The sequence below is a fragment of the Silene latifolia genome, chromosome 8, assembly GCF_048544455.1.
Source record: "Silene latifolia isolate original U9 population chromosome 8, ASM4854445v1, whole genome shotgun sequence".
Classification (NCBI taxonomy): Eukaryota; Viridiplantae; Streptophyta; class Magnoliopsida; order Caryophyllales; family Caryophyllaceae; genus Silene; species Silene latifolia.
In genome coordinates this window covers 30,877,274-30,949,362 of record NC_133533.1, presented here as the reverse complement: position 1 = coordinate 30,949,362, position 72,089 = coordinate 30,877,274, and the positions used below count along the sequence as shown (strand labels likewise).

At 37.2% G+C, this 72,089-nt stretch overlaps 2 protein-coding genes across 2 annotated transcripts; one reads left to right on the top strand and one right to left on the bottom strand.

The window, feature by feature from the left end:
• The first annotated feature begins 13,406 nt into the window (after positions 1 to 13,406).
• On the top strand, positions 13,407 to 15,047 carry LOC141594265 (uncharacterized). Its single transcript, XM_074414392.1, has 5 exons — positions 13,407 to 13,545; positions 13,620 to 13,748; positions 14,102 to 14,209; positions 14,614 to 14,745; positions 14,832 to 15,047. The coding sequence occupies exons 1-5, from the start codon at positions 13,482 to 13,484 to the stop codon at positions 14,939 to 14,941; spliced, it is 543 nt and encodes a 180-aa protein (XP_074270493.1). The 5' UTR covers positions 13,407 to 13,481; the 3' UTR covers positions 14,942 to 15,047.
• A 26,097-nt stretch (positions 15,048 to 41,144) lies between these two features.
• On the bottom strand, positions 41,145 to 41,525 carry LOC141594967 (uncharacterized). The gene has a single exon (XM_074414946.1). The coding sequence runs from the start codon at positions 41,523 to 41,525 to the stop codon at positions 41,145 to 41,147; it is 381 nt and encodes a 126-aa protein (XP_074271047.1).
• Between the last annotated feature and the right edge of the window lie 30,564 nt (positions 41,526 to 72,089).

The window sequence follows — 72,089 nt, the reverse complement described above, 5'->3', positions numbered from 1 at the left end:
AGCAATGGACTCATTATCATTCTCTTCATTATCTATAGACTTAACATTCAACTTCTCTACTTCCAACTCTTCCAACTCAAAAAACTCGGCAAACTCAGGATCATCAGTTAGCCTTTCGTGTACCTCAACATCATCTTCTTCAGAGTTATTCTCTTCCTCTAATGATTCCCCATGAAAAATCCAACGTGTATAGGATCGACTAAATCTCCACTTTTCTAGGTGTATTTTAACGTCCGGAAAAGCCATATAGCTAATATTACCACATCTTTCACAAGGACATGCAATACTAGAAGAACCTTTCAAATTGTTCGAAACGAATTCATAAAATTCAGCTAAACCATCCTTGTAGGTGCGGTCACTCATATTTGCATCAATCATCCAAGTTCGAGTCATTATTCTACATTCGTAATAATAGGCAACTAATTCAGAAAATACAATAATAGGCAAACAAATAAACGAAATTCAGGAAAGCAATTAAGCTAAATTATCAACAAATTAGATAATAACCCAAAAAAATCCTATATCTATAAGCGTTGCTAAGAAACATATATATACCTGATTGATAAACACGATGAGGGAGAGAAGACGGTGACAACAGTGACGGAGATGAAGACAGAGAGACGATCAGGGAGGAATGGAGGATGATATAGTAGCAGTATTAGCTTATGTTTGTGTTTTGTAGCGTATAGCAGAATAAAACAATCTGTTGCTCTTAAGATTTTCATAACATTAATAACAACGGTTATTGAGTCTACAACCGTTGTTAAAAAGTATTAAAAATGGGTGATTACTTTTCACTAATTTGGCGCCAAACCATTAACAACGGTTAAAATTTAACCGTTGCTATTAGTTTTTTAATTAACAACGGTTTTTCAAGTGTGACCCGTTGTTAAAACTAATAACAACGGTTATCAACACAGAACCGTTGTAATTAAGTTTGGTAAAATTCGCGGAATCAATTCTACAACGTGTTTTGATGATTTTCGTGAATAAGCGTTGTTAAAGGGCCGTTGTGGTTGCCTGTATTTGTAGTAGTGTATAGTCTTGGCATACAAGTTAATTTAATAATGTTCAAATCAATTGTGATGAATCAAATATTCGGATAATCGATTTAATCATAAATTAGATATTCATTTTAAGAGGTTAAATTGAATCATCTAGTTTGAATCTATGTTTAAATTAAAAGATGATAATTATACCAATCTTGTTATATTAGCAACATTAAACATTTTGTTCACATTGATAAGTTTTTTTTGTCGAAAAAAAAAAACTGTTTTTTTTAGGGTAATTGCCGAGAGCATTAAAGAAAAAAAAACTATTTTTGTTTTTTTTTTTAAAATGCCGAGAGCACAGGAGAAAAAAAAAACTGTTTTTTCTTTGGCAGAATGCCGTGTGCAGTAAAATAAAAAAAAAATTCTGTTTTTTGTTTATTTTGGCCAATTATTATTTTCTATAATGTATAATAATTATTGTGAAAAGGTTCACAAAATTTGAGATACCCAAATTATTTTAAAGAGGTTTAAAATAATGTTAGGTTAATTCATATTATAGGTTAATGTGAATTAAGATTGGAATTATTGTGAGTAATTGAGGAATTGTCACATAATTTGATCATTTAAATAGGTGGTTTGGATAAATTATTCTACATAATTAAGGAATTATGTCTTGAATGATTAATTTATAGTTGATGCATTTTTATTTAGTTGTATGAATTGTTGAATGGTTTAATTTACGTATTTTTGCAATCGGTTGTAATTTGTATTACCTAGTGTGACCTTAGTTAATTATGTTTTCGTAATGATGGAAACATAATTTTAATGTAATTTTGAGATCTCGAATCTCCTTTAATTTTCTTTAGTATTATGTTTTTGAAATTAGAATGTAAATAGGTTTATTTTGTAATTTTAATTGCAATTTTGAGAGGACTAAAGATGGAGATTGGATTGCTCACTCCCGCTACATGGACCAAGATGGAACATCAAGACAAGCTTCTCGGGTCCTAGGAAGGATTCCAAAGTTGTATTTATGTTCATTTTGGTAGATAGGCCACACTAGGTTTTTGTTTTTGTTTTACGTTTTTCCATTCTTGTTGCTTTTCTTCACATGATAGTTAGTGCATCATATTCCGCCTAAACCAAACCACCTACTACTTAAATGCATGAAAATTGACTCATATAGTTTGGATGTTAGTTTTCATAGACATACAGATGTCACACACAATATTAAGCCATCATCTTAGTTTATTCATTCTCGCATGCTAGATATCAGTTCACTTAAAATGAATTAAAATAAAGTTGATGGGATCTTCCTCTAAAACCAAAATTGAGACTAGTCTTTATAAGGGCAAACAACTATGAATCCCTTCTTCATCGGCAGGCATATAGGACCTTACACTCCATATGACCCCTTGTACGTTGGGTAAGTAGTATGTGTTGACTTATTTTACCTCAACATTATAGTCCGAAGAGTTTCTCGTGATTATGATGGACTAAAGATAGAATTTACAGAAATTTATCAACCAAGAATTCTAACAGTAGAATTAGCCATGAGGTTGGCTTATCAATTTACTGATAATTAAGTCTTGGGATCATTTATATAATTCTTGAGGGAGGTCAATTGTATAAATGCTTGAGTCTTCGCTTATAACAGTTTTTGCATTAGACTTAAATCATAACGATGAGTATGCTTATTATAGTTTTCTTCTTCTTTTCGCAATGTAGAATTCGTTTTATATTGATAATACTGCTTACAACAAATGGCTGGAAATAATGATATCCCTATGCCAAGTGCCACACTTGGACGCGAGTCCTGGCTAAAAGCTTTCATGGACCACATGAATCGATTTCACACGATCAAGAATGACGGGTCCAACTTTGGACCGGAGGCATCATTACGGAATGCTGCCATTGCTGACAGTAAGCTCAAGTACTTAACTGAGCCAATACCGCCAAACCCAGGCCCCAATGCAAGAGCTAACGAGTCAATTGCTTATAGTGACTTCGTTATGGAAGTGGGTGCGATAGAGAACGTACTCATTTTTGCAATGGAAACCAATTTGCAAAGACGCTTCATTGCCCAAGGTGCAAACAAGATTTTCACCACGCTCACTAATGAGTTCTCAAAAGCACCGAGAATCGTTACTTATGAGCATACCTGTCGCTTCTTTGATGCGAAACTCCAGAAGGGCCAACCGGTTATCCCACACATTCTTAACATGATTGAGAATGTCGAGAAACTGGAGGCACTTGATTGCAAAATCAGTGAGAGCATAGTCATTGGCGGTATGCTTCATTCACTTCATGATGGTTTTGCCCTCTTCAGCGCAAATTACTACATGAATGACATGAAGAAAAGTCCTCATGAGCTACACTCACTTCTCGTACAGACCGAGAAGGATATGAAATTGAGTGGGAGCATGAAGCAAGATGTTCTCATGATTTCCAACAAGATTAAGGGTAAGGGCAAAGTCACGGCGGCCTAACTGTAGGAAAGCCGAAGTTTAAAAAGTCAGGAAATGGTAAGAGTGGGCCTGGTGAGACTAGTGGCTCACAAGGCAAGCCAAAGAGCAAGGACGGTAACGTTGAATGCCACCATTGTCACAAGACTGGACATTGGAAGAGGAACTGTCCCGTGTACCGTGAGGACATAAAAGCAGGCCGCATCACTCCTGTTGGTATGTCATCTTATATTCATATGATTGAGATTAACCATGCAAGTTTCGGAACTTGGGTACTTGATACTGGTTGTGGTTCTCATCTGTGTAATCATTTGCAGGGCCTAAAAAACATCAAACCCCTCGCAAACGGTGATGTGGACCTGCGAGTCGGGAATGGAGCACGAGTTGCTGCAGTCTCAGTGGGAACATACGTAATCCAGCTCCCTAGTGGTTTTGAGTTATATTTATATAACTATTACTATGTACCTAGTTTATCTAAGAATATTATTTTTGTTTCCGTACTTGATAAAGACGGTTTTTCATTCAATAAAGGACAATAGCTGTATTTTCTCTTTTAATGAAATGGTTTATGGCAAAGCAGTTTCCATGAATGGAATTTATATCTTAGATCAAACCACAGATATATTACATGTGAATAATAAGAATTTAAAGGTTGGTGACAAATATCAAACTTATCTATGACATTGTCGAATGGGACACATAAATGAAAAACGTGTAAAGAAACTCATTGAGAGTGGAACTATTTCCACATTTGATTTCCCTTCTTTTGGCACGTGTGAATCATGTCTTATCGGCAAAATGACTCGAATTTCCTTCAAAGGTGTTGGAATGCGCGCTAGTGACCTATTAGGACTCATACATACTGGACCTATGTCAATTACCGCAAGAGACGGCTATAGATATTTTATCACTTTCACGGATGATTTGAGTAGATACGGATATGTCTACTTAATGAAGCATAAAAGTGAGTCTTTTGAAATATTCAAGGAATACCAGAATAAGGTTGAGAACCAACTGGGAAGAAAGGTTAAAGCACTCCGTTCAGATCGGGGTGGCGAATATCTTTCAAATGAGTTTGATCAACACCTTAAAGACTGTGGAATAGTTTTGCAGTTAACTCCACCTGGAACACCTCAATTAAATGGTGTGTCCGAACGGAGAAATCGAACACTACTTAATATGGTTCGATCCATGATGAGTCACATGGTAGTACCTGATTCATTATGGGGTTTTGCTCTTTTGTCAGCTGCTCTTATACTTAACCAAGTCCGTCTAAAGCTGTCGACAAGACTCCATATGAAATGTGGAAGGGAACGGTCCCTAACTTGTCCTTTATTCGGGTTTGGAGCTGCGAGGCTTATGTCAAGTGGAGACACGAGGATAAGCTCGGCCCGCGATCGATCAAGACATACTTTATTGGTTATCCAAAAGGAATGTTTGGTCATTACTTCTATTCGCCTATCGAACATCGAGTTTTTGTTGCGGCTAGTGCAAAGTTCTTAGAGAAAGAATTTCTCGAGAACAAGTCAAGTAATACCGTTTTACACAAGAATTATTCTTGATACAGGTTTTGATTCTCATCTGTGTAATCATTTGTAGGGCCTAAAAAACATCAAACCTCTCGCAAAGGGTGATGTGGACCTGCGAGTCAGGAATGGAGCACGAGTTGCTGCAGTCTCAGTGGGAACATACGTAATCCATCTCCCTAGTGGTTTTGAGTTATATTTATATAACTGTTACTATGTACCCAGTTTATCTAAGAATATTATTTCTGTTTCCGTACTTGATAAAGACTGTTTTTCATTTTCAATAAAGGACAATTGCTGTATTTTCTCTTTTAATGAAATGGTTTATGGCAAAGCAGTTTCCATGAATGGAATTTATATCTTAGATCAAACTACAGATATATTACATGTGAATAATAAAAAATTAAAGGTTGGTGACAAATATCAAACTTATCTATGGCATTGTCGAATGGGACACATAAATGAAAAATGTGTAAAGAAACTCATTGAGAGTGGAACTATTTCCACATTTGTTTCTCTTCTTTTGGCACGTGTGAATCATGTCTTATCGGCAAAATGACTCGAATTTCCTTCAAAGGTGTTGGAATGCGCGCTAGTGACCTATTAGGACTCATACATACTGATATATGTGGACCTATGTCAATTACCGCAAGAGACGGCTATAGATATTTTATCACTTTCACGGATGATTTGAGTAGATACGGATATGTCTACTTAATGTAGCATAAAAGTGAGTCTTTTGAAAAATTTAAGGAATACCAGAATAAGGTTGAGAACCAACTGGGAAGAAAGGTTAAAGCACTCCGTTCAGATCGGGGTGGCGAATATCTTTCAAATGAGTTTGATCAACACCTTAAAGACTGTGGAATAGTTTTGCAGTTAACTCCACCTGGAACACCTCAATTAAATGGTGTTTCCGAACGGAGAAATCGAACACTACTTGATATGGTTCGATCCATGATGAGTCACACGGTAGTACCTAATTCATTATGGGGTTTTGCTCTTTTGTCACCGCTCTTATACTTAACCAAGTCCGTCTAAAGTCATTTCGACAAGACTCCGTATGAAATGTGGAAGGGAACGGTCCCTAACTTGTCCTTTATTCGGGTTTGGAGCTGCGAGGCTTATGTCAAGTGGAGACACGAGGATAAGCTCGGCCCGCGATCGGTCAAGACATACTTTATTGGTTATCCAAAAGGAATGTTTGGTCATTACTTCTATTCGCCTATCGAACATCGAGTTTTTGTTGCGGCTAGTGCAAAGTTCTTAGAGAAAGAATTTCTCGAGAACAAGTCAAGTAATATAACCTTCGAGCTGTCGGAGATTAAAGAACCAACAACCGAGGAACAGATAGAGGAAGTTGTTCCTTCAACTGATGATACGGTTAATATTGCTCAGGAACCTAGGAGGTCGGGTAGAGTCTCTAATCCTCCAGACAGATACATTGGTAAGGTCGAGGAAAATGATGTTTTACTCCTAGAGTATAATGAACCCGCTACCTATAAAGGTGTCATGACTTGTTCCGACTCTAAGCTATGGCTTGAAGCCATGCAATCCGAGATGGACTCCATGTATGAGAATGACGTTTGGGATCTTGTTGATTTACCTAACAAGGTAAGACCTCTTAAGTGCAAATGGCGTTACAAAATAAAGCATTCTGTAGACGGGCAACCAGATACCTATAAAGCACGACTAGTGGCAAAAGGTTTCACTCAAGTGCACGGATTGCATTATGATGAAATTTTTGCACCCGTAGTTATGCTACGTTCCATTCGGATAATCTTAGCGATTGCCGCTTTTCATGACTATGAAATTTGGCAAATGGATGTGAAAACCGCCTTCTTAAACGGTTATTTGGAGGAGGAATTGTACATGGTACAACCCGAAGGTTTCATAGATCCTGAAAATCCTAAGAAAGTGTGCAAGCTTAAGCGTTCCATTTATGGACTTAAGCAAGCTTCTCGGAGTTGGAATCATCGTTTCGACCAGGTGATAAAAGAGTATGGTTTCACTCGATCGGTCGAGGAACTATGCTTATATGTCAAGTCGAGTGGGAGCAAGATTATTTTCTTGATATTGTATGTCGATGACATACTCTTGATTGGGAATGACATTCCTCTCTTATCTATCTTCGGTAAAAGGATGGTTGAAGAACCATTTCCAGATGAAAGATCTGGGTGAGGCACAACGCATATTGGGAATCCGTATCTATCGAGATTGATCACGACGGATGTTATCACTGAGTCAGGAGTCTTATTTAGATAAGATTCTTGAAAGGTTCAGCATGACCAACTCCAAGAAGGGGAACCTTCCAATGACGTCTGGGATGCATTTGAGCAAGTCTCAGTCACCCACGACACCTGAAAGGGTCGAACGCATGAGTCGTGTTCCTTATGCATCAGCCATAGGATCAATCATATATGCCATGATATGCACACGTCCAGACGTGGCATATGCATTGAGTATGACAAGTCGGTACCAAGGCAATCCAGGTGAAACACACTGGATAGCTGTTAAAAACATCCTTAAGTACCTACGAAGGACTAAGGATTGGGTATTGACTTATGGAGGAGATACTAAGCTATGTGCAATCGGACACGCAGATGCTAGCTTCCAAACAGATCGAGATGATTCAAAATCTCAGTCTGGATTCGTCTTTACTCTTAATGGTGCTGCGGTCAACTGGAAGAGTTCCAATCAGGATGTTGTAGCAGATTTTACTACTGAATCCGAGTACTATGCCGCTTCAGAAGCAACAAAGGAAGCTATATGGATGCGTCAATTCTTACAAGGACTAACCATAGTTCCTAGTTCGAATGACCCAATCACTTTCTATTGTGACAATAGAGGTGCCATCCTCCAGGCTATGGAGCCTAAGTCTAGCAACAAGTCTAGACATGTACATCGGAAGGCTCACCTGATCCGTGATTACGTGGAGCAAGAGGAGATAGTGATTGACAAGATTGCTTCGGATGACAACATCGCAGACCCTCTCACTAAACCATTGAAATATGATAAGCATGAAGGGCACGTTATTTCCATGGGAATTAAACGTGTTCCTGAGTTGTACTAGTTGCTAATGAATTCGATACATTATCTTTTTCATATGCTATTTATAACTTCATCGTATTATTTCATATTTTGTTTTTCATGTGGATTGTACGACAACATTGAACGCCACAAAGTGAACTGAATTACATTATATTTGTTTTGGTCCGTAATCGCCTACATGAGCTGATAACTCTGGCTATTATTTTGTGAAGTTGATTGATGGTGGGTTCAACGAGCCATAAGTCAAACGGTTGGCTGATCGATCACGATCGAGTTATAACGATACCTCGTAGGACAATTGTGACAACGTAATGGAGTCCTAAATGTTTAAAAACATTCGGTGCCAGGTCGTGGATTGGACGTCCATTGTGTTCCTAGAGTCGATTCTTTTGACTATCAACTGTCTCTTGAGATTAAGGCAGTTTTTGGGAGACTTTGGTTTCTTTCTCATGGTCGACCGTAATAGGAGGCTAAGCAGATTTTTACTGGGTCATTTCATACTGTGCTTATATCTCAGGGATTCGAGTTGAAGAAAATATCCAACCTTTATCAGGTTTAGTTATTTCTCAGGGCCACTCGAGGAGTTGTAACTGAAATGCATGGCCATGCTCAAATGTTGATTCGTTTATCAGTTAAGTTACTCTCTAGTCGGGAAAACCACTCTTGATATTGATCACTTGTAAAATACGACCTTTGTGAATACGGATTTTGCAAATTGTTTTACATTGAGTGGGAGAAATTTTAGGATATGAGAATCGGTTATCGCACACACACTTGTGAAGACAAGTAGGAGTTTGTTGGAGCTTGTGTCCTCCACAGTTAGTGTGATAACATATATAAATCTCTTATAGGTTCACAAGGGTATACTTAGTATTTTATCAGATGATTAACATTTACTTAATAACAGTTGACTTGCTAGAAGTTTGACGTTATTATCATACTGATGGCGGTGATCAACTGGTCCCTAAAAGTCACAACTAAAGGATGTGTTTGAGAGATGTGATTGTATGAAAATATAATCACATTGATGCCTTATATGACTAAAAGGTTAGTCCATGTTTTTGACTAAACAGTTAGTCAATGTGATGATGAGACGATTATTTAATACAATTAAATAATATCAACTGAGACGAATTAATTATAAATTCGTAAATTGAATATAAACAGATATATTTAATTAATGTATATAATGTTAGCTTAAACGAATTAAGATTTTAATTCGTAATTAAACGTAACCAGTTATATTTAATTAGCAAATTATAAATATGTTATATTTATAGTTAGTGTATATATTATGCGAAATTGTCATAATAAAATGTTGACAGACCATTATTAATAAATCGACTACAAACTGTTGTGTGTGGACTTATTAATACATGTCGACATAATTGACTATTAATATAATACACATTATATACAATTTGAGAACAACCAAAAATAAGAAGATTTTTCTCCTTATTTTTGGTGGTCGGTGAAACCCAAAATAAGAGGAAAAAAAGGAAGAAAATATCTTCCCCTAATTCCTCCTATTTGGACGGTTTAAGAGGAGGAAAAGAGAGATTTTTTTCTCTCTTCCTTTTTGACCTAATTCTCTCATCACAAAACTAAAACCCTAAAAATAAGTAACAATTTTAGGGATCTCTTTCTAGCAAGAACAAGGGCATTTCTCAAAGCATTTTGGGTGCAACGATTAGGATAATATCGATCTCGATATTGTTCTTAGGCCAAATTGCTAGGACTAAAGGTTGATTCTAATCTCTATACTTTTGTTTTTGCAAATTCGTTTATGACTAGTTATTTCATAATTATAATTTCGTTATAATCCGAAATTTTTCTTGATGAAATATACCGATATTTCTCACAATGATTGTTTTCCATTCCTGTTATCAACATATTCTAAAGTTTTTGAGGCTGAAACTCTCTTTTCACCATCATTTGCAAATTTTTAATACTTATTACTACCGTTTGCACACCTAAAATTTTCAATGGCAAATGTCTTAAATATTATTATTCTTAAAATTCTTAAGAGGTAGTAGATATTGTACCCTACCGAAGCGGTCTTAACTTAGTAGATAAGACGGATTTATCATGACAATTTAACACAAAAAAATGTAGGATTACGGGGATTGATTAATAGAGTATACCTGCCATCTTTTGTATGTTTTGTATGATGTTCTTCCCACAATTCGCACAATGGATGTAAATGTTTAGAATTACTCGAATTATTTTAGGCTGCATCACCACTAATTAAACATTAATTTCATTAGTTACCCAAACTGCATGGTAAGAGGAAAAAAAATTAAACTAATTCATAATAATCTTCAAGTCTTGTATGAGATTGTTTTACTAATAATTGTACCAACCAAATATCTAATGCTAGAGCTCTAAAACCTAATCTTCCTAATTGCTACCTTTAATTCATTTTTTGGATACATAAGAGGAAAGGCGAGGGTAATGGAGAAAGAAGGAAAATGAATGAAAATGGATACAACAATGACGTTCTCTCTCCAAAGCTTTTCTGTCTTTGGAAAGATTTTAGTTATCCTAGTAGAATGAAAATGAATCTTTCTATTTCTATTCCTGTCAAATCCTCCAATGCATGTGATCTTACAAATGCCTTTACAGCTGCGTGTAGTCGTATACCATATACGTATCCCTCTCTTCCGTGACATTATGAATGCAACAGTTCAGAATCTTGGGGATGTCATACTGAATTATTGTTATTTAGTCTCAAAGCATTATGTATTGCTGATCTTTGATAGTCCCGGTCACACAGTTCAGTAGGAAGAGTTCAGTAAGAAGAGTCATTCGTTAAAATTTTATCTGGAAGATTCATAAGTTAAATACTCAAGGAAAGTATTTGTTAATCCTTAATTATGATTAACATCAGCGGTTATTGTAATTCTTTAGTAGTCAGGTCTTACAGTTCTTTATATTGTAATATTAGTTTATCAGTTGATTGTCTTTAATTTCAGGGCAGGATCCGGATAATTGGAATTTGGACCAAAGTTTGGACAGTGACGCTACTTCAGTAGTTTATATGGTGAGTATTACAAATTCCTATTTTAGTTTTCATTTATTATTCATTAATAAAACCTTGTCTTCGTTCTCGTGTATGTGATTGATACTTACTCTACAATGTTCTGATTATATGATTTAATGTGCTGAGATTTATGAGTATTCAATCTTGTAAGGAATGAATTCTGGAATGTCGTCGCCCGAGATAGCCGAGCTTGCAAAATCAACCTTGAATTCACCGGTATTTTTATGTTTATGTTGTCTTTAAATTTAGCGTTATTTGAGAAGAATAATCCAGACTATGTCTACCCTTCTCCTATTAATCCATTAATAAGGTTGAGGCTACTAAATTATTTTCAGGAGGGCTTCTAAGCTAAGAATCTAGTAGCGTTGAAAATTTCGGTGTACATGAAGTAGAACTTAGCTAAGCTCTCTTGAAACTCAATTGTATGTATTGAATACGTAATTGGCTATGGCATGTGTGATGTGTTAGTAGTTGGACTAGAATATTTGAAGCCATGGGTTCTGACTATTGAGAAATTGATTATTCGTATGACTTGATTAACTTCGACAAATTGGCCGCATTATGACCATTATACTCTATTCCAGGAACTTTCACTTACAAACATAGGATTAATTGTTGTTGCTCCTGAGGGGTGTGAATCAAATGAGATAACAAAAGTAGATCTTTCGAGAAAGTCCCTCGAATAGCTTCCTGTTACACGCCACCATCAGGGCATCACCAGAAAATAATTGGGGATGAAAAAATCCTAAATTAAAATTTCAGCCTTCTTTAACCCCCTAAAATGGCAGTAATTGAAGAACGACCTAAAACCCTCAATAACCCTCAAACGACATTGCAATTGATGATTTGTTTTCTTTGATATCTGATGAGAATCTTTAAATTATACTTTCAAAAGTGTTGATTTTGCAGCATGTGTTACTTTCATTGGTTTGCAAGAGGTGGTATTATGTGTTAGGTAAATTGAGGAGGTCAAAGTGGCATAGTCCTATTACTTCCACCTATAGAGATGGTTCAAAGCCGTAATGTATCTCTAATGTATTGTAAATGATGTTTGTTGCGGAAAACCGATTTTGTTTGCATATATTGATGATATTGATGTATTTTTGTTAGTTTGGGAAGGCTAGGGAGTATACTTCATAGTTATACTTTTATGGTTTCTTAAGCAATATTGTGATTTCAGCTTTTAGTTATTGGTATCACTTGCTTGACTACTTAATAATATTTGCTTTCCTTGCATATCATGTAGATATCAAACTCAACAAATGGCGGAGCTACATCAGATGAATGGAGCAAATCTCGAATTCACTTTTCGGAGTAGATTAGTCGCACCTTTTGGCTTGGATTTAATATTTTGGGGGCATTTTATTATTTTTTGCGTGAAAACATTAATAACGATATTTTTTCTGATTTCTATTGTTCGAATGAAATAATTACAATACTTCTTTAATTAGAATTTTGTATGCACGCATTTAGTTATTTGATAATGCAATTTTATGGTATAAAATTTTGTTTTGTATATATACTAGTCAAATTAATGTTGTCTATACACTCTTTATGATGTCGTCTAGTAATCTAAATGTTTTAATTCAATCGTATGATGAAAACAGTAGTCGTAGTGAATTTTCCTAGTGGCAGGAAAAAGCGTCGAGAAATATCAATTTCGACGCAAAAAGTGTAGAGAAACCCTGATGCTAAAAAGCGTTGTTGCTCGTGATACAAAAAAGCGTCGACAAGGCTGACACTAAAAAGTGTAATAAATTCCTGAGGTCCCAAAAAACCACGCTTCTAAAAGCGTCGGGAAAAAAATGGTGACTCTCTATAATCGCTCGAAAAAAGCTTCCTTTATTAATATAGATAGATATTGATTGATTAGAAAATATTTGGAGTTTTTCCCCCTAAAGTACTTTAGCTATAACTTGAGTCTTAAATTCAGAAGTTATTCTATGAGTATACTCCTGATAATTGTTAAATTTTATATACAAAGCGGTATAAAAAAACAACGCTTTTTGCATGATATCTACACTAGTTCATTATGATTGAAATGGTCATCCTATCATTTAGTATATATGCACGATAGATAATATGTAAAAACTGTATTTTATTAGATTTCCAAATATCGTTGTAATAATTTCTATATGATTGAAATGATCCTATCATTTTATATTTAGTGATTATATATCTTGTTAGTTGTTACACGAAGAAATGGTCACAAATAAGATTCCTACACCCAAATAACCACAAGATAGTCAAATACTCGTAAGCACGTTTTAGGTCGTCATTTGTGAGAGCATATTGTATAAATAGTAGGGAATTGGTAATGAACTACATACTCAACAAGATAATATACATACTATAAGACTAAGACGAAAGAAAACGATTAGTATTTACGATTGTTGTTTAAAAAATGGAGGGCAAGCTCATTTCATACAAGAATACTATGTTGGCGATTCTTCTCATCCTTGTAATCGGTAATTGTACTAATTTTCTTACATTTTAAAATTGATATCAAGATTGTAGTAATATTTATTCATAAATATTTCAGTTGAACTCATGGGCGAGAAAGCACAAGGATGTTCAGATGATGGACAAGAATGTGGCCTTTTTAAACGTTGTTGTGCGGGATTCTTTTGTAATAATAGAGAGGACATTTTGGGAGGCAAATGCCAAAAAGGTACGTAGTAGATAGTAAAAAAACAATCATATGAAGAGTCTTCTTACACAAAAATACCGTCTTATATGTACATTTCGTGGCCAAGATCGATACTAATATTTGGTCAAAATGACACGGATCGATCACTTTTATAGAATGAAAAATTCTAAGATTCTGTAGGAGGACTATTAGTGTGTTATCCGTAGCCAATAGGAAACTTCATTCCTAATATTTTTGCTTACCTTTGCCTTTATATTTATATTTCAACAATTGATACGTTTTACTATCCTTTGCCTTTGCCTTTATATTTATATATACATTAATAACTACCTTAACCTACAAATGATATCTAATGTTATAATTTTATTTGACAGAGAATAGCGGATGTGGAGAGAAAAATGAAGCATGCTCAAAGATCGCTTTTCAGAAATGTTGTGGAAAACTCGAATGCTCAGGAACTTTCAGTGGCACGTGCAAAGATAGTAAGGGTTTTGGTCGATTACTCACTTAGCCAGACATGATAACTATATTACCAACTAAAAATATATTAAAAAAATATTTTCTCTTTTTAAAATTTAGTAAAGTAAATTTGTACGTAAACCTTCAACATTTCAGCTAGCTAGATTATTAACTACCACCGACATTTTTATCACAATAATATTGCCCAAGTTCTCTTTAGGTCAAGAATAGAGTTGGTTATTCGTCATTTTTTATGTAATTTCAAAATTGGAAATGAGACGATTAAATTAGGATATAGGAAGTACAACTCTTGTTTTTAAAAGTGGCGATACATATATTTTTCTATCTATTTCATTTGTATTTTTTTAAAATATAAATTGTACACCGTAGTAAGTATTATTTATAAACATTCTGGTTCAAATCGTAGGGGTAGAACCATCTTGTTTTGGTCTTGGAAAGCCATGTGGCCCAAAACAGCAGATTCTTGGTCGTTGTTGTGCGGGAACCATTTGTGATAACAGTAATAGTGACAGCATTTTCGGAGGTGTATGCGTAAAAGGTACGAAGTTTATAATGTATTATGACATGCATGGCCTTTGCTTACAAATAAATGATACCTAACGTTGTAGTAATTTAAATTGACAGAGAAAAAAAGCGGATGTAAAAGAGTAAATGAATCATGCTCAAAGGCCATTCTTTCCACATGTTGTGGAGAACTTAAATGCTCGGGTTTTTTCAAGGGCACGTGCAATTAATCAACGAAATCAGGACATTTATGGACCAAACTTGATGATGATTTTATTTTTTTTCTTTACTTTATGTTAAATGTTTTCTATTTCCTGTAATTTTCATATGTTTGGTTTGTTTTACCAGGGATAATTTGCCTCATGTTTCCCTAATTATTTATGTCTTCTCTTAAAATTGATAGTCCATTAATAAAAGCTTATTGTTTTCCATTGTGTATAAAATGTTTCAATTATTCTAAAAACATTTCTTATGTCTTATTCATCTTATAAGCATGTCGTTTTATGCTCCAGGTAGCAGTTTTACCGCAACTGTAAAAAAAACACCTAGAATAATGAGGTGAACTTCTTGCCGATAAATAGTTTGAAATGAATGCTAAAGGGATAAATAGTTTATTTAAAAAACTAGTCATAAAAACTTCTTGATAATAGATGTTACGTACTATTCGCGTGGAAACAAGCTAAGTGTCTTTAAGACATTTAGAGGCCGTAAATAACCTCTTATATCTTGATCAGATGCAAAGCCAGGATTTTAAGGCAGCGGGGGCGGAAATTTTCAATGGGGACGAGAGGGAAATATTATAAGAGAGCCTCAAAAAAATTCGAAAATTTTAACTAAAAATTTTGAAATTTTCAAATTTCAGCGGGGGCGACTGCCCCTGCTCCCCCTCCCCCCCCCCATCTTGATTCTTGTTACTGCCCTTAATGAAAGGACATGTGACACTGGTTGATCTTATATCAATGAACGAACACAAACGCTACAACACTAATAAAATGATATGTTTGTATGTATATCCATGAACATATACACCAGTGTAGTTACAAGTTCAAGAGAACATGCTCAATGAAGGATGATTACCTCCCTTGTGTTTTGGTATTTTTCTACCGAATTAAATTAAATTAGGTCAAAGTGGTCTTATGCGTTATTTGTGGGATTAGCGATGTAAGTATGGTTGACACGTAAACTAATAAGGACGTAAATAAGAGATTAACACAAGAACTTTGGTGATGCGGAAAACCCAATGTGGCAAACGACCGCGGGAAGGGGACAATACCCTTCCAATGATTGCACTAGCTTTTTAATATGGAGGATGAATACAATAATGGTGACACGGCTATCTTGCCAGTACAATGTCTAGGGTTTGTATGTATATGAATGGATGCTCTTTCTTCCTCCCTTTGCCTTATATATAGGACCCCAACCCTAGTAGGGTTTAAGATGCTTGCATAATAAGTTAGCCGAACTACATCCTCTTGGGCTTCTTCTGCTGCCGGGTGTTAGCTTGCTAACTGAGGCCCAACGCTCTTCATTCTGTCAGAAGTCCACCTGGCTGCCCCATGCTTACGGGTTTCTCAAGGCTGCCAACCTATCCGGCCCAATTCGTCTCTTCTAACCCCCTTGCTGGATCAATTATCTCCGTGGCCCAATATACAGATTTTGGCCTAAACAGTTTGCCCCTAATTTCTTGCGAGGCATGCTTCGAACTGACGAGCGGGAAATTATTAGTTGTATCTCGCGCAGTCTTTTGCTTAACTTCCCATACACTCATCATTACCCCATGCCTCCTCATTTCTCGCCCCCCGAATCCCCTTCCCTTATAACTCCAACCGCCCCACACCCACTTCTCCACAATTAATTCCCAAAACCTCAAAACCTTTTCCTCTCTCTAAAACCCTTCTCCTTACTTTTCCTTTCTTTGCCGGAACTTCACCATTCTCGCCGGAGCTCCACTTTCGCTTTATCAGGTACTACCTCCATCTTTCCAATCTTCTTCTTGTATTACTATAGGTAAATCTCGCCACGCCCCTTCGTCTTCTACCTCAGCCACTTCGGTGCCTGACCCCTTTTTCCCGTCTCATGACCTCTTAACCCACCCCAATAATTGTGACTCCTCCTTGACGGCTGCCGACATTCCCCAAATTAAGGAGCTGTTGGGGCTCGGCGACGAGGTGGATATCGTCGTCCCCGGCTTTGGACAAAAGGCGGACGCATCCCGAGAAGGGTGGATCTGTCTTTACCTTTACCCTTTCAAGAATGGCCTTCGTTTCCCATTCCCTAAGTTGGTTCAGGACTTTGTCCGAACTAATGGCTTTGCCATGGTTCAAATTGTTGCACATGTATGGAGGGTTCTACTCTATTCCCTTACTACTAGCCAGAACAAGGGCAGCACTATCAATCTTGGCGATCTCGCACACATGTTTGAGACTCGGTCGCTGGGAAGAGGCCGATTTTCTTTTCGCGGCCACGGTGAGACCCCCTTCAGGCATGTGTCGAAGTCGAAGGACGAGAAGTGGTTTGAAGAATTCTTCTACCTGAGGAAGGACTCCATTCAGCCGCCTGCTGATTATATCTTTGAGGACTGGGTCATGACTTTGTGTACGCAACTTTCTTGTTGTTTTGTTGGTTTCATCATGCTCACGGGCTTACTTTTTATTTGTGTGCAGGCCCTCGCAACCTGATCCGCCTGGGTGGCCCTACGTCTGCTCGCAATAAGCTGTTTTGCATACCTGTTGCTGACAGGAAGTTTCCCGACCTGCTCTCTGGTTTTTCTCCTGCTTCCTCCTCCAATCCTCAGCAATCGTCGCGCAACATGTCTTCTCGTAAGTCCCTGCAACTTTGATGCCTGATGTTTTATTTTGCTCACCCGATATTCCCTAACGCCTGGTTTCTTGCTTACAGCTGGTGCCAGAATTGATCCCTTAGAGGCCATCCTTCAGAGTGTAAGAAGGAAGCGGGCTGCTGGGAGCCCTGACGCCCCTTCCGCCTCTAAGAGGAATGCTCCTGCTGCTTCCTTTCAGTCGCCTCCTGCCCGCTCCGGTACCGTTCGATCTGCCTCTGAGCCATTGGAAGTCAGTCCCCTATCACGCCATCTTCCTACTCCTCCATCAAGCCCTGCTGCCGCTGGCGGAGGTATCACTGCCCATTTTCCTGAGGGCTTTGGGAACGTGGATCTGGTGCCTTCTTGACGTGCTATGGACCAGCTTCTGTTTCCACCACTAGTGGAAACTTTCAAGCAGTTCTCCGCTGAGGAGAGGGTTGAAAATGACGTGCACAACGCCTTCATGGTAAGTTTGCCCCTTCTAATGCCCTTATTCGTTCTGAACCCCTTTCCGTTGAATCTGCCAATCTTTCTTTCTGGTGACAGGTTTTCCAGTCAGCTCTGTATAATAGGAAGATGATCGATGTGGTTCAAACTACAAACAAAGCCACCAATCCCAGGAATCAAGAGCTCACAGGGACTACTGCTGATTTGGAGCAATATCGTTTTGACTTGAGGCAGCGTGTAGCGGAACTATAGGTTGACCTATCTGGTACCAAGATGTGGACAAGGGGAAATTTACATCCACGCGAGAATATGTGATTTATAGTCGCCACTAAATTTTTAAATGGAATTTAGAAACCAAGTAGAGATTTAGGTTCGTTTGAGTTTACGTGTTAGGAAGTTTGATCAAATTCTTTAATTAACACCCAACCCCGCCGGTTATAATAACAGTCTCTACTAATAGAAAACATTGGCTATATTGGCTACGAGTTCATATATGCGATCGTTGTTTTTAAAACCCTAGCATGTGACATCAATTCTATGTCGATTTATTGCAATTAAACTTCGTCGAGTTATTTAGCATATGAAGTTCATTAACTATTCTAGTAAACAAACAAAAAGGAGATAGAGAAGAAGGTTTACTTATCTTTAGCATAAGATAGATTAGCAAACATTAGTTGCATAACAATTACGATAACAATTGCAAATCAAACAACAAACGAATGCAAAAGAGCAAACCAAGGAGGGCACGCATAACGAGGTTGGCCAAGACCAATTCGGTCAATTTGGGATCGTACTAGACCTATTCTAAGTCAAGTCGTGTTTCATTCATGTGACATGTGATAAACAATCAAATTAGATTAAGTTATTTCATAATTAATCTGGTTAAAACAAACATGCAATCTTCACTTTAATTATTTCATAACTAAATTAGACATGTGAGTAATCATGTGAAAATAAGACTAATTCTTAGTATTTAGAAGAAAACGTGACCTATGAAGGATTCAAACATATGAGAAAAACAAATCAACACAAACAATTCTATTCATGCGATTTCATGCAATTCTAATTAATCATATCCAATTAATTAAAGCAAAACATGTGAATTAATAAAAAAAAGATTTCATCTTTTTTATGTTAACATGCCAAAAATATCAGATCTAAACAAATTCTAAGATAGATCTAACAAAAGAACATAATTAAACAAGTTCTATGCTTAATTGAAATAAACATGTGATATGTGCAACAAGATTGTCAGAAATCATTCTAATTCCTAATAGAAAACAAACCCATACGCAATATCAGCCATCCATCGGCATTAACAACAACATATTATATCCCATCCTCTTTCATACATAAATTATATCATAATAATATCGAAATCACCATGCAAACGAGCTAGTAAACGATATAAACAATATATGATAATAATTGAAGACAACGAAATAAAGGAGGAAAAAGAGAAAGGGATTATTGCACCCTCAACTTACATGTATCGTTGACAAAGTCTTCGTGTCGTAATCGATTGTAGATATTGTCTTGAGGGGCCGCCTTCGACGAGTTTGTTTGCAAAACCGAAATCTTCTTAGAAAATAAAGGTTGATTTTGTTTTTAGCTTTGTGAATTCGTTACTAATCCGATTTTAGATCCGAAAGATGTTTTAGAAACCTAAGAGAGTCTAGTTTTCAGATTTGGGATTTATGTCAGGTCATTTTATGGTTTGAGGCACGAAATTTTAGGGTTTGTGTCTCGGTGTCTAGTGATTTTATGAGGGTTTTTACTTTGAACTGTATTCGCTTTCAATCCTTTGAATGAAGGATGAATGCAGGGTATTTTGTTGGGAAATGTGTCCTCCACAATAGTGCGATCACATGATTTAAATATCATTTTTAAATCTCATATAAAAAATACGTGAGGGATGATTTATTATATAATCAACTGATCGTCATTAATCGGTAATGATTGGCTAACTAGAGTTTGACATTACTGTCGTGTGACGATGGTGGTCAGTTGATCCCTTAAGGTCACACCTAAAGGACAATTCCCTTAATGGATAAATTGGTTAATTGTATGATGATACAAGGTAATCAATTCCTTAAAAGTGAACAATTTACTTGTGAGAGAGAAATTGATATCTTATTATAGTGGGATTAAATAAGATTTATTTTAGTAATAAAAATGCTTTGTTACTAAAATTGATTATTGTTTGAGAAACGATAGAGATAAGAATGAATGGTTAATTATAATTACAAGATGTTGTGGATTATAATTATATGACCCATTTTATTTATATGATCAAGTATCATTAGTCAATTTGTTATATGTAATTTAATTAATTTGTAAAATGATATTTATGTGATAAATATGCATTAAAATTAATTGATAACATGTAACATATTACATTTGACATATTGTGTGACAAATGACAAATTGACAAAATAAAATGGTAGTCCATATTATGGAGGTTGGACCGAAATGGAGGGTGTGTTAGTGGGTTTTTGGTTGTTTTATTTTATTTAAAAAAATGGTATGAAGATACCTATCTACAACTAGCTATAGACCTATTATTACACATCCTACACTACTTATTCTTGTGAAGATAAAAAGAGAAAAGGGAGATGCTCTTTTGGCACCTACCCAACCAGCCACACCTCTGCATAAGAGGACCTTTGTCCTCATTTTTCTAACAACCAATTCATTCAAATCTCCTACATGCAAAATATGCTTCTTCTCTCTAGTTTTCTCTAGTTTTCTCTAAACAAGTTTTTAAGATTCACAATAAATTGTTCATCCATTCTAATATTAAAACAAGGTTACTAGTGTAGTAATAATAACAATATTAGAATATATTTTAAGGATACTAGTATAATAATCTAGTTAATTAGTATACTAGTTTAAGGGTAAGTCTTGGGTGCAATCTAAGGAGGATTTCTATACTTGGGATCTTGGAAGATCATCCATCATATTAAGCTCAAGAACAAGTGAAGGAAGGTGACCTTACTTGTGCCCTATATTTCGAACCATATAGCAATGTAAGGGACATTGTTTTTCTTATAAATCTTTCATTTTGTTATGCATGCACTAGATCTAAAGAACATATAATTAACAAGTTAATTAGTTCACTATTAGAGGAGTCTAATAATAGGTACATGAAACTAACAAGTGGTATCAGAGCATAAGGATGTTGCATGCATAATCGGTTATTGTTTTTCCGAGTTAAAAGGTTAACATATAAAACTTAAAATTTGTGATTTATAAGTATAAGCCATGAAATTACCATGAATGTTATATATTATGGTCCTAAAATGTATTTAGGTCATTTTTATGATTTATGGAAATTTATTGCTCATTTTAATGATTTTTAGTGATTTTATTACATTTTTATGACTAAAATGGGAATTAAAATGCTAAAAATAGTTAAACTAAGTTGCTGACCTTGGAAATTTTATATGACCTCAAATGCATATTTTAAAAGTTGTGTGTAAGAACTCGTATTAATTGGATTAATATTGCATGATTTATGATTTTTATGAGATAAAAATGGATTAATAGAGGTAAAATGGTTAAAAATAGTTATATTTCGAATTAAGCCATGATTTTTTAATATGATGTCACATGAATAATTTACAGAGAGTATGTAAATTTCGAGATTAAAATATCTTTTTTAGCATGATTTATGGATTTTAGAGTAAAAATGGCATAAATAGTGACTATTTTAGCAAAATTAGCTAAAACGTATTGCATGGCTTGAGAAAATTATTTTAAGTTTAATTAATATCCCAATAATCATATATAAGGTTGTAAAAATTATTGGAGTAATTTTTGGATACTTTAAATATTTTATGAGATAAAGCCGATAAAATGCAACTATATTTTATAAAAATTAATTCTAAAATTTTAACCATGATTTTTGATATTATGAGTGTCATGGAATTATTCCAGAATGTTGAAAAATTTAAAATTCAAATTTTGGTATTTTTATAAATTAATTTGGATTTATTTCATATATATCATGATTTTGAGGTAAAAAATGAGCATAAAATTAAATCAAGTTGAATTATTGTCAAAAACTGAGTGATGACTAATTTTTGAGTCCTAAAAAGTGTTAGGATAATTAACTTGAGCTTAGATGGGATTTAAGTGTTAATTAGTGATTTTAAAAGGTTATTATCACGCATTTCCATAAAACCGGGTTATATGTGCGACATAAGTAAAATAGGGCGATTTGGCACATCATTTGGCATGATAGGTACATATTATAATGCTGCATATTTCAATTGTTGAATGTCTTTTATTTATATAATTTTGAATTATGTAATTTTATCTTAGTATGGCCTTAGTTTTAATCGATATTACCCGTAATGAAAGGGAATATTGATTCGGTTGTAATTTAATGTGAACTCATATCATTTTTTATTTTATTTTATTAGTTTTTCCATTTTACAAATGTATAATAGGAATAGCTTTGTATTTTTATTATTATTTGTAATTATGGAGCATCTTCAAAGACGGTGCCATTCGGAAAGATGATCCGACGAAGACGGTGTCTTAGGAGGCGTGCCACTTGAAGATTCTAGGGACCAAAGGAGTTGGTTTCCGAATATGTAATAGATTATTTGTTTTTCTATTTTAGGAAGGCCATACTAGGAATTTTATTTATTGCTTTGCATTTTTTTTAATATGTTGCATGCATTGCCAAATCGCCATAACAACACATGCATATCATATCGAGTCATCGACCGTGTCAATTATAATTATCGTAGTTCACCGCTTTAGTTCACTTAAAACGTGATAGATAATAAATTGAAAAGACCTCTCACATATAATAATTGAGATATAGCCTTACCAAATAGTAGAAACCCATGAAGTACCAATTTCATAAGGGAGTTAATCCGGCTTCACCATAATACAAACCTTATTACGTTGGCGAAGTGGGGTAGTAAAATGTTATTACATCGAAATTTGGATTGAGCTCAACGGAAGTATTCGTGACCGTAGTCGCATGTGTTCCGGGCTAAGGATGAGAATTAGAGTAATTTTTATCGACCGAGAGTTCTAAAAGTAGAATCGATTAAAGAGTTAATCCACCGAGTTATATTAATAAGGGATGAATCGGCTCACCGTGCCCGTATTAATATGAATTTGGATCTCGGAATCATTTATATAGTTGGGTGGAGGTCACTATATGAATGCAATACTTGTATTAAAACATACGAGTTCTATAAAACGATAGATGTTAATTATTTCCTTCATTTTCCGTTTTTGTAGTTAAATAATACGCAATGAATTCATCTAATACTCCTACACCAATCACCGTTGATACATGGCTCCAATCATTTGATGAAAAATGCTCCGAGTATGACAATGATACGATTAGAGAATTACGCATTGGCATTGGTCAGGATGGAAATTTTTGCTTCTTTACCACCTCCATTCCACCCACTCCAATATTATTGCCCACCACCTTGGAAAGAAAATCTTGTGAAGAAAATCTTACAAAACCCAAGGCATCCTTATTTGAAGAAACAAAGAGAAATATCAAATTGAGTGGGAGTTCTAGCAAGAGTGTCCTTGCAAATGAAAGGAGTGTTGGTATTAATAAAGGGAAGGCAATAATGGGCGAGAAACCCAAACCTGGTTATAAATTGGAAATGTATATTGGGACTACCAAGACCAAGACCAAGAAGGGTGCCAAATCCTATGAGGAATGTCATTATTGTAATGTCATGGGCCATTGGAGGCGAAATTGCCCCAAGTATTTGGAAGATATCAAAGCTGGGCTTGTTACTCCAAGTGGGACTTGGAAATGTGGAAAAGCTAAACAAGAGTGATATGAATCTCCGACTAGGAAATGGAGCTAGGGTAGCCGCCACTTCAAGAGGGACTTATGTACTTGTTTTTGCTAATAGCTTTGTACATAATTGTTATTATGTACCCACTTAGTCTAAAACATTATTTCCATTTCTATGTGAGACATGAAAGGATTTATATTTTGTCATCAAAGACAATTGTTGTATTTTATTGAAATTAGATATGGATGTGAGCCATGTCACTTATCTTTATGATATACAAGTTTTAGACACCTCCAACTCAAGCAATGATATCTACATAATACGATAAAAAAGACTCATAACTAATAATCCAAATGATTTGTACATTTGATTTTTCAATTTGGTTACGTAAAAGAGAAACGCATTAAAGGCTAGTGTCGACTAGATTTATTGAACCATTTGATTTTCAATCATATGGAATATGCGAATCTTATCTCCTTCGCAAAATGATTTGCACTTCCTTTAGTAGTAAAGGAACACGAGCAAGTGATTTGTTGGGACTAATACATGCCGATGTATGTGTTCTAAATATGCATCACCGCAAGGGGATTTATGAAAGGTTAAATAACCTTAGATAATCTTGTAAATAATACTTCGTCACTTTTACCGATGATTTAAGTAGATATGGGTATATATTTACTTAATCAAATATAAAGTGAAGCATTTGAGAAATTTGAGAAATTTCTAAATGGTGTAGAGAACCAATTGAAGAAAAGACGAAAGCATTACGATCCGATCGTAGTAGAAAAGATCTAAGTAATAAGTTTGATTTATTAAAGATGGATTATGACCTAGTGTCACTACCCATAAGATCAAACTAATATGAGTTGGTTTGAGTTATTGAACTCAATTTTGGGAATTTGCAATCCAATACGGACAAGTAATTCTAAACGGATGGTCAACCATGAGATACCTAGAATAGAGAGTCTATTAAACCAAATCACATGGATCAGACTGCCATATTACATGTATCAAGCTGCCATGTTTGGGATGACCTTTTGAAAGCTAATACATAGTCTAGATAAACTCCTAATACTCCGTTAAATATATATGTTTGTGACTCACAAAGCTATCTCTCAAGAATATAGATGTATTTCTGAGAGATAGAGTGGGAGTAGATTGAATCGTCACAAACATCTCTTATAACTAAAATGTTACTTTGTGAAAGTAATAGAATTATAGAGTGAGAGTGTAGATGAACTATATTCTATGAAGATAAAGGTGATAGAATTGAAGTATAGTTCAGTGGGAGTTTATCGCACATGTCTTATTCTTTAAAATATATTCTAATATTGTGAAAGTGATAGTATCATGACCTTCTTACATACGAGCCGAAGCATTACAATCCGAAAATTCTTACTCAAGAGTAGATTTACTTTAAGGCGAGGGTCTCCTCAAAAGTAAATAGAGCTTTAGAGTACATAAATGCATAAGATTTACATGAAGATGTTGATCAAGATAAATTGTGTTAGGAATTGCCACATTTCATCTTAATGAAAAATGGCAAATTCGCTTTTCTAAAATGGGAATTTAGAGAAGGAAGTGTTTGAAACACAAAATCTTAGATGCAGATCTAAGAATCCTAACATATTATGCGTAGCCTTCTTAAGTGATCTTAGAATGATCTTAAGCAAGCATTAAAGGATTATACTTTTCGTTCATGTGATAATAGTGAATTGTTTCATTCACATGATTGAAGAATCATGATATACATGAAGTTAAGTGGGAGCTAGAATTGTTTCTCCATGTCTTATATGTTGATTACATATTACTTATTGAGAATAATGTACCAATGCTCTCTTCTGGCAAGAGTAATTGGGAGACTTTGAAAGGGATGCAAAGTATTCTAGATTTTGAATCTATGTGAGAGAATATTGGCATAGAGTTGAGAGTCTTATGAGGATAAGATATTTCGTATCTGTTGTACATCAACAAGGTTGAATGGGTTATTCATGGTGATGAAAGTGGAATTACTATGATAGAGTCATAGTTGTTCACTGAACCTATTAAGTTGTTGATCGCATGAAATCGATTGCTAATGTTTCCGCCATTAGAATGATCATGTATGCCAACAGACGCACATGCCATGGTGTGACATATGCTGTAATACTCCGTATTTATAAGTCGTTGGGTACTCTATCGAGTAGGCCTTACTCTGTCGAGTAAGGGTAAGTTGCGAAGTAAAATAGTTTCTGACCTGTTGGGTACTCGATCGAGTAGCTGGGGTACTCGATCGAGTAAGGGGGTACTCGATCGAGTGCCTTGGGTACTCGATCGAGTGTCCGGTTTTACGGGGGAGTTTTCTCGGGTTTTGTTAATTACGCGATTAAGGTATTTAAACATATTCGTCATTGTTTTAAATCACTTTTTACAAAACCTAAAACCTGTTTAAGAGAGAAAGCAACTAGTTCTTCTTCCTAATCGCGTTCTTGACAATTCCCGGAGTTCAGACGGTCAGTTCGTAGCGTAGTTCGTGTCGTTGGATTCCTTGCGTCGAGGGTAAGCTTTTAATATAATTTCTATAATGTTTTGTTAAGATTGGTGAAACCCTAATTTAGGAATTGGGGTTTTGGTGTGTAGTTTGTGATGTGTAGTCTTTATGTGTTTGTATGATAGGAGGAGAATTCGTAGAGGAGCCGTTTTGATACAAATTTGAGATACCGTCTGCGTGTGGTGTTGCTTTCCAGGTAGGATTTCCTACTCAGTATTAGTCCCATAATGGGATATTGGTGATGTGCTGTAGTTAGTTGTTTGATATGATGATTGTGATTGTGATTGTGATTGTGGTTGTGTTTGTTGATGGTTCTCGAGATGCGTTCTCGGCTGAGTGGGGTCACTTGCGGGAGTGATCTCACGCCCTAGTTTCGCCCTTCGTGGAACCCGCCACGGAAGGGGATGTGCACATTAATGGACAGGGTTATCGCTCGGTATGATGAGCGGGGCTTAGGTGGGAACAGTGCGGTCCCCCACTCGGCGGGCGGTCCAAAGGACGATCGGTATTGAGATGATGGGAATTGGTTGGTGGTGTGTGTGTGTGTGTGACAGTTCAATTATGTCTGTTTATCTTATTGTTGATGTATATTGAGTTGTGTGATTAGTATTGACCCCGTTTAAATGTTTTAAAAACTGTGGTGATCCATTCGGGGTGGTGAGCGATTGCTTGCGGTATATCTTGGATACGCGTGGGATCTAGTCAGGATGGAATCATCACATATCGAGTCTTTAGTCTTCCGCTGTGTTTGTTAGGACAGTTCCTTTCGGTTGGTTTATAGTTTGAGAACATTGTATTTTGCTTCAGTTGGTTTGTAATGTAATCACTTAAACTTATTTAATTAAGTATGTTTCTTCATTGTCTTATGGTTATCATGCCTCGGGTAACCGAGATGGTGGCATCCTTATACCTGAGTGGTCCTGGTAAGGCACTTGGAGTATGGGGGTGTTACAAATGGTATCAGAGCGACGATCCTGAAACCTGTAACCAATGAATCTAATGAATCTAGGGAGTCAATTAAAATGAACCCGGGGTAAAGGTTGTAGGAGCTAATGCAAAGACTTGGGAGACGTCCTAAAGTCGCGAACTCGCCCTACAATTTTAAACCGGTCACCATGGGATATGTGCTTATTGTGTGCTGTGTGTATTTATGTAGTAGTATGTTGTATGAATTGATGGATGAAAGATGATAATGACGTGAATTGTATGTTGTTTGATTGTAAAGCATGAAAGTATAATTATTGATACATGTAATTTGACATGTTATAATTACGCAAGGAAAAGTGTTTTGTCTATATATATATAAAGCGATGTGTAAGTATACATGTTGTTGTTGTCATGTTGAGTAAAAGTACAGAAGGTTAGGAGTATGAATTGAACATGTGCTGGGTGAATATGTTGAACGTATATGGTGGATAAATATGTGGTATGATGGATGAATTAGTGGAAAAGATGAATCATCGTGGTAGTAACATTTGAATAGGGGACTTGATGTCATGTATTTGTGATTTTGTTTACGAAAAGTGATAGAATAAAAACATGTGGGTAAGTCATAATTGGCAAGTTAGATAAGCTAAGTGCATGATGAATGTTGTTGTTTGGCTTTTGAAAATAGTAACATATAATTATGAATACTGGTTTTATGAGTTTTGGGTTGTTTTCGTTTAACTTGGTTGTTGTTTAAGTTGTTTGGAAGTAAAAATCAAATAATTATGTCGTCTGATTACAGCAAAGTTGTCTTTAAACTGTTATAACTTGAGATGCGTAAATGATTTTAATGTGATTCCAATTGGAGGTGATAGCTTGTTCTTTTACGATTCTAACGATAGGTCACACGTCCAAAACGACCAAGAAATGAGTGAGTTATGACTGTTTCTGGCCCTGACAATCTTGAGAATTGGGGTACTCGATCGAGTATCCTCGGTACTCGATCGAGTAAGGGGGCACTCGATCGAGTACGTTAGTTACTCGATCGAGTAGCCCTGGTGATTTGTTTTACGTGCTTCTGATCTTGACCTACTCGATCGAGTAAGTCCCTTACTCGATCGAGTGGCCTGTACTCGATCTAGTGACCCTTATTTTGGGTCATATGCTTATCTTTTGACTTCGTTGCATATTATGTTTAATTCAAAGTTATTATTTTGCTTCTTTATGCATTGTTTTACGTATGTGTTGGTCCTGAAGCGTAAGTTACCCAATCTTATGAGGTAAAGAGTGGCACTTATGATGAATATGAGTTCGGTGGGGAGGACATGAGTTATATGTGATTATGATAGATGGTGGAAAAAGAAAAGGAAGATTGGTATAGTTTATTGAGGCATAGAGCACATTTTGCGAGACGGGATGAGTGATATGATTGTGTGTTGAGTAATGTAAAAGTAAGAGAATATGGGCAAGGGATGATGTGAGTATAATGAACGTGAGAATAAAAAGATTGAAAAGTAAGGATGCGGATAGTGGCAGCTTGAGATGTGTAAAGAATTATGGAGGGAGATGGTTAGAAATAGAGTTGAGTAAGGATATATGTAGTGAAAGTGCGTTTTAAAGGAGTTGAGAAGAGTAGTATATAGTGAACTTTGTGGAGACATGTCGCGAGGTGGATTTGGGAGATTTGGTTTATTAAGAGATGAAACTACTGTGTGATTTCCTTGGGTAATTAACGGTATTAAATGAATTATGATTTCTAGAGATGTAAAAAGGGAGATGCAATTGTTTGAACATTAAACGTTGATTCTATGGATAGATTAGTGGCAAGTGTGAGTGATAGCATAATAAGAGAAGATCCATGGTAAGAAAGAGTGGGATGATGTCGGTAGAAAATAATGGAATTTGAGTTTTGGAGCAACGAAAGGGTAACTGGATTTCTAAAGAGTTAGCTAGAAGGAATAAGGAGTTGAACTATTAATTGGTATTATTGAGTGTAAAGAGAAAAGAAGGATAAAAGTAAGCTGAGGAAAATATTCACCGGAGTTATGTGATATAAAGGTAAGGAATCATCGAAATGTGTGATATTATCATGAGGATGTTAGTTAATGGTAATATGGGAGCTTCAAGACAACATGTTTAATAATGAGTTTCGAGAAATTAAGGAAAGTAAGAAGTTAGTAGAATATCTGCATGATATGAGATTTTGGTGGAAAAATGGATGATGATTCAATTAAGGAAAATATTGGGAAGAATGTTGAGGTAATTTTGTTCATGGATTCGATGTTCGTTGTTTGGGATGTTAACCAAAGATAGAAAAGAAATCATGATGTTTAGAGATGAGTGAAGAGGTTTGATGTCCTGGACGATTTGTAGTGTTATGGTCTTTGACTAGTGGTTAAGGTTAAGGGTATATTAGAAAAGTGGCAATTCTAAAGAGGCTGATTTTGTAAAGACGGAATTGATAAAAGTATGGTTGTCAGGAAGTATAAGACATAGTCTTAGGAGGTGGTTTCTCATAATGAGTGTTAGTTTGTATGGTTATGTATGGCGAAGGTCTTGGTGATGCGAATGGAAGAATGTGATGAGGGGCATGCGAGTTAAGCTCGGACAACAGGTAACCTTTGTTGAGTGGTAACTTACGTGGTCAGGATTGACTAGTTGGTTGTGATTACGGGTCTATGATATTTGTAAATGTTTGTGTGAGGTTCTGACCTCACAAGAAGTGGTATGGTGTGATAATTATAAAGTTGTTTTATGAATGTTCTGTAATATATATGTTGGACACGGTAATTTAATTGAATGATATCCAAAAGGGTAATAATTTGATTAATTGACATGGCTAGTTATAATTTTATGTGTATTAATAACACATGTGTATTCCATGAAATGGTAGAGATGATGTTCATGAGATGCTTATCTGTGTATCCATATAATATGTTGCGTGGTGACTTAATAAAGTGGATTTGAGTAAGTTTTTCTTGTCTGAGAAGTTATGCTGAGTCAGTGTTTATGGGAATGGTATGCAGTTGTGATGTCTATCGGTGTGGTTGTGGTGCTTCGGGTGGTGATCCGGGCACGGTACATAGTGCTGTGATACGGGTATTTTCGCACTACGGTGTGGCTGTTGGTGGCGGTGTTGTGATGCCGTCACCGGTTGTGGTGGAGTAGACGGGATGATTATGATACGAGTTTTCGAAAGTGCATACCAGTTATACATAGATTGTTGTTTTGTTTGCTGTTGTTCTTTGTGAGTTTTGGTTGAACATGTAGACAGTTGTCTTGCTTATTGATGTTTTCTTTACCAGGTTAAGTTAAGAATGAGGTAGAGTATGATATGAAATAGAGTTGAATATGTTTTCGATGTTGTCATGGTATAGTGACATTCTGTTGATGGGACACGGTTGTGAGAGGTTGTTACAGTAATTTTGATCTTGTTCTAGATAAGGCTTTAGTAGACATGGTAATGGAAAATGATTCGTGGAACATGTGTTGTAATGATCTGAAAGCGGCAGGTAGTTCATAATCTTTTGTTGGGACAGTGAGTGTAGGGTGTTGGGGGAATTAGTGTCATATTAAGTTATGTATGAGTTTTGCGGTAATGAAGGAAAGAACTTGAGGATCTAGTGTGAGTATAAGTAACGAGTGTGGATCGGGAGTTATGCTTCTGGAAGATAAGTGCTTTACATAGCGAGGTATGTTGGTTTGCAGTGATAATGGAGAGTTAGTATGGTGATTGTGCTACAAGCCTTATGGTATAGGTTAGGGGTGTGCAGATTGATTTGAAGTATGAGAACTGTTGAAGTAAGAGAGCCTTGAGAAATAGGAGTGATTATGGAAATGAGGTTATAGGCAGTTATCTTTGACATATGGTGGTGATGAGGATAATGAGATAATATAGCTAAGGGTTTAGTATTAGTGAGTTACGAGGACGTAACATTTGTCTTAAGAGGAGTAGGATGCAATAAAAGAGAGTTTCATGGTGGTGCATGCGGTAATATAATTGGAAGTAGAGTGTTAGCGTAGCGTAAAGGAGGGATTTGTTTTGTGGACAATACTTATAAAAGGCCATGGCCGTGCTTGTAGTAGGGTGATGCTTCGGAGTATGAGAATATTTTATATAGTGTTGACAGTTGGAGGATGATGTTATGAGTCTGAGTAAACTTCGAGGACGAAGTTCCTTTTAAGGGTGGTAGAATGTAACATTCCGTTTGATGTCTATGAGTGTCTTAGTATTGGGTTTGATAGTTGATGATATTATGGAGCTAGCAGCATTAGAGGATGGTAGTTGATTATGTATGGAGTTGGTGTCGTGAGAGATATATATGTGGTGGATACGATATCGTGAGTCATATTAAGGAAGTAAACATAGTTGGTGGAGTGGGTGTTAAGAGTTCATGTTTTATGTTTGGTCGAGTTGTTGAGTTCTTAGTTATGTTGTTGTGTCTGGGTCGAGTTAGTATGGTTGTTTTTAGAGTATGGGTTGAACTTCGGGGACGAAGTTCTTTTTAAGGAGGGAAGACTGTAATACTCCGTATTTATAAGTCGTTGGGTACTCTATCGAGTAGGCCTTACTCTGTCGAGTAAGGGTAAGTTGCGAAGTAAAATAGTTTCTGACTGTTGGGTACTCGATCGAGTAGTGGGGTACTCGATCGAGTAACTGGGGTACTCGATCGAGTGCCTTGGGTACTCGATCGAGTGTCCGGTTTTACGGGGGAGTTTTCTCGGGTTTTGTTAATTACGCGATTAAGGTATTTAAACATATTCGTCATTGTTTTAAATCACTTTTTACAAAACCTAAAACCTGTTTAAGAGAGAAAGCAACTAGTTCTTCTTCCTAATCGCGTTCTTGACAATTCCGGAGTTCGACGGTCGGTTCGTAGCGTAGTTCGTGTCGTTGGATTCCTTGCGTCGAGGGTAAGCTTTTAATATAATTTCTATAATGTTTTGTTAAGATTGGTGAAACCCTAATTTAGGAATTGGGGTTTTGGTGTGTAGTTTGTGATGTGTAGTCTTTATGTGTTTGTATGATAGGAGGAGAATTCGTAGAGGAGCCGTTTTGATACAAATTGTAGATACCGTCTGCGTGTTGTGTTGCTTTCCGGTAGGATTTCCTACTCGCATTAGTCTCATAATGGGATATTGGTGATGTCTTTGTAGTTAGTTGTTTGATATGATGATTGTGATTGTGATTGTGATTGTGGTTGTGTTTGTTGATGGTTCTCGAGATGCGTTCTCGGCTGAGTGGGGTCACTTGCGGGAGTGATCTCACGCCCTAGGTTCGCCCTTCGTGGAACCCGCCACGGAAGGGGATGTGCACATTAATGGACAGGGTTATCGCTCGGTATGATGAGCGGGGCTTAGGTGGGAACAGGCTGCGGTCCCCCATCGCGGTCGTGGTCCAAAGGGACGATCGGTATTGAGATGATGGGAATTGGTTGGTGGTGTGTGTGTGTGTGTGACATTCAATTGTCTGTTTATCTTATTGTTGATGTATATTGAGTTATGTGATTAGTATCGACCCCGTTTAAATGTTTTAAAAACTGTGGTGATCCATTCGGGGTGGTGAGCGATTGCTTAGCGGTATATCTTGGATACGCGTGGGATCTAGTGGGATGGAGTCATCACATATCGAGTCTTTAGTCTTCCGCCGTGTTTTGTTAGGACAGTTCCTTTCGGTTGGTTTATAGTTTGAGAACAGTTGTATTTTGCTTGATTGGTTTGTAATGTAATCACTTAAACTTATTTAATTAAGTATGTTTCTTCATTGTCTTATGGTTATCATGCCTCGGGTAACCGAGATGGTGGCATCCTTATACCTGAGTGGTCCTGGTAAGGCACTTGGAGTATGGGGTGTTACATATGGCTGAGAGCATAATAAGTCAATAAAAGGGATAATTCCCATGATATGGCTTGTGAAAGCCTTGAAGAGCATTCTTGAGATTCTTGAGAAGAACTATGGATTCGTTCAAATGTTTGGATGATAAACTAAGTAATGTGTTGAAGGGTTGCACAGACTTTAGTTTCCAAACCGGAAGGGATTTGTTGAAATCCTAGGGTGTCTTGTTGACTAAGGAGTAAGAGTTTAGAAAAGTATTTTAGTATCGAGCATTGCAAATTCTACAAAAGGAATCTAAATAAATAGTGATTAAATGGTCAACGTGGGGATTAAGGGTGAATCCCTCTACAAATGACTTTATCACAAGTTATGTGATAACAGTGGGAGCATCTTTCAAGTTAAAGAACCCAAGTCTAGTAAGAAGTCTAGACATATACTTAGATAAATTCATGTCATTGGAGATGACATTGAATAAAAGGAAACAGCGATTGAAAAAGTTGGAATACATGGATATCGGGTATATCCACTTGCCAAGCTTTTAATTGCATCTAAACTAGTGTTAATAATACACTACAGATTATGGGATATGAAGTAGTAATAGTGTATTAATTATTCATATGTGATAATCGCATTTATCGTTTGAATTTCATTAAACTCACCCGTTACCTTGTCGTATCTGAATGGGTTGTAGAGACAAATTGAACCCCATTAAAGTGAACTGGATTGACATGGTATTCGCCCCTAGTTACTTATATGAGGTGACGTATCGAAGTGACTAGAGTGTGATGCGATTGATGGCCAGTTCAAGTGCCATAGAGTCATATGGGATGACTAGTCGATCACATAGGCAGACTGTAAGGGACAATCTATCGGGCAGTGACCGCTTATAGAGTTCTGGTAATTCATATAGCCTGGTCGTGGCAAGAGCTACTATAGTATTCTTATGAGTCAATTCTTTTAGAGACTATTCGCCCAAGTTGGCACAACTTCTGATTAGCTTTGATTTATACTCTACGATTTCGTAAATGAGGTCAAACTGGGTATATTTTGGGTTATGATGGATTGTGGCTAAACAAAGGGAATAGGGCGATAGGAATTGTCCACCCCTTGTCAGGGTTGTTTGAAATCTCAAGGCCACTCGAGGAGTAGTTAACTAGAAATGCGTGGCCACGCTCGGAAGGTATCTATGATAGATAATTCCGGTCAAACAGTTAATCTCCAGATCGAGAAAACCACTCAAGATATGATCAAGTGTAAGTACGACCTGCAAGACACCTTGCATTGAGTGGGAGATTGTAATAGGACAAGAGAATTGTTGACGCACACTTGTCTCGGACAAGTGGGAGATTGTTGGGAAACGTGTCCTCCACAATAGTGCGATCACATGATTTAAATATCATTTTTAATTCTCAAATAAAGAATACGTGAGGGATGATTTATTATATAATCAACTGATCGTCATTAATCGGTAATGATTGGCTGACTAGAGTTTGACATTACTGTCGTGTGACGGTGGTGGTCAGTTGATCCCTTAAGGTCACACCTAAAGGACAATTCCCTTAATGGATAAATTGGTTAATTGTATGATGATACAAGGTAATCAATTCCTTAAAAGTGAACAATTTACTTGTGAGAGAGAAATTGATATCTTATTATAGTGGGATTAAATAAGATTTATTTTAGTAATAAAAATGCTTTGTTATTAAATTGATTATTGTTTGAGAAACAATAGAGATAAGAATGAATGGTTAATTATAATTACAAGATGTTTTGGATTATAATTATATGACCCATTTTATTTATATGATCAAGTATCATTAGTCAATTTCTTATATGTAATTTAATTTATTTGTAAAATGATATTTATGTGATAAATATGCATTAAAATAAATTGATAACATGTAACATATTACATGTGACATATTGTGTGACAAATGACAAATTGACAAAATAAAATGGTAGTCCATATTATGGAGGTTGGACCGAAATGGAGGGTGTGTTAGTGGATTTTTGGTTGTTTTATTTTATTTAATAAAATGGTATGAAGATACCTATCTACAACTAGCTATAGACCTATTCTTACACATCCCACACTACTTATTCTTGTGAAGATAAAAAGAGAAAAGGGAGATGCTCTTTTTGCACCTACCCAACCGGCCACACCTCTCCATAAGAGGACTTTTGTCCTCATTTTTCTAACAATCAATTCATTCAAATCATGCAAAATATGCTTCTTCTCTCTAGTTTTCTCTAAACAAGTTTTTGGAGATTCACAATAAATTGTTCATCCATTCTAATATTAAAACAAGGTTATTAGTGTAGTAATAATAACAATATTAGAATATATTTTAAGGATACCATTATAATAATGTAGTTAATTAGTATACTAGTTTAAGGGTAAGCCTTGGGTGCAATCTAAGGAGGATTTCTATACTTGGGATCTTGGAAGATCATCCATCATATTAAGCTCAAGAACAAGTGAAGAAAGGTGACCTTACTTGTGCCCTATATTTCGAACCATATAGCAATGTAAGGGACATTGTTTTTCTTATAAATCTTTCATTTTGTTATGCATGCACTAGATCTAAAGAACATATAATTAACAAGTTAATTAGTTCACTATTAGAGGAGTCTAATAATAGGTACATGAACCTAACATATTTATAGTGAAAGGCTTGCTTGGGGAAGGGTTTAGGTGGGTTGGACGGTTCACACAAAAAAATAAAGAGTATTTTCCAATTTTTAAAACTCCTTCCAGATTCAGATACATTCTGTTAACAAAAGAAAAGATATCGATTGAATTATGGAAAGTAAGGAAGTCTTACTCTCACACGTTTGGAATAAGCAATGTGAATGAGATTTACGAGCTTATTTTAATGAGTTGTAAATTCCTAAAAGATAAATTTATCAGGTATGGAAAAGATACCGACAAATATTGTACCTTAAAGAAAGATTGGATTGAAATTAGGAAAGGGAAATAAACTCTTTTTTGGCAGTTTGTGTTGTCCGAAATTTTGGAGGCTTTTTATGGTTATTTTTGGAGTTGAAAGCTCCTAAAGTAATATTAATTAGTCTTATTAATATTATAGATAGGTTTCCTACTATATTTGGAAGATTTGGATTGAATTTATGGAAGGAAGAATAACAACTTCTTAGAAGTTGTAATTCACGGTTTTGGCAACGAATTAGGAGTAGTATTTGACTGATATTTTTGACTGGATAAGGCTCAGTGGATAGGATTGAGTGTTTATTTTGGGTAGGTGTTGGTTCGAGCTCGAGCTTCGAGGCCCAGGGTAGGTCGATCCGACCGTAAGTGAGCAAAGGTCGAGGCTCGGGCTTGATTTGGGTGTTGTGTCGATGGGAGGTATAAGGTGGGCTAAAAATGGTAGGTTGGGTTGCGAGCAAGGATATTTGAACACTAGACTCTTTGTAGATGAAAATGGGTTAGAAATCTTTCTGAAAATCGGATCAAAATGAGCTCAGAATCAAGCTCCAAATCGAGCTGCTTCGAGCTAGAGATCGTAACGAAACTCGAGTTTTTCTAATCGAGATTTAAAATGCAATTTAAAATGATTTTTCAAATCAAAATAAACTAAATGATGAAAAATAATATTTATTTTATTTTCAATAAAAATAAATAAATATGGGTAAATAAATTCAAATTTATGCAAAATAAAATGAATTCATTTAAAATGTGAAAACTAATTTAAATTTCATTTAAATTAAATAAATTCCTCATCGATAACGCCCATTCTACATAAAAAATGAGCATGGAATACTGAATAAGTCGAACAGTTGTGTACATGTCATCCTATCATCATCGGGTGTTGGTCGGGATTTCTAGAGATGCCAATATCGACAGATACGGGTATCTACAAAGCCCCCACTTTGACTGAGGCTTGGACAAGGCGCTAGTCAAAGTATACCCCAAGTCCAACGACCTTAGGATTCTGCGGGTCATTTAAGGTCCATTAGACCACGTATATAAGCTCGTCAGTCATAAGAAGAGATCATACCTGGAACTCTATGGGGATTTGTTTCTCTCGCTTCTGATTGGTTGTCATCGACCTTGATATTTGAAAAAATGGTGGGTTGAGCCTTATTCTCAGGCGCCTACGTATCCGTTTGTGATGGAATTAAACCCGCAATCGTAGTTCGGCATTGAAGGGCACACATTTCTTGCTAGTATGCCTCGGTGAACGGATTTATTTCCAAAAAGATAACCGTTGCTTCTGTTGTTGACAGAGATTTTCGATTTTCTTGAATTAGGTATCTAAAGCCCACGGCTTTAGAGCCCCCAGTTGAAATGTTTCCTGCTATATTAGGAAAGGCACATGCAGCAATAACAATCATATAAAGCATGTAATTGGATCTTAGATCCTTGAAATTGAATGATTTGAAATATTTGAAATGTTTGAATGAAACTCTGTTGGGGAGTTGTAAAAGAATTGATTTGTACGGGCGGTCGACCCGAGATTTGAAAGTTGGTAACCCGCTGGGGATAAAAATATTTTTGGATCACCGATATTTGAAAAACGATTTTAGGCCTTAGGCCTGTAATTTTGAAAATGTTGGGTCATTGATCCGATCTATCGTCGAACATGAGATTTTGACTCCGACACGACTCAAGAAATTGAAATGGGCTTAGCTCGTGCTTATGACTCATAAAATGTGCAAGCTTATACTTAAATGTTGACTCACTGAGGTTGAAAAATGTATATTGGACGATTCGACGCCCGAACATAAATTGAAAAACTCGCGAAAACATGCGACTCGAGGAGGAAGAGGGGCGGCGGCCCGCCCGACCCGGGCCCGAGGCCTACACGGCCTCCTTGGATGGTAACTCTCGGAGTTTCCATAAATGGATCCCCTTGTTTCCTATATAAAGGGGATCAAGGCTTTCATAATTGCATACTTTTGCAACTTTTCTTCTCAATCTTTTTCACAAAAAATTCCTCAAACATGAGTTCGCTAATTGGAATTATGAAGGGTTGGGCTAATGATTTTAGAAAACATGATACCCAAATACTTGTGGAGATAGGAATTTAACAAATCCTTGTCTTTAGACAAATTTCTCCTCAAATTGCCTTCTTAGATGAATGCTTGAAAAGATGGGATCCTACCCATCATGTCTTTACCTTTTCCGAAGAGGAAATTTGCCCTCTTCCTAAGGAATTTACCATTCTAGGAGGGTGGAGACCTTCTCAACAGCCTGTTATCCCGTATTTCTTACCAAGATGGGAAACAAAATTCCGTGACTACCTCAACTTATCTCGTTCTGAGGTTGACAATATCATTGATGGAGGGCGAGTTAACCTACTTGCCTTAGCTTCCAAGTTTAAGGAGACTAATGATCCCGAAATCGCTACTGTTTACCGACGACGGGCATTTGGGCTTATCTTGCTTCACCTTTATTGTTTTGAAGGTAGCATGAATGACTTATCGGGCCAGGGTCAAGCCCGTCTAATTTGGATTGTTGAGCAAATGGGAAATGGTTTAAACCCAGCTTGGGTTATTCTTGCTGAAACCATAAGAGGATTGGATGCTCGGAAACGCAATCCCGCCTTGCCATATACTGGATCAACCCGAATTCTTCAGGTTTGATTTTTCTGTTTCTCTTTTTTCTTTTTTTTTTGGCATTTTTTTTTTGCTGTTTTTTTTTTTTGCTTTTTTCTCTTCTTTTTTTTTGCCGTTTTTCTTTTGCTTTTTTTTTTTCTTCTTTTTTTTTGCCACTGCCTCCTTTCTTTTCAGCGGGCTTTCCATTTTTTTTGATGTCAGGTTTTTGGCAGGCCTGGCTCTTCGAGAGGCTTGGATTGATTGATAAACCAACTTCAAAGAAGTATCGAGTGAGTAGCTTTCCTTCTCAGACACCAAGATGTGGATTTGGTATGACCGCAAGCTATTGGCATGATGTGATAACTATTGAAGCTGGGTCCCATATTCGTTGGACTTTGCCATGGCTATCTTTGAACTCTCTTACGGGCCTCTCTGATATGGATAAGACTAGGTATATTATCCTACTGGGCTTAGATCATTCGACCTATATTTATCCGGACCGAGTACTTCGGCAATTCGGTCGTCGACAGATTGTCCCTAAGATTGAGGCTGCTAGAGGCCCAATCTTTGATGTTAGCCGTTCTAAGTGTCAAAGTTGGTTGCGGGCTTGGCATTCACGGACCATTTGGCTTATGATCAAACCCGCAGAGACAACATGGGTTTCTAATTCTTATTCGGCATGGACTACTGAGAAATGCTTCGAGATTCGCAAGAAATTGCAGAAAGATGATGTTCGAGCTTCGGAGTATCGCCAAAAGGAACTAGAGAACAGGGTCTATTTCAAGGACATTTTTCCGACTCTGGATGAGACCGAAGCTGAGACTGGTGAGGGAACTCTAAGACTGACCCTAAGACTTCAAGTGTTTGGCAAAGATTAGGTTCATCGACCACAATTGGGCCAACACTAGCTGACAGGCTCGGCCCTCGACTGAGTGTGAGAGACCGACTAGGCTCGCGGGAAGAAGATGTGAGTCCTCCGGCGAAACGTGCCAAAGTGAAGATGGGTGAGACATCGTCTCTTGGTGATGGGCCGCACGGCCCGGGTTGTAGCTAGGCTTAAGACTTAGTTTTGGCTATTTTACTATTATTATTTATATTATGTTGTGTGTTTTCCTTCTCATTTATGTGATGAGCTTCGCTCAGAAATAAAAGTTGTAATGGGCTTCGCCCAGAATTAGAAATAAATAAAAAAACTATTATTCATTAAGAATTCCCAATTTCTGCATTAAAAAAAAATTCATTTTTGTATTACAAAATTGATGTTTCGGTTGTACTCTTTTCAAGAGTTGCCTACGTATCTGCTTGCGCAGAATCAAACCGAGTCCATAGTTCCGGTTACAAAAGTATTTAATACAGTGTCGGCAAATACTGACAACTTATGATTTATTCTAAATGCATTGCAATTTCAAATATTATTTCATAACATTTGAGAATGAGGTCCCTTTTCAAGGGTAGTACTTCTAATGTTGATCTAAGTTTGTTGGGTTTGCAAAGTCGTTCTCATCCAGATCTGTCAATCGAACGGCTCCTCCCGACAAAATCTTCTTGACCAAATATAGGCCGGCTCAATTTGGTTTGAATTTACCCCTCGGGTCTACCGACAACAATGCACGCACGGATTTCAAGACCAAGTCTCCTTCTTTGATTCCTCGGGGTTTGACCTTTTTGTTAAAGGACCTCTCTTTCCTCTTCTGGTAGAGTTGTACATGATATAAGGCATTTAAACGGCACTCATCGAGCATTACTAGGGAATCATATCGGGCTTGGACCCAATCCGCTTCTGGGACCTCACTTTCAAGTAGGATTCTTAGAGACGGTATTTCATACTCGACTGGTTGAACCGCTTCCATCCCGTACACCAAATAATATGGGGTTGCCCCCGTTGCTGTCCTTATTGAAGTCCTATACCCCCCATAATGCAAAGGGTATCTTTTCAGGCCATTCCCGATAATTATCGGTCATTTTCCTTAGAATAGTTGCAACAGTCTTGTTGACAGCTTCTACCGCACCATTTGTCTGTGGGCGATAAGGTGATGATTTGTGATGTTTAATCTTATACTTCCAAAGTATAAGTTCAGTTTCAGCTTGAAAATGGGTACCACGGTCACTTATGAAATCGTGTGGGACTCCATATCGACAAATAATGTCATTTTGAATGAACTTTGCTACTTGTTTTGCATTGAAAACCTTATAGGATTTAGCTTCTACCCACTTCGTGAAGTAGTCAATGGCAACTAGAATGTAGCAATTCCCTCCCGTTCCGGAAGGGTTTACCTTTCCAATTATGTCGATTCCCCAGGTTGAAAATGGCCAGGGAGATGTCATAGTGTACAACATCGAAAGAGGTACATGTTGGACATTCGCGAAAATTTTGCAATTATGACAGTGCCTAACATATTTCCGACAGTCCGCTTCCATCGTGGTCCAATAGTAACCCAATCTCATGATTTTTTGGGCTAACATGTGTGCGTTCATGTGTGGCCCACATTCTCCGTCATGGACTTCTTCCATAACCTTCTCGGAAGTTGATTTATCGATACATCGCAAAAAAAACTCCTTGGGCGGTCTTTTTGTATAACTGCCCGTCATCGGTCTTGATAAATTGGGCTGCCAACATTCGAAGGGCTCGCTTTCGTCGTGTGTCGAGGTCTGAAGGGTATTCTCTCGTCTCTTTGTATTTCAAGATGGCGGTATACCAAAGATCGGTTTCACTTTCCTCGGGATTGTCGATTGCATTCACATATGATGGTGCGGATCTCCTTTCCACACAAATGGGCATACTATCCATATGCTCGGGAATATTGATTAAGGCTGCCAATTTTGATAATGCATCGGCAAATTGATTTTCATCTTTCGGAAGATGAACATATTTGACATCATCAAAGAATATTTCCAATTCATCGATCCTCATTTGATAAGGAGCCAAACTTTCACTTTTGATTTTCCAGGACTCGGTTACTTGATTGATTACCAAAGATGAGTCCCCGTGCACTAGAAGTCGTTTCACGTCCGGGTCTAGAGCGCTACACAAACCGAGCAAACATGTTCGTATTCGGCGGCATTGTTGCCGCCATCTAAGTCCAATTTGATTGAGACTGGCACATGTTCACCTGTTGGGGAAATGAGGAGAATTCCGACTCCATATCCCATGTAGTTGGATGCTCCATCGAAATACAGGCCCCACACGTCATCTTCGATAGGGATTACGTTCTCATCGGGAAATGACCAACTGTCGATTGCCTCGGTTTCTTCAATTGGATTTTCGGCAAGGAAATCGGCCACTACCCTTCCTTTTATAGCTTTTAAGGGTACGTATTTGAGGTCAAATTCGAAGAGCATAAGGGTCCATCTTGACATTCTACCATTTAGTACCGGTTTTTCAAACAAGTACTTGATTGGATCCATTTTTGAATAAATGCTAACACTGTAGCTAAGCATGTAGTGCCCTAACTTCTTTGTGGCCCAAACCAAAGCTAAGCATGTCTTTTCAAGTGGAGTATATTTCACTTCATATTCTAAGAACTTTTTACTAATATAGTAAATTGCTCTTTCTTCTTTGTAACAGTTTGGGCTAGCATAGTGTTAGAAATCTATATCTCATTACTTTACATATTGATATATATGTTTCAATTAATTTAGTCATAAAATTAATTTAGATCTTATGCATGCAAACATAAATAAAGGTAAAGAAGAAATCGTTTTCCTTACATAGAGATTTCGGATATATGGGCACAAATGAGTTCTCCTACTCACTTGTTCTTGAGCTTCCTAATATTGGATGAACAAAGGATTCAAGCTTAGAATCCCTCCCAAGGAATTATACCCAAGATAACCTCTTAAAAATTAATATTATTAATACTAGAACAATATTAATTTAACTAAAAATTGACCCAAAACTATTGTTGGAACTCTTGTGTATTCGGCCAAGAGTAAGGAGGATTTTGGAGTTTTTCTCTCTTTTATTTTTCTTAAGATGTTTTAGAGAGAAAGGCTATTTCTTACACTAGAAATTAGAAGAGTATGAATGAATAATGAAAAACAACCCATTTGATTCTCATAGAGGGGGAAAACCGGTGGGTGTGGAGGGTGCCCTATGCATGGGCTTGATTCTCTAACCAAGAATATAGGCATGCAAGGTTAGGTGTAGGTAGTGTAACCATGTTGTTTCCACTTAAATAATTTAACATAATTTAAACACCATACTCCCTCCATATTTCGGTCCATATTAGATAAAATGGATTCCATTTTATCTTTGTCAATTTATCAATTTGTCACATGTCACAAGTCATGTGAAATTGTCATGTATTTTTAACGTATTAAAAATCAACGTATTAATAAAATACGTCATGTACAAAATTGACTTAGTAATTCACAATTACTTGTACCAAAACGCTTTACCAATTATAATTTACAACATCTTGTATTTATAATAAATCATTCATTCAGTTTCAATTGTTTTCGTAAACAATAATTTCATCTAAGCAATAAAACAATTCGATTACTTAGACCGTGTCTAATTTAATCAAATTACAACGAGACACGTAAATATTACTTCCAAAATCGTCCGTCAATTTTAAGTAATTTAATTGACTTGTATCGTCATACGACCAATTAAATATTCAATTAAGAGTGTTACTCTTTAGGTATGACCTAAGGGGTTCAACTGATCACCACCGTCGCACGACAGTAATGTCAAACTCTAGTCAGCCAATCATTACCGATATGTGTGGACCAGTGGACAGTAAAATATTAATTCCCACATGTATTCTTAAAATGAGACTTAAACATGTGATCATCATGATCGACAGTTGTGATCGCATTATTGTCGGAGGACACATATTCCAACAATCTCCCACTTGTCTTCGACAAGTGTGCGTCACCAATTCTCTTGTCCTATTACTATCTCCCACTCAATGCAAGGTGTCTTTCAGGTCGTACTTGCAAGTGATCATATCGAGAATGGCTTCCTCGATCTGGAGAACAACTGATTGACCGGAATTATCCACCATGGATACCTTCCGAGCGTGGCCACGCATTTCCAGTTCATTACTCCTCGAGCGGCCCTGAGATATTGTTATAACCCTGACAAGGGGTGGACAATTCCTATTGCACTTGTTCCCTTCGACTAGCCACAGCCATCATAACCCAAAATATGCCCATTTGACCCCATTTACGAAGGTCGTAGTAACACATATCAAAGTTAATCTGAAACTGTGCCATCTTAAGCGAACAATCTTTAGTCAAAATAATCGACTCATTAGAATACTATAGTAGCTCTCGCCACGACCAGGCTATATAAATTTGCCAGAACTCTATAAGCGGTCATAAGGCCCGACAAAGTGTTCCTAATAGTCTGCCTATGTGATCGACTAGTCATATCACATGACTTCATGGCATTTGAACTTGCCATCAATCGCATCACACTCTAGTCACTTCAAGACGTCACCTCATACAAGTGACTATGGGCAAATACTATGTTAATCCGTGTTCACTTTAACGGGGTTCAATTTGTCACTACAACCCGTTTGGATGTAACAATGTATAAAGAAAAGATAAAAGACAAATGCGATTATGAACATGAACAAAAACAACACTTTTATTTCATTTCAAAATCTAACACAAACTTGGTACACGTTTAAGTCCCATGGACGCAACATGTCCATCATGCTTAGCCTGCGATAAAGGCTTGGTGAGCGGATCAGCTATGTTATCATCCGTCCCAACCTTACATATCGTAATTTCCTTTCTTTCAATGAAATCTCTAATTACATGATATTTTCAAAGTACATGTCTAGATCTATTACTAGACTTTGGCTCTTTAGCTTAGAAGATTGTCCCCCTATTATCACAATAGAGAGTGATGGGATCATTGGCGGTAGGTACTACTCTTAGACCTTCCGTGAATTGCCTGATCCACACAGCTTCCTTGGCAGCTTCTGATGCTGCAATGTACTCAGCCTCCGTTGTTGAATCCGTAGTCACAGCTTCCTTGAAGCTTCTCCAGCTAACGACACCACCATTGAGCATGAAAACGAAACCAACTTGTGATTTCATGTCATATCTATCCGTTTGGAAACTTGAGTCCGTGTAACCATTAACACGGAGCTCGGTGTCTCCTCCAAACACTAAGATAGAATCCTTAGTCCTTCTCAAGTACTTAAGGATATTCTTGACGGCCATCCAGTGACTCTCACCTGGATTTCCTTGATATCTTCTCGTCATGCTCAAGGCATACGAGACATCAGGACGTGTGCATATCATGGCGTACATGATTGATCCAACAGCGGAAGCATAAGGGATCATCTTCATGCGTTCAACATCATGGGGTTCGGAGGGAGATTGAGACTTGCTCAATATTGTCCCAGTTACCATAGGTGTAACACCCCGGTTTATGAAGGAGCCTTTATCAAGACATTCCCTAATAAACCGGACTGTTACCATCTCGGTTTCCCGAGGTAGTGAATAACAAAGTACAACAATACCAAAGTACTTTAAATTTAAAACTTAACAATTACATGTTATTTCAATTTATCCAACTAAACTTGATATAAGATAAATACAACTCGCAGCGGAAAAATAAATTAAGTGATAAATTCTTCTACGTGGTCTAAACTTCTAGGTAGATTGGCCAAGTCCTCACGCACCCCATAGCTCCCAAGTCAGCTAATCTTTAGTACCTGTCAAATCTGCTCCCCATTATGGTTCATCACAGGTGTTCACGAATACACAGGGTCAACCACGAGGTTGAGTAGGGAAAACAATAAAACAATAAAATATGATATGCATGTTACTCCGCCACCTCCATCTCCATCTCAACTCATCACACACATCTCATACCCCGAACGCCCACCATACCGATCCCCGGTAGACTATATATCGACCGGTCGATCCGCCACTCAAGCATGAGGACACCAGGCAAGTCCCGCAGAACCCGCCCGGGGCCTTATCACAACATCACATCATATCCCAACATCGTCACCACCACATCCTCCTCCAACTCCAATGCATATGAAATGCTCAACAAGAATTAATGCAATGCAATATGTATATAAATCACTCGAACCGATAAATCACAAAGTCATGCCGATTACCCGATGTTGTGATATCATACTCAATACGATAATTCAGTCAATCACTTCCCGTATATAAATCATAACGTAAGTCAACAACCAGGAATCAAGTCAACACAACTCAACAACGACGATAATAAGACAAGTGTATTTCCCTACCTCAAAGTGCCAAAGAAATCCAATTAAGCGATTAAGCGGTCCGAAATAAAGCAATGAATTTGATTATCGATCCATCACGAATCCGTCACCTAAAACAATTATAATATTTATTATTACTAACTACTAAATATAGAATTTCCCAAAATAGAAGCTTCCCGAAATATAATCCCGACACCAAACTTATGCCCAACTGATAAAAATAACCCGATTAGAATTTGACCCAACTTCCCAAAATAGAGAGTTATTAAAGATAGAACTTTCCAAAAATAGTAGCTTTCCCGATATAGAAACTTTTCTATTAAACCCGTCTCCAAATAATTAATTATGATTAATTATTATTTTATTGTAAATAACTCGGAACTAAACCAAAATGATAATTAAAGGGTTAAACGAATTATGCGATTAATAAAACCCGAATCAAAACATTGAACAAATCAACAACCCGACTCAAAACTTAAATACATTATTCCGTCACCGCTACCTAATATTAACTTAGTAACTAAAACTAATAATGTAAATAATAGAAATATTAGAAATATACATATTCTCCGACTTACTAAAATAGAAACCGTAACAAAATCACCCAAAACAACGACTCAACCCGACACCCAAACACCCCCTCTTTCAACCCGTCACTACTCACTCCACAACCACCAACCCTCACCGCCGACCACCAGGCCGACACTGTGTCCGGCCTGGTCACCTCCCCCCACCACCAACGTGGTCGACCCACGCCGGTGGTCGAACCACCACCACCAACACCCCCGCTTGCGTCCCCGCCGCCACAACCAGCCCCCTTTTCAACTCGCCCCGCCACCACGACACAACCCCTCCTCCTTACCAACCACCACCCCGACACCACCGTTGAAAGGCGACCCCGACACACGTGGCACCACCGATTCGACCTCCCCCGAGTCCACGGTGGTGCCACCCCATTACCCTATGTCCGAAATGCAACACAAACCCGCATTTCGGACCCGACACCTAATCACCACCACCGCAACCACCAACAAGAACGACAACCACTCAACCCACCACCACACGACTCGACTCACCACCAAAGAACACAACCCACACCCCGACAACTACTATAACAGCCCCTAAACGACGCACAACTCAGATCAAACTACCGTGACAAAATGAAAAACAGAGAACCTTACCTATGACGGCCGTCGACTGTGCTATTCCGGCCATCCGCCCCCTCGTCCACCAAGAATGACCTCCCTAGACTCACGGCGCACCCTACACCCTCCACACTCACCGGCGCGCGTTCGTTGGTCAAACAATGCGTGAGGCGTGAAAGAAAAAGGTTGGTGATGGTGATGTGTAGAAATGACGGTATGAAGGGAATTAGGTTTTAGGGTAGATTTAGGGTTTAGTTTTAGGGTTTGGTGAGTGGTAAAAGGTAAATGGGTAAGTGGGTAAATGGGCTATGACATCTTGACCCAAAACTATAAACCCGACTCATCTTACAACATGAATCCGACTCATTACCTTTACGCTACCATTAAATAATAAAAACTCGCTCAATCGATAATAAAATACGGGGTATTACAGTCTTCCCCCCTTAAAATGAACTTCGTCCCGAAGTTCGCTCCCGTACTCAACCTCGAAAGGGTATTGTATATCATACATACGGACGTCACGTATTTCTAACACGCTTAACACACACTTTTGACACATCAATTAAACATAACGAGACACGAAATGTTACATTCGCGCCTCCTAAAAATAAACTTCGTCCCGAAGTTTAACTCATCTTCACATAACCCAACTAACTACAACTAATAACTACCTGAGAACACAAATGTATAACAACTAAATAATCATCTGCATCTAAATTCTGATCTCGAACTCAAGTAACTCAATAATCATGGTCTCACTGGACCGTAAACGTAACTCGGCACAAAGGCCCCCACAGCTCAATACTAGTGGCCAATCTCAAACTCAATATCAATAGTTTAACTACACTCTCTTTTTACACATCCACCAACTAACAGAAGTAGGAACAAAACATATAGAACTCCTTTGCATAGGTACCCCACAACGAGACATCAACTTGATCAAACTACAATCTACAACAAGTGCAATTTAAGCATTAAGATTTTACAATCCTACCCGACTAGACACATGGTTACGTCCTCGTAACCTCTTTTCAATTTTCATATACATATGCAACAAAATCATTATCAACCACATGTGACAGGAAGAACATATGATAACAGATTGTGCATTAACGTTAAGGTCGAAACAAGGTTCTATTATGGAATTAACTGGTTGTCAACAAGTAACATTTATTACTAGCTTATGCCTAGCTTAAAAACACAACATCAAACTAAAGAATAACAAGAAAAGAACCAAGGTTTACACGGTTTCACAACTAACAAATTTGATGATCAATTATAGACTATGAACAAGCGAGAGCAAAATCAACAAAACAATTTAAGAACTTCTCACATTTGTAAACATATCACAGAAATAGATCTACCACTACTATCTATCACAATCACAAGACCTTATTGACACGTCCATTCAACCCTTTACTCACTCACTGGTTTAGGTCACGAATTAGGTCGATGAATTTAAGCAATCTAACAACATACCCATAATTCATACTTTAAATTATAAGAAAAATTGTTTGCACGATATCAATTTTGAAAACATGTTTCCCAATAAAAGTAACTACATATGATCTATGACAACGACAACATTACTTCCATATCACCCTATGTTTCACATTTTAGCAACCATATCATTCAATTGTGTCCAGCAACTTAGTATAATTCATTCTCCGCAAAACAAAAGATATTGTATAAATAGTTTAAACATATACATTTGCCATCATATACTTTGTAGAACACTAGCTATGATAAAAGATTAGCACTCGAACAACTTCTCTGATTTGCATGATTGAATAATTAGGCAACTCGTAGGCTCAACTAAATGTAACTATAATGACTATCATTTAAACCAATGCATATCATGTGAATCATCAAAAGAGTTATCCCATTATAATTGCCAACATAGTTATCATGACAATTTTTTTTTTTTTTTTTTTTTTTTTTTTTTTTTTTTTTTTTTATAATTGATAGTAACGACTCGAGAATATAGATATGCCAATTGTCATGTTATATCAAACAGTTTCCTTTATATCACACCCATACAATTGCAAGAATCACTTTAGCATTTTATGACAATATAATAACGAACATATTCAATAAGGAATTACAACATTGTTTATTATCATGTTATAGTTTTAGGTCCAACTGAAATAGTTTAATGTGATGAAAGTAATAAATATAACTATTGGCACACAACTCATATGAAAGACATTAGAACTTAGATGCATCCTACATGTGTGAACATTTGGACATACTCATTACTATCATCCATGTGTAAACATTTAGACATAATTATTATAATTATTCATGCGAGTATATTAGAACAATCAAATTAACTTTTAACGCCATCAACTTTACCAAGATATGAGAACATAGTTTTATATTTATATATATCCGACCACCATGCACATATGATGAAAATACTAGAGATATTACAACATGCCAAACATACATAAAATATGCAACAACTGGACTCGTATAACATATTTCACCCTTGATTAAGAATCAATTTAAGCTATCCAATTTTTTTTACTCACGCTATCATGCCAACAATGTTATCAACTAGAATTTAATTTTTTATCGCCTGTTAAGATACATAACTACTGAACATGCATGCTACTATCATCATATAAAACATTATAAGATCACATTAATAAGGCTCAGGAAATAACCAAACAATTATATGAAAACTCACATAGTACGCACATTTTTACAAGTCATGATTCACGTTGTAACTTTCGAAAATCACAAATAAATAACCGTCCAACGAATACTTGAGTTAGATTACTTTTTATAACATACCGAGAGTTAAAAACACAGGGGAAAAAGAATTATGTCTAAAGCACAAGAATTTCATTTTTAAAGCATTTTACAACTCAGTTGTTCCAAATAAGTATGTGACGGCAATTGGTTCGAAACTTGGGTCAGTTTGCAAAACGTACCATTTAATATAGAAACATCAAGAATTTTCGTGGCTTAACAATTTGAAAACATATGCGAATCTTCTGATCGATGGAGTTGGAATTATGCAAAAATTAGCAATACAATTTAAATGAGGATTTTTACAAAATCATTGGTCAAAACATCACTGCACAGGAACTTCCTGACCACAGCCCACTAAAATATGTATTACTCCTAATCCGTATATCCTATAAGCATGAAATCAACGCCAAATGGACACTGACTCACGAGGCTATCTCTCACAAAATTTTCATCCATAGGGGATTAACAGAAAAGAAATGACAGCAAGATCACTTAGGGAGTAAAATCAAACAAACGTGTTTCAGCACTAGGTCATTCATCTACTATGTTCCAAGCTCTTACAACCACACTATCTATACTAACTCATCCTAACTTAAATCTCACACTGTATACCTTCGTAATATCTACCCCATAGAATCCCGTTGCATCTCGATCTACTCCTTAAATCTAATCACGATTGCTATGACTAGAAACATGCAATTCAATAGTGTTTCTTATTACTATCACAAGACTATACTAGCATGGCTTTGGGATTACATAACCGCATATCATTAGGCATAATAGTACTATCAGCACATCATTCAACATCCACCTAGGTAAGTATCATAATTCGTAATTATTTTCACATTCACGATTACCACATTCCAACACTTCATTGATTATCAATCTGAACACGAAGATTTATTTCTCATTTCCACAACATCATATGATCACATCATCATTCATACAAAATACTTACCGTAACGTTGTCCTGTAGAATGGTTAGAACATATGGGTCTCAAGGTGTACATCCACTCGATTATATTCAAGGTTTTCCTTCTAACTACCCATTCACTCGATTTCTCTCGGGTTACCTGGTTCAAAACTGAGAGGGCAAAAGAGCACGTATTAAGGGCGCCTTCTTAACCGCACTGTGAGCTCCTAACAGTTTATTCCCAGGGGTTCATTTTATTTAGACACATCCTACGTTCATTGGGTTCATTGGTTTAGGCCTGAAGATCGTTCGCTCTGATACCACTTTGTAACACCCCGGTTTATGAAGGAGCCTTTATCAAGACATTCCCTAATAAACCGGACTGTTACCATCTCGGTTTCCCGAGGTAGTGAATAACAAAGTACAACAATACCAAAGTACTTTAAATTTAAAACTTAACAATTACATGTTATTTCAATTTATCCAACTAAACTTGATATAAGATAAATACAACTCGCAGCGGAAAAATAAATTAAGTGATAAATTCTTCTACGTGGTCTAAACTTCTAGGTAGATTGGCCAAGTCCTCACGCACCCCATAGCTCCCAAGTCAGCTAATCTTTAGTACCTGTCAAATCTGCTCCCCATTATGGTTCATCACAGGTGTTCACGAATACACAGGGTCAACCACGAGGTTGAGTAGGGAAAACAATAAAACAATAAAATATGATATGCATGTTACTCCGCCACCTCCATCTCCATCTCAACTCATCACACACATCTCATACCCCGGAACGCCCAGCCATACCGATCCCCGGTAGACTATATATCGACCGAAGTCGATCTGCCAGCTCGCAGCTGAGGACACCAGGGCAAGTCCTGCAGAACCCGCCTGGGCCTTATCACAACATCACATCATATCCCAACATCGTCACCACCACATCCTCCTCCAACTCCAATGCATATGAAATGCTCAACAGTAATTAATGCAATGCAATATGTATATAAATCACTGAACTGATAAATCACAAAGTCATGCCAGTTACCCGATGTTGTGATATCATACTCAATACGATAATTCAGTCAATCACTTCCCGTATATAAATCATAACGTAAGTCAACAACCAGGAATCAAGTCAACACAACTCAACAACGACGATAATAAGACAAGTGTATTTCCCTACCTCAAAGTGCCAGCAAATCCAATTAAGCAGTTAAGCAGTCCAGAAATAAAGCAATGAATTTGATTATCGATCCATCACGAATCCGTCACCTAAAACAATTATAATATTTATTATTACTAACTACTAAATATAGAATTTCCCAAAATAGAAGCTTCCCGAAATATAATCCCGACACCAAACTTATGCCCAACTGATAAAAATAACCCGATTAGAATTTGACCCAACTTCCCAAAATAGAGAGTTATTAAAGATAGAACTTTCCAAAAATAGTAGCTTTCCCGATATAGAAACTTTTCTATTAAACCCGTCTCCAAATAATTAATTATGATTAATTATTATTTTATTGTAAATAACTCGGAACTAAACCAAAATGATAATTAAAGGGTTAAACGAATTATGCGATTAATAAAACCCGAATCAAAACATTGAACAAATCAACAACCCGACTCAAAACTTAAATACATTATTCCGTCACCGCTACCTAATATTAACTTAGTAACTAAAACTAATAATGTAAATAATAGAAATATTAGAAATATACATATTCTCCGACTTACTAAAATAGAAACCGTAACAAAAATCACCCAAAACAACGACTCAACCCGACACCCAAACACCCCCTCTTTCAACCCGTCACTACTCACTCCACAACCACCAACCCTCACCGCCGACCACCAGGCGACACCAGTGTCCGGCCTGGTCACCTCCCCCACCACCAACGTGGTCGACCCACGCCGGTGGTCGAACCACCACCACCAACACCCCCGCCAAGGCGTCCCCGCCGCCACAACCAGCCCCCTTTTCAACTCGCCTGCCACCACGACACAACCCCTCCTCCTTACCAACCACCACCCCCGACACCACCGTTGAAAGGCGACCCGACACACGTGGCACCACCGATTCGACCTCCCCCGAGTCCACGGTGGTGCCACCCCATTACCCTATGTCCGAAATGCAACACAAACCCGCATTTCGGACCCGACACCTAATCACCACCACCGAAACCACCAACAAGAACGACAACCACTCAACCCACCACCACACGACTCGACTCACCACCAGCAAGAACACAACCCACACCCCGACAACTACTATAATGACCCTAAACGACGCACAACTCAGATCAAACTACCGTGACAAAATGAAAAACAGAGAACCTTACCTATGACGGCCGTCGACCATGCTATTCCGGCCGAGACAAAGCCGCCCTCGTCCACCGAAGAATGACCTCCCTAGACTCACGGCAGACCCTACACCCTCCACACTCACCGGCGCGCGTTCGTTGGCTGTAAACAATGCGTGAGGCGTGAAAGAAAAAGGTTGGTGATGGTGATGTGTAGAAATGACGGTATGAAGGGAATTAGGTTTTAGGGTAGATTTAGGGTTTAGTTTTAGGGTTTGGTGAGTGGTAAAAGGTAAATGGGTAAGTGGGTAAATGGGCTATGACATCTTGACCCAAAACTATAAACCCGACTCATCTTACAACATGAATCCGACTCATTACCTTTACGCTACCATTAAATAATAAAAACTCGCTCAATCGATAATAAAATACGGGGTATTACAGTCTTCCCCCCTTAAAATGAACTTCGTCCCGAAGTTCGCTCCCGTACTCAACCTCAGAAGGGTATTGTATATCATACATACGGACGTCACGTATTTCTAACACAGTTAACACACACTTTTGACACATCAATTAAACATAACAGACACGAAATGTTACAATAGGTACCAATCCCCTTTTTGATTTGTCCATGCTGAACCGTCGAAGAATATTATCAACATAAGACTCTTGACTTAGTGCCAATATCCTCTTGGATCTATCTCTATGGATCCGGATACCTAATATGCGTTGTGCCTCTCCTAAATTCTTCATTTGGAAGTGGTTACCAAACCACTTCTTAACAGAAGATAACATCGGAATATCATTTCCAATGAGTAGTATGTTATCGACATACAAGATTAGGAACACAACATTGCTCCCACTAAATTTCATGTGTAAACATGGTTCCTCAACACTTCGAGTGAAACCATTCTGTTTTATAACATGATCGAATCGATGATTCCAACTTCTAGATGCTTGCTTAAGACCATATGTGACACCCCTCGATGAGGCATCAAAAGAACTATTAAATCTAAGCGGAAAATAAGGGATTTTTAAAACCTTTAAAGTTTAAAGTGTGAAATCCACTATAAGTGATCAAACGAAAATGAAAAGTAAGATGAATAAGTTTTACAATTTAAAACGAAGTGCGTTGGGGAAAAGATATCCCACGAATAAACACAAGTCTAACGATAGGTGAGTCTAAGCAAACTATAACTAAGGTCCAAGGTTCAACGTTCTCGCTAGCTCACACGTCTTCCCCATAATCTGCATCACAAACCTGTCATTCATGTAAACATGAACGCCACGGTCATGGGGGGAGTAACTCGGGTTCTCCCACCACAATATGTCAAAATGCACATAAGCAAGAACTTAATTACACATATTGATCATGCATCATACTTGAATAATATGAACAAGGGAATATAAACGATAATCATAATGAGATAGGCATATTGCATTCTTAAAGAGATAGGCATGGTACATCATATTAAACATGCATTCAAGGTAACCCAAAACATGGATATGAGATTAGGCATCGAATCATATGAAGAAGGTAAACAACGGATCAATTGAATAGAAAATACATGGATGGAAACCAATAGCCATTCCTTTGAAAACCTCTTAACAACCATAGCACGGGACGTGGCTACTAATGTCACATTCATACTTATGGCTTACATCTCACCATAAGAACGGATGGGAACATCAATCCCGGCGATCATATCGCAACTAGGGGCTTGCATCTCACCACTAGTATCCGATAGGACCAAGACTCTCACAAACAATCATAGAAGACGTGCACTCTCGTATATAAGAACACACCAATGACCGTAACAAGCAAGACATTTACAAAGGATTGACTCAAAACAAGACAAACCCCTAGACTCCAACCTCCCGGTAGGACGACGATCATAATACGGTCCTAGTCTAAATCTGCCGGACTCTCGGGATGGACGACACCCGATTCGACATACAATCCCAAATCGTATCGAAGACTCGATCCATGACACCTAGCCGTGCCCCAAGGTCGAGTAACCCCAAATCGGAACAATGGTACCTAGCCGTACCCCAAGGTCCGAAGAGGCGGAAGGAAGATAGCCCAACTCGGAAACAATGGCACCTAATCGTGACCCAATGTCCGAGGGCAAATAAATGAGGAATGTCGAGTAGTCACACAATGTAAACCGTCACACTCCGGTCACAAATACGAGTAACAATAGTTGCATGATTATAACGTCAATAAGTCTTAAATTAACCAATTACCGATAAGGAAGAAGATACATGCATAAACCATTGATCATTAGAGGTTACAAGTGAAAAGGAACACACAGGGGGACTCCCAGTAGGAGGGGTACCGGCCCGCCGGCCACCGGCTGGGACAACATGCCAAAATCGAAGTTTAATAAAACTTACAAATGCGCTCCCACCGGTCAGACCGGCCGCCATCACCCTACTGACTACACCAAATTTCAAAACTCAAAAAAAAAACCTTTAGTGCACTCCCACCGGTCACCCGGTTGCAGGCCACCCTACTGAATACAACCAAATTTCCAAAAACACATAAAACATTCATGTACTCCCACTGGTCACCCTATTGCTGGTCCACCCTACTGGAATACACCAAACTCAAAATCACCTAAAATCCTCGGTGTACTCCCAGCCGGTCAGAGACCGCCGGTCACACCGGCTGGGACTACAGCTTACTAAAATATGTCCAAAACTTACAGAATCTCCCAAATGGCCAAGAGACCGGCCGCGGCACCCTACTGGGACTACAAACACACGGGTTCAATGCAAAACACTTCCAAACCATTTGAAACCAACAAAAATTGTTTCCCATCAATTGTTTACGTATCCTAGCATGATTCTAACTCGGAAAAACAACGTATTTGAGCATGTGAAAGGGTAATTTCGGATTCAAGAGATGTAGCATGAGATTTTCATCCAAACATGTGAGAATTGCAAACAAGCATGATATTCAACATCCAAATTAGCACCAATCATGAAAGATACAACTTTTAACATTCATATGAGATTATAACTACATAAAACCACACAATTTTAACATAAAAGTCGAGTAACCCATCACCGTTACCTTTTTGCACTTCAATCTTCTAAAGACTCGTCAATGATGTAGCTATCCTCCTCCGGGTTGTCCAAGTTCTCCCTTAGAAAGGAGGGAAATGAGAAAAGGAAGAGAATGGCGCGAAAAGGAACGAGATTGGTGAAGAGTTGAGTGAGTTATGGTGATTTTAGGGTTGAGAGCAAAGGGTTTAACAATGGTGGAGTGTTTGTTGAGGAATTTCAGAAATTAGAATGAGGGAGATGAAGTTGTGAGGTGTTAGGTGAGGGTTTTATGAAAATAAAAGAGAAGGAGAAAAGGCCCATAAGTTGTAACAAGCCCAACAACTCAAATTGAGTCGGTTTCTACTAGAAATGACGTCTCAAGCCCACTACAACTCAAGACGGGAAATATTATTATTATTATTATTGTCCGACCAAAATATTTATTTTGTATAACTTAAGCTTTAAAAATATAATATTTATAAAAATCATGTTTAATAATGAAATTAATTAAATTAAATAATTAAAATATAAATAAGACAATAGAACGGTTAATTAAATTATATTTGCCAAAATGGAAAATTCAAGGGTGTTACAATCACCCCAACTTTTAAAAAGTTTCGTCCTCGAAACTTGAAAATAGAAAGGAAAAGTAATATAAAAATAAAACCTAAATTTGAAATCGGTAAACAAAACATTAAAAGGTTACTTATCGTAAGAATCGAAATCCTTTCAAAAATCCCAAATAAAATTTTCCGACATAACCAAATTCTCATCAAAGGGACGAAAATGCTCTCGTTGCATTCAAGAACATCACATTCCAAATCGAAGATATGGTCAAAAGCAAATCATTTGTATAAATCGAAAATCAAAATACTTTCAAAAACATAAATGAAGAGTTTTCAAAAGTATAAGTCTCATCCATGGAACGAAATTGCTCTTGTCGTGCACACAAGAACGCTAACTTTCCAAGTCAAAGACAAATTTAAAACAAAAATCATTCGCCGACAAGCGTAGAACAAGTTATTAAACGTTTCAAATAACGTGTTCTAACATCCGATCAACGTCAAAATCAAAAGAAAAGGCAATTCACTCAAATTTTCTTTTGCAAGGGTCAAAATAGAAATAAAGGTTTCATTTCTAAATTCAAAAGGAAGTCAAATTCCTGAAAATATAATATTAAACTCTTGACAACGAAATCATAAGTAGATTCAAGCTAGTTATAAATTGAGCAAAGTTAAAAGTAACTCGGGTTTAGCAATTAAAATCAATAAAAGGAAGTTATACTCGTAGGACAAAAGGATAACTAAATCAAATTTTCATTTTTGAACTCTTAAAATAGGTAGGGTTTAGTAAAAGTAACATAAACTTTTAACGACGAACCAAAAATGGTAGTTTGAAACGTTTAGAAATTTTATGAATTGAAAGGTAACTTAGATATCATGAAAACAAGATACGCTAAGAGTGTTCAAACTTAACCAACAAAGAGATAGGATGAACTTCCTAGGAGAAGAGTTGAAATCGAATCTACCAGGCTATCAAAGATTGAATTTCACAAGTTACGAGTATCAAATTTAAAGGAGGAGCGCGATGAAGCGAAGGAGAGAGGTATGAACGGAAATACTTATGCTTAGGGAAGGAAGGAATTTAAACAACAAGGAAACGCCAGAAAGTCAAATCTCGAATGACAACACGATCCTAGACGGCTTCTAAAACTCCCTAATAAAGTAAATCTCACAACCATATTACCTCCAAGGATCACTCAAGATAACTTACGTCACTCTACATCTAAGCTATTCTATGAAACAAGGTACTTCACCACATTTGCGATTCCATAACTCTCAAATATAAATCATCTACAAACGATTTCCACGGAACAAGATCAAAACTACTAAAAGAGTTATACACATAACCAACTATCGACCACTAGGAGTTCTCACTATGGTAAAATCCTCAATCAAAGGTCAACATCTCAAGGTCTTTATACTTTCTAACACTCCAAACCAAAATCTTATTCACACCCGAATTCACAAGCATAGATGATCACATTTCCCCAAATAAAAAGACCACCAACCAAAAGTAAATAGGTTTGTCATACAATTTTCCCTACCCAACTCAACTCAAGTTCCACTAATCCAATTTTTACGAAATCAAGGTTCACAAAGGATCCTCAAAGAGCATCTCACTCACTCTACAACATAGCCAACAATGCCATCACTTCACTAAAGAAACAAAGAGTAATAACCAGGTCAGGAAATGATAGGAAATTTCAAGGGGATACATGAACATGGCGAGGTGTGAGATTAAACGAGTCAACTAATAAAGATAACTAGTTAACGCCAACAAGAGATATTAGAATTAGAGAGGTATTCAAGGCAAGGAAACGACAAGTAACTTTTATACTTAAGAATTAAATCTAATCAAGGTGTGAACGAAGGGAAGGAAGATGATTAAAGACACGAAGGGGGATTTCAAGGCTTAACCCACACGCTTCCTAGGACTTGAAGTTCTCTCTAACAAGGTCACGCCTAATAGGGTATTGAACCTTTATAACAAAACGACCAAGTCCCAAAACAAGTGTCAAGGTAAAATAAACGCTCGCTTAAGGGTTGACAAAACGGTTAGATACCTCTTACACCTATCTTATCACATATTAGAATTTCCCTAAAGCAAATCTACCACTCAGGTATAAAAGCACCCATTTATCCCAAGTACTTGACACAACCTCAAAGTTTTAAAAACCAAAGAAAGAATTAACAAAGACTTCTCAACAAAATTCCCAAGGGACAACTAACATCAAATCGCATCACCAATCTATACGGAATCATTAACATCTAAAAATGGGTTTTCTTCCAAGATCCTATCATAAATTTATCTCATGTTTACTCCTAAGGTGACGACGCTCAACCTACTAAGCTTTCAAATCCCAACCATAAACAACAAAGCCAAGTTCTATAACTTTAATCACATAGGCAACTCATTCCTAACTCAAAGAATCCACCAATCAATTATACTCACTTGGACAAGGAACTAGGTATAAGAATCACTAAGTATTTATCATCACATTACCTAAGTCTTTCTAACATCACGACCTCTCAAAACTGGGGTTAAGGGTCAAAACACAAACAAACTCCACAAAAGCCAACTTATCCGACCGAAGTTAACATTCCATAAGGCAAAGATGAAGGTATACACGAGGGGCATTATAAGGAGAGAAGGTACAAAGACAACTCCTAAGATATGGAATAAGGGTTGCGAAAGGCATAGAAGCACAAAGATAAGGGAATATGACAAGGTGCTCGAGGAGAGGGAGGTATCTTCAAGACGGTGAAGACATTCTTCAAGAGAAAGAGATCCATATGAAAGATGTTATGGAAGAAGAAACAAAAACGAAGAATAGGTCGGGTGGGTACCAAACTAGCTTCAAAGGTAAAGCAAAAGAGAGTTTAGAAAGGAAGGATGAGCATCACGGGATAAAAGTAAGGTAAGGTGGATCAAGGATAGAAAACACACCCATAACGGTGTCAGGAGAAACGGTGGTTCCGACTTGATTCTCGACAAGAATGACTCTTCTTGGCTCGGCTTCCGGAGCATGAGGGAGAGGAGGAGGGATAGTCTTCTTCTCGGGGCAATTCCTGAAGAGATGTCCGGGCTTCTTGCAATGGTAACACTTCAAGGGCATAGCATAGCATCCAATCCCGGGGTGATAAGTTTGTCCACACTTGAAGCACTTGCGGTTCTCCTTAAGCATACTAGTAGATGTAGAGACTTGTCCTTTCGGCTCTTGCACTATTGGCTCTTGTCCTCCATGGTCTTGTACTCTTTATCCTTGGACTCTCGGCACCAACCTCTTCTTACTAGATGATGATGAAGATGAGGGCACAAAGGGTCTCTTGCCACGACGGATAGGGTGATGATTAACCTGAGCATTGGCATTCCGTTGATTCCGAAGAATTAGGGTAAGGGCTTCCATGATAGTATTCTCCACCTTGGTTGGTCGTACCATCTTCTCAAGACACCAAAAGAGTCAACCATGTTAGCACCTAACAAATAGCATGCACAAAGAGACTACCAACTTAGGTCCTTAGTCCTACCCATCTCTCATTCATTATTCAAGGTCAAGTTCAAGGTTAAGTTCGGGGTACACGTGTGTGCGTCGGGAGCAACACATGCTCTGATACCAACTGTGACACCCCTCGATGAGGCATCAAAAGAACTATTAAATCTAAGCGGAAAATAAGGGATTTTTAAAACCTTTAAAGTTTAAAGTGTGAAATCCACTATAAGTGATCAAACGAAAATGAAAAGTAAGATGAATAAGTTTTACAATTTAAAACGAAGTGCGTTGGGGAAAAGATATCCCACGAATAAACACAAGTCTAACGATAGGTGAGTCTAAGCAAACTATAACTAAGGTCCAAGGTTCAACGTTCTCGCTAGCTCACACGTCTTCCCCATAATCTGCATCACAAACCTGTCATTCATGTAAACATGAACGCATACGGTCAGTGGGGAGTAACTCAGGGTTCTCCCAGCCACAATATGTCAAAATGCACATAAGCAAGAACTTAATTACACATATTGATCATGCATCATACTTGAATAATATGAACAAGGGAATATAAACGATAATCATAATGAGATAGGCATATTGCATTCTTAAAGAGATAGGCATGGTACATCATATTAAACATGCATTCAAGGTAACCCAAAACATGGATATGAGATTAGGCATCGAATCATATGAAGAAGGTAAACAACGGATCAATTGAATAGAAAATACATGGATGGAAACCAATAGCCATTCCTTTGAAAACCTCTTAACAACCATAGCACGGGACGTGGCTACTAATGTCACATTCATACTTATGGCTTACATCTCACCATAAGAACGGATGGGAACATCAATCCCGGCGATCATATCGCAACTAGGGGCTTGCATCTCACCACTAGTATCCGATAGGACCAAGACTCTCACAAACAATCATAGAAGACGTGCACTCTCGTATATAAGAACACACCAATGACCGTAACAAGCAAGACATTTACAAAGGATTGACTCAAAACAAGACAAACCCCTAGACTCCAACCTCCTGGTAGGACGACGATCATAATACGGTCCTAGTCTAAATCTGGCCAGACTCTCGGGATGGACGACACCCGATTCGACATACAATCCCAAATCGTATCGAAGACTCGATCCATGACACCTAGCCGTGCCCCAAGGTCGAGTAACCCCAAATCGGAACAATGGTACCTAGCCGTACCCCAAGGTCCGAAGAGGCGGAAGGAAGATAGCCCAACTCGGAAACAATGGCACCTAATCGTGACCCAATGTCCGAGGGCAAATAAATGAGGAATGTCGAGTAGTCACACAATGTAAACCGTCACACTCCGGTCACAAATACGAGTAACAATAGTTGCATGATTATAACGTCAATAAGTCTTAAATTAACCAATTACCGATAAGGAAGAAGATACATGCATAAACCATTGATCATTAGAGGTTACAAGTGAAAAGGAACACACAGGGGACTCCCAGCCGGGAGGGGTACCGGCCGGCCAAGCCACCGGCTAGGACAACATGCCAAAATCGAAGTTTAATAAAACTTACGGTGCGCTCCCAGTGTCAAGAGACCGCCGCCGTCACCCTACTGACTACACCAAATTTCAAAAACTCAAAAAAAAAAACCTTTAGTGCACTCCCGACGGTCACCCCTACTGAATACAAACAAAATTTCCAAAAACACATAAAACATTCGGTGTACTCCCAGTAGGTCACCCATTGCCAGTCCCCTACTGGGAATACACCAAACTCAAAATCACCTAAAATCCTCGGTGTACTCCCAGCCGGTCAAGAGACCGCCACGCGGCACCCTACTGGGACTACAGGCTTACTAAAATATGTCCAAAACTTACAGGAATCTCCCAGCCGGTCAGTAGACCGGCCGCCGGTCACCCGGCTGGGACTACAAACACACGGGTTCAATGCAAAACACTTCCAAACCATTTGAAACCAACAAAAATTGTTTCCCATCAATTGTTTACGTATCCTAGCATGATTCTAACTCGGAAAAACAACGTATTTGAGCATGTGAAAGGGTAATTTCGGATTCAAGAGATGTAGCATGAGATTTTCATCCAAACATGTGAGAATTGCAAACAAGCATGATATTCAACATCCAAATTAGCACCAATCATGAAAGATACAACTTTTAACATTCATATGAGATTATAACTACATAAAACCACACAATTTTAACATAAAAGTTGAGTAACCCATCACCGTTACCTTTTTGCACTTCAATCTTCTAAAGACTCGTCAATGATGTAGCTATCCTCCTCCGGGTTGTCCAAGTTCTCCCTTAGAAAGGAGGGAAATGAGAAAAGGAAGAGAATGGCGCGAAAAGGAACGAGATTGGTGAAGAGTTGAGTGAGTTATGGTGATTTTAGGGTTGAGAGCAAAGGGTTTAACAATGGTGGAGTGTTTGTTGAGGAATTTCAGAAATTAGAATGAGGGAGATGAAGTTGTGAGGTGTTAGGTGAGGGTTTTATGAAAATAAAAGAGAAGGAGAAAAGGCCCATAAGTTGTAACAAGCCCAACAACTCAAATTGAGTCGGTTTCTACTAGAAATGACGTCTCAAGCCCACTACAACTCAAGACGGGAAATATTATTATTATTATTATTGTCCGACCAAAATATTTATTTTGTATAACTTAAGCTTTAAAAATATAATATTTATAAAAATCATGTTTAATAATGAAATTAATTAAATTAAATAATTAAAATATAAATAAGACAATAGAACGGTTAATTAAATTATATTTGCCAAAATGGAAAATTCGCGGGTGTTACACCATAAATGGATCTCTTAAGCTTGCACACTTTGTTAGGATTCTTAGAATCAACAAAACCTTCGGGTTGTATCATGTACACCTCCTCTTCTAAATGCCCATTTAGAAAAGCGGTTTTGACATCCATTTGCCATATTTCATAATCATGAAATGCGGCAATCGCTAACAAAATCCGTATGGATCTTAGCATGGCTACGGGGGCGAAGGTTTCATCATAATGGAGACCTTGGACTTGGGTAAATCCTTTTGCCACTAGCCTAGCTTTGTAGACATCATCATGTCCTTCTATGCCATTCTTGACTTTGAAAATCCATTTGCATTGAAGAGGCCTTGCCCCTTTAGGCAAATCCACCAAGTTCCAAACTTGGTTTTCATGCATAGAATCCATTTCGGACTTCATGGCTTCAAGCCATAAGGAGGAATTTGGACTAGAGATTGCGGCCTTGTAGGTGGCGGGCTCGTCACTTTCTAAAAGCAACACATCGAGTGTTCCATCTTCTTCGATAAGTCGCACATATCGATCGGGATGGCGAATAATACGGCCCGTTCTTCTAAGTGGAGGAGAGACAACCGCGTTAGACGACGAAGGAACATCTTCTTGTGTCTCTATCTCGGTTTGTGGCTCTTGAACTTCATCAAGTTCAAAATTTCTCCCACTCTGTCCCCTAGAAATAAAGTCACTTTCTAGGAAGACAGCATCTCGAGACACAAACACTTTGTTTTCTTGAGGCTTATAGAAGTAATAGCCTCGTGAGGCCATGGGATAACCTACAAAAATGCATTTTTCGGATCGTGGTGCCAACTTATTGTCATTTTTAATTTTGACATAAGCATCACAACCCCAAATTTTCATATGGGATAGAACTGGAACCTTTCCTCTCCATATCTCATATGGAGTCTTTTTAGTTGCTTTGGTTTGTTCAAAGATTTCATTGCAGTTTGAATCGCAAATCCCCAAAACGAGTTCGGTAACTCTGTTTGACTCATCATGGATCGAACCATATCAAGTAGGGTTCGATTTCTCCTTTCGGCAACACCATTGAGTTGTGGTGTTCCGGGTGGAGTAAGTTGTGATATAATACCACAACCTTTCAAGTGTGAATCGAATTCAAGACTAAGATATTCTCCACCACGATCGGATCGTAGTGCCTTTATCCTTTTGTTCAATTGGTTCTCTACTTCGTTTTGAAATTCCTTGAATTTCTCAAAAGCTTCACTTTTATGCTTCATTAAATAGATATACCCATATCTACTCAAGTCATCGGTGAAGGTTATGAAGTAGTCATAATTTCCTCGAGCGGTGATACTTATTGGTCCACATACATCGGTATGTATGAGTCCCAATAGTTCACTTGCTCGAGTTCCTTTACCGCTAAAAGGATTACGAGTCATTTTGCCAAGAAGGCAATATTCGCATGTTCGATATGATTGATAATCAAATGGTGTAATCACATTAGTCGAAATTAATCTTTTGATGCGATTCTCGTTTATGTGACCTAATCGACAATGCCAAATGAATGATTCATTTAGGTCACTTGATTTGAGTTTCTTTGATTGAATGTTATAGATATCATTAGTCGGATTCGAGGTTTCTAAAATGTAAATGCCATTAATGGAAGAAGCTTGGCCTATAACCAAGTTGTTCCTTGAAATAGTACAACGATTGTTCTTAATGACAAAACAAAATTCGTCCATGTCTAACATAGCGATAGAAATAATGTTTTTAGAAAGTGTAGGCACATAAAAAAAATTATGTAAATACAACTCAAATCCATTAGGCAAAGCTAATACATAAGTTCCTTTGGATTCGGCCGCTACTCGAGCTCCATTTCCAAGGCGTAGATCCACATCTCCTTTGCTAAGCCTCTTCACGTCTCTTAAACCCTGTAAATGATTACAAAGGTGAGAACCACAACCGGTATCCAGTACCCATGTCATAGTGGAAGTATAATTTATATCAATAACATAAATTTCCTTAGGAATTTTACCTTTTGGAACGATGATTCCTTCCCTTATATTTCGCAAATATACGGGACAATTCCTAAGCCAATGTCCCATGCCATAGCAATAATGGCACTCATCTTCAACTTGCTTGAAGTTTTTCCCTTTCTTTCCCTTCTTCTTAAACTTTTTGCCCTTGGAAGCAAGAACTTGATTGCTTGAGCTCCCACTAGTTTTGACATCTTTCTCTTCTAAAGACAAAGATCCTATAGATTTTATGAGGTGGTCTTCCTGAGACCGGCTCACAAGAGATCTTGTAGTAGTAGGAGGTTTAGAAGAAGTGATGAAGTTTATGTTTCCATCCGAACCTATCCCAAAATGAAGTTCTCTAGTAGTGTTGAAATCATTGTTGAAGCAAACGTCGTCAAAAACATTGTGGCAAGACACAATAGTTATCGGTGTAGTAGCGTTTGATGGATTCATTGTAATGAACTACAAGTATGGAGGAAAAGGAAATATTAACATTTGTCTTTTTAATATCATACTTGTAAATAAATTAACAAGATATGAGCCTTTATATAGTGACCTCTACCCAACTAATATAAATGATTCCAAGATCCAAATTCATATTAACTTAGGGCACGGTGTGCCGAAATACCCTTCATTAACATAATTCGGTGGATTAACCTTTTAATCGATTCTACTTTTAGAACTCTTGGTCGATAAAATTACATTAATATTTATCTCTAGCCCGAAACACATCCGGAAATCGTCGTGAATACTTTCGTTGAGTTCAACCCAAATTTCGAATAAATGTGTCCATGATCCAAACTCATATCAACTTAGGGCACGGTGTGCCGAAATACCTTTTATTAACATAAATTCGGTGGATAGACATTTATCACCCACTTCCCCTACGTAACAAGGTTTGTACCCCGGTGTGGCCGAGTGCACTCCCTCACGAAATAGGTTTTCATGGTTTCTACTTTTTGGTAAGGCTAAGTCTCAATTGTTTATTTTTAGTGAGAGGTCATGTCAATTTATTATCTATCACGTTTTAAGTGAACTAAAGCGGTGAATTACGATAATTATAATTGACACGGTCGATATACTCGATTTAATGACAATGCATGTTTTAGTTATGGCGATTTAGCGATGCATGCGACATATAAATAAAATGCAAAGCATAAATTAAATCCTAGTATGGCCTTCCTAGAATAGTAAATCTAATAAACTATTACAAATTCGGAAACCAACTCCTTTGGTCCCTTGAACTTCGGTCTTGGCACGCATATCGAGGTAACACCGTCTTTAACGGATCTCCTTCTCGAGTGGCACCGTCTTCAAGGATCTCCGGAACAAATAAATTACATAACAAATTACATAATTTCCTATTATACATTTGTAATTAAAATAAAATAACTCTATTAAATTACAAAACGGTGATACGAGATCACAATAAATTACAACCGAATCGATATTCCCATACATTTCGGGTAATATCAATTAAAAACTAAGGCCATACTAAGTAAAATTACATAATTCAAAAAAAAAATACATAAAATAAAATTATGACAATCATAAATAAAATTCAGCATTATAATATGTATGAACATGCCCAATTTTATGCTAAATCGCCTTTAAGGAGCCAATATCGTATATTAATCGATTTTTACGGATTTGCGTGATTTAACCTTTTAAAAATCACAATAATTACATAAAATCATATTTATGTACTAGTTAATTACCCTAACCATCTTAGGACTCAAAATTAGTCTCCACTAACATTTGACAATAATTAACTTATATTTCTTAATATTGTTCATAAAAGGACTTAAAATTACAATATAATGCCATAAACTTCAAATAAATCATAAAAATTTCAAATAAATTCAAAATTTGAAATTTAAACTCATGAACATTCTGGAAAAATACTATGACACTCATAATCTTCAAAAACTTAGGTTAAAAATTTCGAAATTTATCGAGAAAAACAATGTTGCGGTTTATCGGATTTATCAATTATAACCATAAAAATATGAGAAAAATTATTTTTATTAACTTTTCACTTTTAGATCTGAAATATATGATAAAATGCAACATGTGACGTTTTTCCTTAGTCATGAAGTATGTTTTAGCAATTTTCACTAATTAAAGTCACTATTTATGTTATTTTTCATCAAAGATTCATAAATCATGCATAAGACTTCATTATAGCCAATTATTTTACACACATCTTATAAAATGTCATGTGACAACATACTAAATTTCTATGACCAGATTTGAAATATTACTCATATTAACTTATTTTTCCATTTAAATTCGATTTTATCATGAAAAATCCAGATTTCGAGCATAAGAACTCATAAAATTATGAAAATTTACAGGTCATCAAAAAATAATATATGTGAAAACATATCCAAAAACCACTGGAAAAAATGAAGTTTAACTAATTTTAGTCCAAAAATGACATTTTTATCATAAAATCACATTTTAATGCCATTATTATATAAAATGAACAATAAAAATCCATAAATTAACCAAAATATCCTAAATACATTTTAGGACCAGAAACTTTAACATGCATAATTGATTTCGTGATATATCATAATAAACACAAATTTATAAGTATTATTTGTTAATCGTATAACTCGGAAAAACTATAACCGATTTGCATGCAAACAACCTAAGGCTCATGATACCGCTTGTTAGAAATCTATATCTCATTACTTTACATATTCATATATATGTTTCAATTAATTTAGTCATAAAATTAATTTAGATCTTATGCATGCAAACATAAATAAAGGTAAAGAAGAAATCGTTTTCCTTACATAGAGATTTCGGATATATGGGCACAAATGAGTTCTCCTACTCACTTGTTCTTGAGCTTCCTAATATTGGATGAACACAGGATTCAAGCTTAGTATCCCTCCCAAGGAATTATACCCAAGATAACCTCTTAAAAAGTAATATTATTAATACTAGAACAATATTAATTTAACTAAAAATTGACCCAAAACTATTGTTGGAACTCTTGTTTATTCGGCCAAGAGTAAGGAGGATTTTGGAGTTTTTATCTCTTTTATTTTTCTTATGATGTTTTGGAGAGAAAGGCTATTTCTTACACTAGAAATTAGAAGAGTATGAATGAATAATGAAAAACAACCCATTTGATTCTCATAGAGGGGGAAAACCGGTGGTTGTGAAGGGTGCCCTATGCATGGGCTTGATTATCTAACCAAGAATATAGGCATGCAAGTCTAGGTGTAGGTAGTGTAATCATGTTGTTTCCACTCAAATAATTTAACAGAATTTAAACACCATACTCCCTCCATATTTCGGTCCATATTAGATAAAATGGATTTCATTTTATCTTTGTTAATTTATCAATTTGTCACATGTCACAAGTCATGTGAAATTGTCATGTATTTTTAACGTATTAAAAATCAACGTATTAATAAAATACGTCATGTACAAAATTAACTTAGTAATTCACAATTACTTGTACCAAAACGCTTTACCAATTATAATTTACAACATCTTGTATTTATAATAAATCATTCATTCAGTTTCAATTGTTTCCGTAAACAATAATTTCATCTAAGCAATAAAACAATTCGATTACTTAGACCGTGTCTAATTTAATCAAATTACAACGAGACACGTAAATATTACTTCCAAAATCGTCCGTCAATTTTAAGTAATTTAATTGACTCGTATCGTCATACGACCAGTTAAATATTCAATTAAGAGTGTTACCCTTTAGGTATGACCTAAGGGGATCAATTGATCACCACCGTCGCACGACAGTAATGTCAAACTCTAGTCAGCCAATCATTACCGATATGTGTGGACCAGTTGGCAGTAAAATATTACTTCCCACATGTATTCTTAAAATGAGACTTAAACATGTGATCATCATGATCGACAGTTGTGATCGCATTATTGTCGGAGGACACATATTCCAACACATAGCCCCCATTGCAGTATCCGTAACTGTAAGGTACATTGAAAAGGGCAACCCAGATACCGGTGGGCATAGAACTGGCGGTGATGATAACACTTCTTTGTCTTTGTCAAAACCAGCTTGGCATTGTTCATCCCAGATTTCATGTTCTCCAACCTTTAGTTTCTTAAATATCGGCTCGCATATCATTGTCAGCTTAGCGATAAATCGATTTATATATTGTACTCGGCCCAAGAAACCTCGGATTTGTTTCTCGGTCCGGGAGGAGGCATTTCCACGATAGCCTTGATTTTGGACGGGTACACTTCGATGCGACGGTGGCTAACGATGTGGCCCAATATTTTACCCGAAGTGACTCCAAATGCACACTTCTGTGGATTTAATCTCATGTTGTATTTTCGCAATCTTTCGAAGAACTTTTGAAGTGCTTCGAGATGACCACTTCGTTCTTTGGATTTCATGATCATGTCATCGTCATAAACTTCTACTTCTTTGTGCATCATGTCATGTAGCAACGTCGTTGCCGTCCTTTGATATGTTGCCCCGGTATTGATTAAACCGAAAGGCATCATTATATAACAATAGGTTGCCCATTGCGTTGTGAATGCGGTTTTGTGCATATCTTCCTCGGCCATTTTTATTTGGTTATATCCGGCATACCGATCCATGAATGATAAAATAGCGTGATTAGTGGTATTGTCGACTAAAATGTCGATATGAGGAAGTGGGAAATCGTCCTTTGGACTTGCCTTATTTAGATCACGAAAATCCACACAAACTCGGACATTCCCATCTTTCTTTGGTACTGGAACGACGTTAGCAACTCAATCTGAATATTCTGAGACTTTGATAAACCAGGCTTTGAATTGTTTGTCGATTTCTTCCTTTACCTTTAAGGACCACTCGGTACGCATTCTACATAGCTTCTGTTTTACGGGCTTAAAACCCGGCTTGATCGGGATTTTATGTTCTGCAATTTCCCGGTCAATTCCCGGCATGACCTTGTAGGACCATGCAAATACATATTTGAAAGCCCCCAGTAGATTGATAAACCCTCGTCTTTCTTCGGGATCTAAGGTAGTTCCTATCTTAAGTTCCTTCGGTTCAACTAAGGTTCCCATATTAATGGTTTTGGTATCTTCGATTACCGAGCTTCTTTGGTCGTATTCTTCCAACCCTTTAACCAATTGTGGAGGAGGTTCTACCTCCTCATCATCTTCAATCAATTCGCCTTCGGCCTTATTATCAATGTCATTACTAAAACAATCATTTTCAAAAATTGAATTGCAATGTAAATAAAACAAGTCATAAGCAAACTGGTTCATTTTATTATTAATTTGAAAATTCGCGAAATGCGATAACATTTGGGCCAACTGATCAGAATTCAGTTGTGGAATAGGGTATTCGGGACAGGCCCCGGAATACCATCATGAGAAGGAAAGATTGGGGAGGGGGTGTTTTCAACACTTGACTCCTTAGACTCAGACTTAGGACTCACTCAGACTCAGACTCGGAACAAGTTTCATCATCTGGGTTGAATATTTCGCCTTCTCCAGTAGTCAATTTGAATAAAAGCCCTTTGTTGTCGGTCCATTTAATGGTTTTCCGCCATCCGGAGCTAGTCCTCTGAGGATCTACCTCGGAAATGAGGGTAGATGGATCAAACCTTTTGTAGATACCCAGTATCTGTACCTTCCAAAAACTACCCGATGATGATCGGACTGTAACATGTTTTTGATATGCGTTCGTGGATTGGCTATACATGAGACGGTTTAATGCACAACTTGAATATGAAAAATAATTTCAAAAGTTTTCTAACTTCATTTGCATTAAATAACACTATTTAGAGTTAAAATTGTCTTCGGACCCAAAACCGACTCAGAAACCCGCAACTCGAGTCAACCTGAGTCAACCAAAATCCCAAATGTCAAAAATAATGCCATGAATGTCTTTATAATGTCATTTCCATTAAAATGACCCTAACTAGAGTCAAAACTGTCTTCGGACCCAAAACCGACTCAGAAACCCGCAACTCGAGTCAACCTGAGTCAACCCGAGTCAACCCAAATCCCGAATGTCAAAAATAATGCCATGAATTTCTTCATCATGTCATTTCCATTAAAATGACACTAGAGTCAAAACTGACACCGAGCCAAACATCGACTCGAAATTCAAATCTCGACTCACACGGGTCAAACCCGAGTCAAGCACACACAACACCTACCTCAAGTAACACCAAAATCATCTTATTAGATGCCCATATTGTTACACGATATCTTATTTGATTACCACAAATAAATAATGGATGGAGAATAGGCAACGTCCAAATTGAAAGGGACAATACACCCACTTGTATCACTAGGTGGCTTGCGCCTAAAGCAGGTGTCTGCTTAGCCTCTAAGCAAACACAACCGACCTACCACCCCACATTTATCTATAAATACTCACCATCACACACCATAATCTTCACGCGAGAGTCCGCCCCCTCACATCTCCCATAAACTTCTATACTCGACTTCCTAAGTCAACAAATCGACACGTGTTTACGACCTACCGATCGTAAACACAAGCCTTACACATATTGTTTGGTACCGTCGCCGTGCATTCGACCGACCCATTTGACCAACTCAATTCATCAATCAAACATGTTTTAATTAACATATTTTCAACTCATTTTCAAAATAAAATCCTTTTTTAAGGCACTCTTTTTAAACTTCTTTGATCGCGAGTAGTCACAACGAGAAAACCGTCTCTAAAGTCGTCTACCACGCAAACATCAAAATATGTAAGTTTGAGGGTGTAAATATCTCACTTTAATTCATGTCTTTACTGTTTTGATGAGTTTATAATCATGAACAATGCATAACACGATTCAAATTTAGGTTAGACGAGCCAAAACCGAGTTTTGGCCTGAGACAGAAGCCCTTTGCTATGCAAAGTGGCTCGCGCCTCTTGTGGGTCTCGGGTCGGACTCATCCGTCTTTGTTCTCGTCTTTCCTCTTTATTTTATTTCTTATTTGCAATAGATTTTTACCATTTCAAATGTTTTAGTTCATTTTTATGATAAACATATTTTGACCATTACAAAAATCATCCCTGGTTCCTTATACCATGACGGTTTATTCCGTGACTCGAAGATATTATTGGTTAATTATATTTTAGTGGGTATTTTAACACCCTTTTCTTTTATTTACCATTTCTCTCATTTGTTTACATTTGTAAATATATTAGGGATAATTCATAATCATCCTTGGTTCTTTATACCATGTCGGTTTAATCCGGGTACGATGATTAAATTGACTAATTACAAAGAAATGAACTTAACAT

Coding starts and splice junctions, on each gene's coding strand:
- LOC141594265 (XM_074414392.1), top strand. CDS start 13,482: ATGGAGGGCAAGCTCATTTCATACAAGAATACTATGTTGGCGATTCTT. Junction 13,749..14,101: donor GGGAGGCAAATGCCAAAAAG/GTACGTAGTAGA, acceptor TTTATTTGACAG/AGAATAGCGGATGTGGAGAG. Junction 14,210..14,613: donor CAGTGGCACGTGCAAAGATA/GTAAGGGTTTTG, acceptor TTCAAATCGTAG/GGGTAGAACCATCTTGTTTT.
- LOC141594967 (XM_074414946.1), bottom strand. CDS start 41,525: ATGAGGATCGATGAATTGGAAATATTCTTTGATGATGTCAAATATGTT.